General features: G+C 43.1%; 1 pseudogene; it reads right to left on the reverse strand.

Moving 5' to 3' along the window:
- Positions 1-38,747: 38,747 nt before the first annotated feature.
- Positions 38,748-59,342, reverse strand: LOC146821805 (proton-coupled zinc antiporter SLC30A1 pseudogene; annotated as a pseudogene).
- Positions 59,343-72,089: the final 12,747 nt, after the last annotated feature.

The following is a 72,089-nucleotide window of genomic DNA, read 5'->3' on the forward strand; positions in this document are numbered from 1 at the left end:
TCCCTTACCTCTTCCACTGTAGTGAATGAGTTTTGGTAAACTCCTTGGGATAGTGGTGCTTGTCTAGAATCACACTGTGAGTCTTTGTGCATTTGGGAACCACTGTGAAAGAAGCGTTTGATAACATCGTGTATTTGCTGACAGAAAACTGTTTTAAAACTTGTCATGTTGTCAAGTTTTAGTAGCACTAGAAGCCAGTCTTTGCTTATGTGTTGATTAAATGAGTCAGGCATTGACACTAAAGTGCAGTCGTGAAATATGTAGATTGTGTGCAGTTCCCTTACCTCTTCCACTGTAGTGAATGAGTTTTGGTAAACTCCTAGGGATAGTGGTGCTTGTCTAGAATCACACTGTGAGTATGTGTGCATTTGGGAACCACTGTCAGAGAAGCGTTTAGTAACATCGTGCATTTGCTGACAGAAAACCGTTTTGAAACCTGTCATGTTGTCAAGTTTTAGTAGCATTAGAAGCCAGTCTTTGCTTATGTGTTGATTAAATGAGTCAGGCATTGACACTAAAGAGCAGTCGTGAAATATGTAGATTGTGTGCAGTTCCCTTATCACTTCCAGTGTAGTGAATGAGTTTTGGTAAACTCCTAGGGATAGTGTTGCTTGTCTATAATCACACTGTGAGTCTGTGTGCATTTGGGAACCACTGTGAGAGAAGCGTTTGTTAACATCTTGTATTTGCTGACAGATAACTGTTTTAAAACCTGTCATGTTGTCAGGTTTTAGTAGCATTAGAAGGCAGTCTTTGCTTATGTGTTGATTAAATTAGTCAGGCGTTGACATTAAAGTGCAGTCGTGAAATATGTAGATTGTGTGCAGTTCCCTTACCTCTTCCACTGTAGTGAATGAGTTTTGGTAAACTCCTTGGGATAGTGGTGCTTGTCTAGAATCACACTGTGAGTCTGTGTGCATTTGGGAACCACTGTGAAAGAAGCGTTTGGTATCATTGTGTATTTGCTGACAGAAAACTGTTTTAAAACTTGTCATGTTGTCAAGTTTTAGTAGCATTAGAAGCCAGTCTTTGCTTATGTGTTGATTAAATGAGTCAGGCATTCACACTAAAGTGCAGTCGTGAAATATGTAGATTGTGTGCAGTTCCCTTACCTCTTCCACTGTAGTGAATGAGTTTTGGTAAACTCCTTGGGATAGTGGTGCTTGTCTAGAATCACACTGTGAGTCTGTGTGCATTTGGGAACCACTGTCAGAGAAGCGTTTGGTAACATAGTGCATTTGCTGACAGAAAACTGTTTTGAAACCTGTCATGTTGTCAAGTTTTAGTAGCATTAGAAGCCAGTCTTTGCTTATGTGTTGATTAAATGAGTCAGGCATTGACATTAAAGTGTAGTCGTGAAATATGTAGATTGTGTGCAGTTCCTTTACCAGTTCCAGTGTAGTGAATAAGTTTTGGTAAACTCCTAGGGATAGTGTTGCTTGTCTAGAATCACACTGTGAGTCTGTGTGCATTTGGGAACCACTGTGAGAGAAGCGTTTGGTAACATCTTGTATTTGCTGACAGATAACTGTTTTAAAACCTGTCATGTTGTCAAGTTTTAGTAGCATTAGAAGGCAGTCTTTGCTTATGTGTTGATTAAATGAGTCAGGCATTGACACTAAAGTGCAGTCGTGAAATATGTAGATTGTGTGCAGTTCCCTTATCACTTCCAGTGTAGTGAATGAGTTTTGGTAAACTCCTAGGAATACCGGTGCTTGTCTAGAATCACACTGTGAGTCTGTGTGCATTTGGGAACCACTGTGAGAGAAGCGTTTGGTAACATCGTGTATTTGCCGAGAGAAAACTGTTTTGAAACCTGTCATGTTGTCAAGTTTTAGTAGCATTAGAAGCCAGTCTTTGCTTATGTGTTGATTAAATGAGTCAGGCATTCACACTAAAGTGCAGTCGTGAAATATGTAGATTGTGTGCAGTTCCCTTACCTCTTCCACTGTAGTGAATGAGTTTTGGTAAACTCCTTGGGATAGTGGTGCTTGTCTAGAATCACACTGTGAGTCTGTGTGCATTTGGGAACCACTGTCAGAGAAGCGTTTGGTAACATAGTGCATTTGCTGACAGAAAACTGTTTTGAAACCTGTCATGTTGTCAAGTTTTAGTACCATTAGAATCCAGTGTTTGCTTATGTGTTGATTAAATTAGTCAGGCATTGACATTAAAGTGCAGTCGTGAAATATGTAGATTGTGTGCAGTTCCCTTACCTCTTCCACTGTAGTGAATGAGTTTTTGGTAAACTCCTAGGGATAGTGGTGCTTGTCTAGAATCACACTGTGAGTCTTTGTGCATTTGGGAACCACTGTGAAAGAAGCGTTTGGTAACATTGTGTATTTGCTGACAGAAAACTGTTTTGAAACCTGTCATGTTGTCAAGTTTTAGTAGCATTAGAAGCCAGTCTTTGCTTATGTGTTGATTAAATGAGTCAGGCATTGACACTAAAGAGCAGTCGTGAAATATGTAGATTGTGTGCAGTTCCCTTATCGCTTCCACTGTAGTGAATGAGTTTTGGTAAACTCCTTGGGATAGTGGTGCTTGCCTAGAATCACACTGTAAGTCTGTGTGCATTTGGGAACCACTGTCAGAGAAGCGTTTGGTAACATTGTGCATTTGCTGACAGAAAACTGTTTTGAAACCTGTCATGTTGTCAAGTTTTAGTAGCATTAGAAGCCAGTCTTTGCTTATGTGTTGATTAAATGAGTCATGCATTGACATTAAAGTGTAGTCATGAAATATGTAGATTGTGTGCAGTTCCCTTATCACTTCCAGTGTAGTGAATGAGTTTTGGTAAACTCCTAGGAATACTGGTGCTTGTCTAGAATCACACTGTGAGTCTGTGTGCATTTGCGAACCACTGTGAGAGAAGTGTTTGGTAACATCGTGCATTTGCTGGCAGATAACTGTTTTAAAACATGTCATGTTGTCAAGCTTTAGTAGCATAAAAAGCCAGTCTTTGCTTATGTGTTGATTAAATGAGTCAGGCATTGACACTAAAGTGCAGTCATGAAATATGTAGATTGTGTGCAGTTCCCTTATCACTTCCAGTGTAATGAATGAGTTTTGGTAAACTCCTAGGAATACTGGTGCTTGTCTAGAATCACACTGTGAGTCTGTGTGCATTTGGGAACCACTGTGAGAGAAGCGTTTGCTAACATCGTGTATTTGCTGAGAGAAAACTGTTTTGAAACCTGTCATGTTGTGAAGTTTTAGTACCATTAGAATCCAGTGTTTGCTTATGTGTTGATTAAATTAGTCAGGCGTTGACATTAAAGTGCAGTCGTGAAATATGTAGATTGTGTGCAGTTCCCTTACCTCTTCCACTGTAGTGAATGAGTTTTGGTAAACTCCTTGGGATAGTGGTGCTTGTCTAGAATCACACTGTGAGTCTTTGTGCATTTGGGAAACACTGTGAAAGAAGCGTTTGGTAACATCGTGTATTTGCTGACAGAAAACTGTTTTAAAACTTGTCATGTTGTCAAGTTTTAGTAGCACTAGAAGCCAGTCTTTGCTTATGTGTTGATTAAATGAGTCAGGCATTGACACTAAAGTGCAGTCGTGAAATATGTAGATTGTGTGCAGTTCCCTTACCTCTTCCACTGTAGTGAATGAGTTTTGGTAAACTCCTAGGGATAGTGGTGCTTGTCTAGAATCACACTGTGAGTATGTGTGCATTTGGGAACCACTGTCAGAGAAGCGTTTAGTAACATCGTGCATTTGCTGACAGAAAACTGTTTTGAAACCTGTCATGTTGTCAAGTTTTAGTAGCATTAGAAGCCAGTCTTTGCTTATGTGTTGATTAAATGAGTCAGGCATTGACACTAAAGAGCAGTCGTGAAATATGTAGATTGTGTGCAGTTCCCTTATCACTTCCAGTGTAGTGAATGAGTTTTGGTAAACTCCTAGGGATAGTGTTGCTTGTCTAGAATCACACTGTGAGTCTGTGTGCATTTGGGAACCACTGTGAGAGAAGCGTTTGTTAACATCTTGTATTTGCTGACAGATAACTGTTTTAAAACCTGTCACGTTGTCAGGTTTTAGTAGCATTAGAAGGCAGTCTTTGCTTATGTGTTGATTAAATTAGTCAGGCGTTGACATTAAAGTGCAGTCGTGAAATATGTAGATTGTGTGCAGTTCCCTTACCTCTTCCACTGTAGTGAATGAGTTTTGGTAAACTCCTAGGGATAGTGGTGCTTGTCTAGAATCACACTGTGAGTCTTTGTGCATTTGGGAACCACTGTGAAAGAAGCATTTGGTAACATTGTGTATTTGTTGACAGAAAACTGTTTTAAACCTTGTCATGTTGTCAAGTTTTAGTAGCATTAGAAGCCAGTCTTTGCTTATGTGTTGATTAAATGAGTCAGGCATTCACACTAAAGTGCAGTCGTGAAATATGTAGATTGTGTGCAGTTCCCTTCCCTCTTCCACTGTAGTGAATGAGTTTTGGTAAACTCCTTGGGATAGTGGTGCTTGTCTAGAATCACACTGTGAGTCTGTGTGCATTTGGGAACCACTGTCAGAGAAGCGTTTGGTAACATAGTGCATTTGCTGACAGAAAACTGTTTTGAAACCTGTCATGTTGTCAAGTTTTAGTACCATTAGAATCCAGTGTTTGCTTATGTGTTGATTAAATTAGTCAGGGATTGACATTAAAGTGCAGTCGTGAAATATGTAGATTGTGTGCAGTTCCCTTACCTCTTCCACTGTAGTGAATGAGTTTTTGGTAAACTCCTAGGGATAGTGGTGCTTGTCTAGAATCACACTGTGAGTCTTTGTGCATTTGGGAACCACTGTGAAAGAAGCGTTTGGTAACATTGTGTATTTGCTGACAGGAAACTGTTTTGAAACCTGTCATGTTGTCAAGTTTTAGTAGCATTAGAAGCCAGTCTTTGCTTATGTGTTGATTAAATGAGTCAGGCATTGACACTAAAGTACAGTACCATGTAGTATTGTCTTTACTGCCCCAGAACTGAAAAATTAAATTTTTTACCCAGGCACTGTCCTAGAATTTAGTCAGTTTCTAAGTACTTTTGTTGTGAACCATTCATTACCAAATAGACTGCTTGAAATGTCTATGCAGTATGCATGTAGTTCTCTAACCACCTACACAGTTGTTTTTCACACCTTTAATTCTCTAGACAGTATCCATACACTTCCAGGAAACACCCTGTCACTCTCTTTCTAGTCTTCTAGTGACCTATTCAGCACCATGTAGTAATTCATTCACTGTGCCAAAACCCAAACATTTATAAATTCACCAAGACACTCTCTTTCCAGTACTCTAATGATTCAGTTACTAAGTATTCATGCACTGAGCCAGGACTTAGCACATGGACTGCTTCAAACCCCTATGCACTATGCATGCAGTCTTTTAACCACCTAGAGATTTGTCTTTTATACTTTCAATTCCCTAGTCAATATCCATATAGTCCAGCAAACATCTTGTCACTCCCTTTGCAGTCTTTTAGTGACCTTTTTAGTACCAAGTACTAATTCATTCCCTCTGCGAAAAGTCTACCAGTTATAAATTCATCCAGGCAGTCTCCTTGCTGTAGTCTAATCATTCAGTCTGTAACCAAGTACACATGCAGTGAGCCGGGCCTTAGCACATGGACTGCTTTAAATGCCTATCCACTATGCATTCAATTCTCTAATCAGCTACACAGTTGTCTTTTGCAGCTTCAATTCCCCAGTTAGTATTCATACACTTCTAGCAAACACCCTGTTACTCACCCAGTGTGTCTCTTTTTAGTACCGTAATCATTCAGTTAGTTAGCATGTAGTCTTTTAGTGAGGTAGGCTTTAGGGCATGAACTGCTTCAAAGTAGTATGCATTATGTATGTAGTGTTTTAATCATCGTCACACCTGTGGTTCAGGGCTATAGTTTTTTAGTCTGTTTTTATATAAAATATGTTTGAACAGTAATGGAATATTGTAAATTTGAAAGTTATTAATATACATTTATTTGTGACTCTTTTTTGCAGATACTGTTTTTCAAAGTTAAAATCGAGAAAGTATGACAGAAAAAAAAAGAAAAAGAAAAGAACAGAGACAGGAGGATTATTTGAAGAAACATGAACCACAAGTATTGAATGAAAAAGAAAATGTGGCTCAAAGGAAAACATCTTCTGGTAAGATCACGAAGCAATTTATTAAAAATGTTTGTAGGAGCAAACAGAATGTAGAGAGTGCTGCAACTTCAAATAATTTTTTAAGTAAGGAAAAAAATCAAAATAAGAGGAAAAGTAAAAAAGCAAATGTTCAGTCAAAGGAGATAAAGTATGGTAAAAGAAGTCAAAATCAGTATTAGGAATTATGCAAAAAAATATTACAAGATAGTAGTGCATAATTTGCTGAAAGATGTGAAGAAATATAAAAAGAGAGCTTTATTTTATAAAAAGAAGAAGCATATTGAAAGCATTGTGGAAAAGGCTTTTGAAGTAAAAAGGAAACTGTTCATTTTAGTGTTAAACAGAATTCGATCACTAGATAAACCAATCCATGTAATGAAGGCCAAAAGTAGGAGGAAAAGAGTTATTAATAAAAAAAAATGTTGATGTTTTTTTGGGAGAATGGAAACACAGTTCTAGTTCAGAGCCTTTTTTTAATGAAGAGAGTTATTCACTAAGTGAAAAATTATTGTATGCAGTTGACACCAGTGGTAGAGGTTATGAGGTTAGTGATGGTTGTCCAATGGAGAAAGAGAAAACGGTTGAAAGAAATGCAGAAGAAGTGATAGCTGATGAAGTTTTAGGGAGACGTGCTAAAAACCCTGTGTACACTTGGGACTGCAGTAGTGTTTGTAGTGTACGACAGGAATCTATTGAAAAATGATGTAGTTTTTCATGAGTCTATACTAAAGAAAGTGTAAAACAAAAGATTAAGCTGTTGCAAGGACTAGACCCTTGCAGAGTGAGAAAACATACTGGTTTGCAAGGTCATTCTCTGGCTTGTCTTTCTAGGAAAGTTTGTGAAAGTGTTTTTCACCATTTCAGAATGCTGGCAGTACATCATACTCAAATGCGGAAGTTAGTGAGAAGGTTATACTATGCAAAAAGTCCAGCACTAAAGTTAAGTGAGTTGAACAGTGCTCTTTTGCGTGGGTCAGTTTCAGATGTGAAGCAGGTCTGTGAGGATATTGAGTTGTGTTACTTTGGGCCTCAGCAAGAGAGTGAAGAAACTGACACATTAGTAGAACAAAATGTTGAAGAGAATGTAGAACCTGTAATTACAGAAAAATTTGAGGATGAAGTCACAAAGTTTAAGGTAATTTCAGGTGAAAGACCAAATGTTTCTTGTATTTGTTGTCGGCGAAGTCACTATAAAAATCAGACTAGGGGTGTCAATCTATATTTAAAAAGTGAAATAGAAGATAATGATAAGTGGATGGAATTTGCAACTTATTTGTTGGTAGAGGATTGTTTTGATTTGGGATGTGAGAAGCGTATTTGCAAATATTGTTATAATAAATTAGATGAGAATAAAATGCCTGCTAGAGCTGTTCATAATAATCTAGATTTGGTTGCTATTCCTCCAGAGCTGATAGATTTAAATACGTATGAGTCTATTCAGATACAATGTGTTCACCCATTTCAGGCTATTGTTCGTATGGAGCCCAAAACAAGTAAATTACCTCCATCAGAGTTGCAAAGAGGATTGAAAGGAAGAGTTGTGTATTTACCATTAGATTTAAGGAAACATGTTGAAACTATTGGTGTAGATCATGCAGAAAATGAGCCACTAGTTAATGGTGTTCCTACTAAGAATAAGAAAATCTGGCAAGAGTTAGTGGATGTTAGAAAAGTGCAAAAGGCATCATTGTATTTGATAAAAAATAATGAGTACTATAGAAATGTGTTTGTTGGAGAAGAAGAAATAGATTTAGCAGAAGATAGTGAAACATTATGTGGACAAATTGAAAAAGTGGACATGTCCAGATGTGAAGAGATCTATGAACATTACAGTGTACCTCCACTTCATTCCAAAGAGGTGATGGGGAATACAATTGAGTTGTTTCAAATGAAAAAAGCAACAGGAAGGCCCATGAGTGTATGAGAAGAGAGCTTGGAAGCTCCTTGTTTCCCGCAGTTGTTTTCAACAGGAAAAGGTGGACGATATGATGAACGTCCTGTGTAGATTCCTGCATCTGAATATCGGACAACAAGATTATATGCAGAAGATCCAAGATTTCAACAATGTACCCTTATATGTTTCATCTTCTGTTTGAAAGTGACTTGTCTGGACTTTCATATGCAGTAAATCACATTTTAAAAACTGGAATGCATCTTCAAAATGTAACTGCAAATGATTTTATGGATAAAGTGCATCAGAGAGATGATCATTTAGAATCTCAGTTGATTAATCTGATGGCATGTCAGCGTGGGACTAATGAATATTGGTACCATCGACATGGAGAACTGAAATGCATGCTACGGAACTTGGGAACTCCTACGTGGTTTGTTACACTAAGCTGTGCAAATTCCAATATAAAAGATATTGAATACAAGACACCTGGAGAATTGTGCTCTTTGGATCCTGTCAATGTATGCAGATATTTCAATCATAGATTTGAAGCTATGATGTCTTTCATCTGCAATAAAAAGAATCCTCCTCTTGGAGAAGTTGTGGATTTCTTTTGGAGAAAGGAGTATCAAGCAAGAGGTGCTCCTCACATACATATGTTGTTATGGGTCAAGGATGCCCCCAAATTTGGAACAGATTCAGATGAAAGTGTTTTGTCTTTCATTGAAGATTATGCTACATGTGCTGTACCAAATAGCAGAGAAGACAAAAACTTAAAAGAACAAGTCTTACGATTTCAAAGCCATAGGTGTGGAAAATACTGTCGACGAAAGTACAAGTCAAAGGATAAGTTCTATACCAAATGCCGTTTTGGATTACCACGTCCTGTATTAGCGAAAGGAAGAGTGAACAGTTTCATGTCAGCTGTACGACATACCATCACAAGAAAGTCTCCAAAAAACAAAACACATACAACTTAAGAAGAAGCGAAGAATCAAAATACATAAATGACTACAACCCAGTTATTTTATCTATGTGGAATGCTAACATGGATATTCAGTATGTTGCAGACAATTCTATTGCTGGTGCTCGATATGTAACGTCTCACATTACTAAATCAGAAAAGACTGAATTGAAAGAAATGTGGGAAGAGATTTCTCACGAGAAGACTCTAAGTAAGAAATTATACAGTTTCAGTTTGAAAATTTTATCGCATCGTGAAATTGGAGCATATGAATGTTCAGATCGGTTATCATCTGCAAGTCTATATTCCAAAAGTAGAAGAATCATTTGGGTCAGTCTAGGTCTTGCAGGAATGCGACATCGGGTACTGAAATCTGTTCAAGAAATTGAATATTTAGCAAAAAATGACCCTGAAAGTACAGATATTTTGAAAACCAATATGTTGGACACATACTATCCAAAGAGAAGTCATCATCTTGAGAACATGTGTCTCTATGAAGTGTTGCAAAACTACACTTTTAAACGGAATATTACAGAGAACATCAACGATGGAAAATATGGAGTGATTGGTTCTGAAGGATGTCTGGTGAAACAAAGGAAAGGAAATTTAATTAATCAAAGAAAACTGAGTTGCGACACTGCAGTCAAAAGGGAATTTTACTATTTAGCCCTTTTGCAAATGTTCAAACCATGGCGTTCTGAACTGGAATTACTTGGAGATTTTCCCAGCTATGAAGATTCATTTAATGCTTGTAAAGATAGCATACAATGCAGTGCTTTTACAAATTATGTGAAAATGTTGAATAACGAAATTGATCAAGAAGCTACAATTGCAGCTGAGATTGTTAGAGACAGTTCTCAAGACAGTCAAAGTTCTGCTGCACTGAGTCAAGATCCACTAGGACAACCAATTGTTGAAAATGAAGCACCTGTTGGAATGAGAAATAGAATTTCGGAGAGCATTAAAGACCTGGCTCTTCTGGCAGTTACTGCGGGCCCACCCATCCCTCTCTCGTGAGGTTTACGCTAGCGCCGGGACACATCCGCTGAGGTAGCTGTGCGCTTTAGAAAATCTTCATTCATTCATTCATCTCTCATGGCATGTTCTATGGCATCATTTATGATATCACTGATGAAATCTCTAATGACATCATTGATGACATCACTATGGCTGTGCACCAGATAGGGTTGGACGGGTGTGAATGGCTGACTGCACGACGCAACAATATAAAGGGCTTAATTTTAAGTAAGGCAGAAGAGCTGCCTTTGTAAAACTGAACATCAAAATATCTTTGAGACTTTTGTATACCATTTTTCATGCCACAAAGTGCAGCCATACAACTCATCACAAGGGGTCCCTGTACTCCAGCTGAAGAGCATAGAACTCCAGCCAAGAATGCTTTAAAAAAACATGGTAAGCTCTCCTAGGGTAATGGATTCAATTACCCAGAAGACATAGTTTTTTTTAATGGTGCTGGGGAGGGGCTGCTGCACTCCCTGCAGTCCCCCACAACATTAAACAAATTGTTGGTGGTGCTCCTCCCGCTTCTAGGGCCACCATTTATTTTAGAAGCCCCTGGGGGTGGGGGGCTGTGAACCCCCTCCGCACATATTTTTGAAAAGCCCCAGGGGTGGCGGTCCCCGGGGCTAGGGGGGCCCCTTTGGGCCCCCCATTACAATATAAAGATTGCCCCTGGGACTTGGCCCACCCAAGGGCTAAATATTAACGAAGCACAGGACCCCGCACTTCATTTTTTTAAAAATTTCGGCCGAAATACGCGCTGGGTGCGCGAATCTCGTTGATTTGTTTTTAAAAAAAATGCTTTGTTTGGCCAGAGCAGGCCTAGGGGGTCAGGGTGTTTCTACCCTGCCCCCTTTTCTTGTTTTTTGCGATTCTTTTTCTGTTTTCTTGTGCCTCGGTTCTACCGAGGCACAAGATGGCTGTCAACACTTCCTGGTTTGGAGTGTTGACAGCCAATTAGCATGAAGCTCGTGAACGGGAGGGTGCGCGGATCCTCCGCGGCCATAGATATCACTATCTTTATTTCTTAATTTCCCAAAAACTACTGAACGGATTTACACCATTTTTTAAAAGGTCACTTTCTGAGCCAAGCAGTACCTTTCTGCCAAATTTGGTGTAATTCCGTTCAGCAGTTCTTGCTATACCCGTGTCTAAGTTTCCCTATGGGAAAATGATTTTTTGACCACTATTTTTTTGAATTTCACAGGAACTACTGAACGGATTTACACCATTTTTAAAAAAGGGCGCTTTCTGACCCAAGGGCTACCTTTTTGCAAAATTTGGTGTAATTCCGTTCAGCAGTTCGGGCTGTAGCCGTGTCTAAAATTTCCTGTGTGAAATAAAATGGGGAAAATGCGTTTTGGGACCCCCCTTTTTTCTCAGCCCCCGCTTGACGAATCACCCCCAAACTTTCAGGATAGGAGCTGACCAGAACGAGCCATTAGTTTTGAAAATTTTACAAAGATTCATCAACCGGCGTCAAAGTTATTGGGAATAGAATGTTACGATTTTCCTATGGATAATAGGTCCTAACTATAACTACCTACTGGTGACCGCCAGTAGGTAATAGATATATATAAATATATATATATGTTCCATCAAATGCCACTGTAAAATTGCCGAACACCATTAAACGGATGCCTCCATATCGTGTGAGTAGCTTCAGGTCGATTAATTTACCATCAACATTCCACAAAGAACACAGAGCACTCTGTGGGTTGCTAAAAGTTGCAAAAAGTGCATTTTAATTGCCAAAGTCACCAGTAGAAGCGTTACGGCGAACGGCCTTTCGCAATACTGGCTTTACGTATGGAGTCACATGATTGTTATTTAAATACACTTGCTTTCGCTCCCATTGGATCACATATCAGTTACCAAGGAGATGCATTGTCCTGTTTCCATTTGCCTTACCCAGCCAGTGTGTAGCCATCTTAAAGTATGTTAAAAATCAATATCAGTGGCAGAGTAATTTGGCGTAAAATAGAGTAAGTAGCTTTTACTTCCATCATGGAACTTAGCTGCACAGCTCAGTTTTACATCACACGCTGGCTGTTGGTTTTCCTTTGCTTCGCCCTGAGAGCGAGCATACCTCTGTGGCTGCAGCGGTTCTGGTAATTTTCACTTCAAATGTTCCATCAAAAGCCACTCTAAAATTGCTGAACACCATTGAACTGGTGCCTCCGTCTCGTGGGAGTAGCTTCATGTCGACTGAATTACCATCAACATTTTGAATGCTTGTCGCAAAGGGACATTGCAAAATGGCTACCAAGACCGGCGAGTTCGGACACACTTCTTGGAATTGGTATTTGCTGCAACAAGAGACTATGGAAACAGCCTATATCAGGGGTTACCTGCATATTTATTGTGCAGGCTCCAAGTTATACAAAACTCAGCAGCAAGACTAATTAGGAGGGTACCCAAACGCCACCACATCTCTCCACATTTGAAGTAACTTCATTGGCTTCCTATAATCAGGAGGACTAAATTCAAATCATTGATCCTTAAATTTAGGGCCAACAGAAGCTTGGGACCCAGATACCTCCCAAAAAGGTTGCAGCTATACCAGCCAACTCAAGTTTTGAGATCCAACAATTTGCGACTCTTGAAAGTCCCTCGATAGCGCAAAGCGCGACTGGGTGGCAGATCCTTTGTGGTGCAGTCTTCTAAACTATGGAACTCCCTTTACATCTGCACCTGTTGGAATAAGAAACAGAATTCCGGAGAGCATTAAAGACCTGGCTCTTCTGGCAGTTACTGCTGGCCCACCCATCCCTCTCTCGTGAGGTTTACGCTAGCGCCGGGACACATCCGCTGAGGTAGCTGTGCACTTTAGAAAATCTTCATTCATTCATTCATCTCTCATGGCATGTTCTATGGCATCATTTATGATATCACTGATGAAATCTCTAATGACATCATAGATGACATCACTATGGCTGTGCACCAGATAGGGTTGGACGGTGTGAATGGCTGACTGTACGACGCAACAATATAAAGGGCTTAATTTTAAGTAAGGCAGAAGTGCTGCCTTTGTAAAACTGAACATCAAAATATCTTTGAGACTTTTGTATACCATTTTTCATGCCACTAAGTGCAGCCATACAACTCATCACAAGGGGTCCCTGTACTCCAGCTGAAGAGCATAGAACTCCAGCCAAGAATGCTTTAAAAAAACATGGTAAGCTCTCCTAGGGTAATGGATTCAATTACCCAGAAGACATAGTTTTTTTTAATGGTGCTGGGGAGGGGCTGCTGCACTCCCTGCAGTCCCCCACAACATTAAACAAATTGTTGGTGGTGCTCCTCCCGCTACTAGGGCCACCACCAGGCTCCACAAATATAAGCTAAAAGCCCATGCATAGCATTATGGGTGCTCCTTCTCTGGAGAAGTGAATAATAAATGAGTGGCTCCTGACACTTGTTTATTATTAATGTTATTCATTTTTAGATTTAGATATATTTTTGGGTGCCCAGTGCTCACCCGGGAGAGTACCTTGAGGTACACCTTGTGGTACTGGTGCAGGATTTGAAAGACCACTGTTGATTTTTATTAGTTTTGAGCGGTGTTGCAGATAGGACATGCACCCTCTAAGGACTGTGCCATTGATACCAGTGAGGTTTTTGAGAGTCTCAAGTAAAGCTGGGTGATGTACTGTATCAAATGCCGCAGTTAGGTCGAGTAGGATTAGAAGGCAGGAGTCGCCTTCATCCAAGGATCTGTGAATGTCATTTTTTATATTGAGTATAGCAGTTTGAGTGCTACAGCCTTTCCTGAATCCTGATTAGAAAGTGTTGTGGAGGTTGAATCCCTCTATGTGTTGGTTGAGTTGTAGTAGGACACAGTTCTCCAATGTTTTGGTTAGGAAAGGAAGGTTGGTGATGGGCCTGAAGTTATTGAGGTCATTGGGGTATGCCTCAGATTTTTTTAGAATTTTATGAATTGGCCAAGCTGGAGGTAATCAGGTACATGTCCTGATGTTAGTGAGGCTTTGATGATGTTGGTCCACAACAGGGAGATGTTATGGTTGACGTTCAGTACTATTGTGGAAGGGAGGAGGTCAGTAAAGTGGGATGTGGGCTTCAAGTTTGCAATTATTTTGAAGATTTCTCCTTCTGTCATAGTTTAGAAGTCTGTCCACTTAGCATTGTTTTCAGTGGTAGATCGTTTTTGTCTTTATTTTTTCCTGGGTAAATATGGTATTTAGTAACGTTTTGAGGGGGAGTTTCCGTGGTGACCTGTGTGTCAGTGGAGCAGGCGGGCTGGGATGTCATATTAGTGTCAAGGATCAGAGATCGTTCAATTTTTCTAAACTTTGTCAGTGAGGAAGTTGGCTAGTTCTTTGCAGCGTTTGTTGGTGGCTATCGTTTCATGTTGGGAGGTAAGAGTAGTTTGCTGTTTTATTATGCTCAAGAGCTCCCTTGGTCTGTTCTTTGCATGGTCAAGTTAGCTGCAAAAGAAAGTGGCTTCATCCCTGAAGATGTGTTTCTTGCAGGAGAACCGCTCATATTTTAGGAGTGGGAGGTGTGCGAGTGAGGGGTTCTGTCTTCATTACCCTTCGGTCTGTCTTAGTTGTCTCATCTCGTTGTTAAACTCTAAGTAGAACCAGGGTCGATATTGGGTTTTTCTAGATTTAGACTTTATTTTGAGCGGTGCCACTTAGTCAAGTATATCTGTCATCACAGAGCTATAACGGGTAGTGAGGTCATCCACGGTGAGAAGGAGAGGTTGCAAATGTAGTTGGGCACTGATCCTGGATTCCAGTTCCGCTATTGGCATTTGCTTGATGTTCCTTTCCAAGTGCATGGGTTTGTTGGATGGGGCTGGGTAGGATATGGGGTGAGTCTTTAGACTGAACAATATTAGATGGTGATTCGATGAGTCAATGGGCATGATAGAACAAAGGTAGACAAGTTCACTCTTGGAAATTATTGTGTCTGGATTCAAGACTTTATTGTGGGTCTGTTTGTTACAGAGTTGATTCAGGTCATTGATTTCAAGAAGGTTTATTAGATTACGGACTGTAGCACCTACGGTGTCTTCCAGTTCAGGTTGAAGTCGCCTAGGAACCCATCATTGTTGTTAATTAGGGAGAACTGTGTTATTAGGTTGGTTGGTTCTTCGGTGAAGAGTGTGCCATCACCAGGTGGATCGTCGACGGTGTGGAGTTTGGTGGAAGTGGATCCTTTAGCTTTGATTTCTACCCCAAAATATTTGAAGATCAGGTAGTCAGTGGACCCTAGGGGGTTAAGCTGGATTTCTTCTTTGTGGATGATTGAAAGCCTGCCCCTATTCATTATGGTCTTTCCTGTCTAATGATGGAATAGCAAGGTAAAATGAGCAAATCTAGTATAGGGGTTGAGTGTTTGTTAAGCCAGGTTTCCATTACGAATGCAATGTCGATTCCTTTAGCAAGTATAGTTTCAGCTATTTCTGTGGCATGTTTCACTGCTGATTTGCTGTTAAGGAGCATGCAGATTATGGAGCAAGGACTATTTTTAGTAGAGTGTAGTGTCAGGATGGTGGTGAATTGAGCGATAGATCTGGCATATATATTAGGTCGTGGGATTCTATTTATGTCAATGATTAATGGGATGGTGGATGGAGGCTTGGGGTATAACTGTGGGGTTTTAGTGTTGTATGATTCGCTGAGTGATTGCACATCCATAGAGGATAGGGGGTTGAGAGCTCAGTATGGTCTGTGGAACAGGCGGCTCAAGGGAATGGTGGTCTGGTCGGTTTGTTGGCTCTGTCTTTGAGATCATATTTGTGGAGTCAACTTCTCTATTCTTGGGGTGTAACTGAGTGTTAACTTGGCCTGGATTGCCAGGTCCTTTTTTACATGGGACAGGTATTTGGCTAGAGAATCAAGTCTTTGTTCTATTCGGTCCAAGAACAGGATAGGAATGCCGGGGAGGTTACCTGACAGGTGGTGGGTTGTGAGGCTAAAGAAGGCAAGTGCTCTTGAACGGTGTGGTGGGCGGAGTCATCGAGGTATGAAATGTGTAGGGGTTAGTGATCTTGAATTGGAACTAGCACTATAATGCCCAGTGTGTGCGCAAAGTGATTGTGTTTTGGTGTAGCCGTTAGCTGGGGTGGGTGCAGTGGAATAGGCTTCCTGGTGCCTCATGGAGGCTGGGGGCAGGAGAGACCACATGCCCTCCCTCCTACAAATACAGTATGGCTCAAGGGGAAGGGTTCCTCTGGACTTTTAAAAGGCTTGGAAGGGCCTGCATGCCCCCTCCCCTTAATTTTAAATACAGCCCTGGGAAATGAGGTCCACCAAGTATCTTGAAGGCTCAGGGAGGGGGTGCGCATGTCTCCCACCATAAAAATACAGCACCTGGGGATAGGGTCCCAGGGGCCTCTAAAAGGCTCAGGGACGGGCCTGTGTGCTAGCGTCCCCCAAAAATATGAAGCCCCCCCCCCCCCCGGACCCTCGCCCAACCTAGGCTTTTTTTATATAAAAGGCAGGAGACTGTAATTCTTTTCATTGGGTCCCTGGTGCAGATAACAAATAAATTGCTTTTTTTGGCACCAGAGGAGGGATGCTTCTGAAACCCCCTCACCAGGTCTAGGGGGGCAGAATATCTCTACCCTTCCCCTCTATGTTTTTTAACAGGGAACTGAGTTCCTGAGTACTAAAATGGCTGTCACCACATCTTTGTTCATGTGGTGACAGACAATCATATCTCATTTCCAGATCTGTTGGCTCTGGGGATCCGATGCCGGACGAAATATCTCAATTTTGCTAACCTTAATTTCTCAAAAACTACTGAACGGAATTACACCAAATCACAAAACTCTGATTCCTGGATCTTGCTTTCTCCCAAATTTGGAGTAAATCAATTCCTCTGTTTTAGCTGTAGCTGTGTCTAACTTTCCCATTGAATGGGGAAAAAAAAAGTTATAGCACCCACCCCTTTTTCTATGACCCGCTTGACAGATTGTCCCGAAACGTTGCAGGACGGAGCTGAGGTGGATGAAATTTTTGGGGGATATTTTTGTCAGGGGCGTAGCTTCAGGGGAGGGGGGTGTTTGGAGTGTTACACACACCTGAAAATGTGTTCTGTAGTATATAGTTGGGTATAAGTGCTTTCAGTAGAGTATAGTGAAGCATCTGTCTGATTTCACCCTGGATATTTACATGCCGTCACTGACAAACACACACACACACTTTCTCTAGCTCTAATCTCTGCCTTAAAAACTATTGGGTTTTAAGTACCCCTAACACTCCTCTCTTTCCAGTGCTTCTTAAGCCCCCCTTCGTGTCCCGTTTCTCATAATATATTTTAACAAGATATGCCAGCGTAACTGTTGGGAAATCTGAAGCTTACACCCACCCAATTTTACTGACCATGCTACACCCTGATTATTTGTCTCACAACGCCAACGTTATTAGCAAACCAAAAATTAAATTTTCTACGTAAATATGTTTTTTATTACTATGCAAATCTTGTAATGGGATGGTTTGAACAAAATATGCTTGGACACCTGAAAACGATAGAGTTGTTGATAAGACAATAATGTGGTCACGCTTCATTGATGATCTTTTTCGCATTTGGAACAGTACAAATGAAGAGTTTGCTGAGTATTTTCAAATAATAAATAACAACACTTCCAATTTGAAGTTTACATTTGAAATCAGTTATAAGAGAGTGACATTTTTGGATACAGAAATCTATGTGAGCAACAACACATAACAAACAACTTTGCATCGAAAACAGACAGATATGTAAATGTGTTTGTACTTGTATAGCGCACTGCCACCCCCGATGGCGGCATCCTGGCGCTTTTACTCATACCGCTGTGGAACCCTTCCTGGCTTTCCATGTGAGGTGTCCACTCCTGGGCACCCCCATGGTGAGGCCAGGCATCCCAGCGCTGTTGGGGCCGTTGTGGAGATTAAGCAAGCTATTGCCCAGAGTTGCAGCGTGGGACCCATGATTAGAATAGGCACTGAGGCGAGAATATCCGGTCTGCGGAATTTATAGCCTGAGACCTTGCCGCGACGGGAATCGAACCCTGGTCCCGGACCAGTGCTCTGCATCGAGGTCTGCCACTCTAACCATTGAGCCACACTTCTCCATGCGGAAGGTTTCCACCAGAAGAATTTAAAGTGAAGTATTCCCTATGGAGAAAGTTTAAGAATAAAAAGAAATTGCTTCTCAGATACAGAATTTGATAAACATAGTCAAGAGGCAGAAATACGCTTCAGAAACAGAAAATATCCAAAGAAAATCGTTGAAAGAGGTCTTCAAAAAGTCAACAAAAAAAACTAGCAGACATTTTGAAAGGTCCTCAAAAGATGTTGCCAGAAGTTCAAAATCAACAACAACAAAAAATAAGATTAATAACAACATACTCTGTGGAAACTAACAAGTTAACAAGGAAATTAAAGAAACATTGGGGAATACTGAAATTAGAGCCCACCATGGCAACAATAATGGGAGATCACCCCAATATAACATACAGAAGATCACGAAACCTAGGGGACAGATTAATTCATAGCCACTTCAGAGAAAAACAAATGAATATGTGGACAAAATCTGAAGGCTTTTGGCCATGTAAAAAGTGTAAAGCCTGTAAAAATTGCCATACACAAAAAAGAGGTGGAACTGGAGAATGGGACAAAATGGGCAATAAGACAACATATAACATGTAAGAGTAAATTTGTTGTTTATGTGGTAGAATGTCCATGCAAAATGAAATATATTGGAAGTACAACATGTGAAATCAAAAAGAGGATACTGGAACATATAAGAGCAACAAACTGTCACGTGGTTTTAGGCCACTCCCTATTTACAGTGCTAAGTTAGCTTAATCACGTTAGATGTTGGAGGACCATCTTGTTGCTTTCACTGCCTTTGCACGCGACACTGTTGTTACATGTTATTACTTTGAGAAATGCAGACTCGCTCTTGTCTCAAGTGAATGTTATTTATACATCCTTAACAGTTGCTAGTGCCCTTGGTCTGTACATCGAGTAAAGAACTGTTCTAGGACACTAGACGGTGCCGGCTGATTATGTTCAGGGTGATCGTACCACTGTTTAGTCACAAATTGCACGCAGCTGCAAATACCAGAAAGTCGAGGGCTTTAATAACACAGCGCAGCATATTGTTAGAGCATTCGATAGAAGAGCTGTTGCAGAGAACACTGAGCTGATCCTGTGATGTGATACACCTGAGCTGATCTATACGGTATGGGGTCCCCTATGCAAGCCTATGAGACCTTCTAATAATAATAATATTTTATTAGTAACTAGAGAAAGGAGGGTGGTTATTTTCCACTGTCATTATAATATGATCGCTCCTTTTATATTCTATGGTATTGTAACAATGTTAATGGTAATGATCTTAACCATTTGTCTACTTATGTTAGCCAAAGTATTGTATAACAGGACTCGAGGTTTATGAATAAATTCTTTAAACTTTACTGTGTCTTAGTTATTCTGTTGTGGACTAATATATATGTGCAAACGGGTATTTCGGGTTCCCACCATTCCTGAGAATAACTAAGTCGCTTGTTCTGGGTTGTCTATACATTGGGACCGCCGAGCTAAATCTCGGATAACGAATGTGACACTAAGCTAGTCGGATAAGGGGTTCTTAGTTCTGAGGGGAGTTTCTGGTACACCACAATTCTCTAAGGTTCTGGTTTCCTGCGCATAGTTCTGTGCATACGCAGAATCCCTACAACATGGCGCACCTAACGTTTGGTCTTAATATCTGAGATGCCTTAGTAGTGCTTTTTATTAGTCCACAATGCCCTCACTCTGGTTTCCGGATAACGGGAGTGACGGCTTAACCTACCTAGGTTTTAGGCTATAGGTTCTTTCAAGCTTGATAATAATAAAGGTTAAACTAATATAAGCCCAAGTGCTACTAAAGATCTCGTTGTATCTTTTATTTTAAGTCCTTATGGCGGTAGAAATTCCCGCTCATAGTAGGGTGTCTCTACGTGCTCATTTGAGGACATACGGGGTGCCCGATGACGGGATGGCAGTGGTATTTGTCGTGAGTGCAAGTGCTACTTACCCTTATGAGTTGTTTTACTCTTGGGTTACCTTTGAGGCTGTGGAAGACGTTGATAAAACGTTCCACAAATACACTGCTACTCAGGTGCCTCTACATTATACCCCATATATGGCATTAGAAATTCCTATTTCTACCTGGCAACACACTATTTGGTTTAATGGCGCCCTCCCCCACACGGTCACCCCGGCGAGACTGGGTCCTTTGTCTATTGAAGGAGCTACTTGGCCGGTGCTGGCCGGACATACACCTCATCCACGCTACCTGACGGTAGGAGTGGATAGCTTACGTGTACTGCACACGACCCTGATTACGGTCCATAGGGCGTTAGTGCAGTATGTGTCGCGCACTGTACAGGTGGGGGCACCTACAGTTGCGGGACACGGGGCTGATCACCATCATGCGGTTGTGATCAGTCCTGTAATGGTAAACGCAGTTGTTGGCAAGCGCCCCCAGAATAAGGATGAGTATCCTTATTGGCTTGCAGAGAAATTCGATCAACTAGAAGCCGTGTTTCCTAACACTAGTCCTGTGGATAAACACAGGATCCTCACTATTACTTTGCCAAAAGAACTAGTCCCAGACATTGTCGATTGTGACAATTGGGGCAAGGTCTTTGCAGCGACCTATTCGAAGTGCTTCGGCACTACGTCTATGTCGGTACTACCTTCCGTTATCAAAAAAGTCCAGGAGGACCATGGGGCGGAAGCAGCTATTGAGTTGGGAATGCGGCTTATCGACAGCTTCGATGTAGTATGTTCCATGATCATTGGAAATCTCAAAGGAGATGCCATGCAGTTTCAAGTGGGAAACATGATGGCGCTTATTGCGGATGAAGATAAGCCGAGGGAGTTTGCAAAAGTTATTGCAAAGGCCTATAGGATGGTTGGACGTAGTGCCCTAGGCGTGAAACCCGTCATCAAGATTCCTGATGTAGTACAGCATACTAAAGTGAGTTCGTCTACAAAAGATGATAAACCCAACTTTCCAAAACAAAATTGGAGAAATAAAAAACAAGATAAACAGCAACAGGAGACTCGTCCCGCGTCCCCAGTTCAGGCGTATGTTGAACGCACTTATGATTTGCGTGATCGTTCTCGTATTAAGTCACCTGATAGGTTTCAGGTTCCTGACCAGCGCTCTCCTCGTTCTTCACAGGAATCGGCGGCTTCACACTTTGTTGGAGGAGACCGTGGGAGAGGCAGGAGTGCTCAAGGACGTGACCAACCTCGACAAGCGGACGTAAAAAGCAAGCAGGAGGATTCTGCATGTCCGCGTCCTCCGTTTCAGAAAAAGAAAGTTGCTGCTATCTCAGCGAAGGATGCCTCAGATGGTGCGGACGCAACTTCTGAACATGAAATGGGCTTTGACGCTGCTAGACAGCGCGGTGGAAGTTACAGTAGTGCGGGGAGCACTGCGTCCATTTCTGGAGGCGACAGCAACTAAAATCTATGTAACAGTAGAAACTGCTGATACTCGCGTAGCCCCCCCTGAGAGATTATTTGACATAGTCCTCAATATTGAGGGTGACATACAATGAAAAATTAACGCGGTATTTTGGGATAATCTAACGACCACCTATGATATACTATTGGCGGAGAAAGATTGGCCCCCGGCTTTCGTTCTAAACGCTCCAAGGGGGGAAGAAGTCATTCTTCCTTCTTTTGGACACGTAATGCCCAAGGAGGAGTCTGAGAAGTTAGCCGAGGAATGGGCGCGGGTGCTTGCACCTGCGTTGTATCGTAATCAGGTGGGGTGGGATAAAAGTTCTACCCTCCGCGAATTTCCATTGCGGTCCGACCCCCAGCCTCAGCCCCAATACCCTATGCGTCGTGAGGCTAGGTCTCACGTCGCGGCTATCCTTGAACAATTGGAATATCAGGGAGTAATTGAAACGTGTGTGTCATCCATGAATAATCCTTTATTCACTGTAACGAAGCCTGACGGATCGTACCGCTTAGTTTTGGATTACCGGCACTTAAACTCACACTGCCGGAATTGTGCGGTGCAAAATACCCATAGTTCGGCTCTCGTTGATAGTCTTGTGAGAAAAAGGTTCAAAACCACACTCGACTTGTCCAATGGTTTTTATTGCCATAACATATCCCCTCATAGTTATGAGTGGACCGCTTTTACTTCGGGTGGTAAACAAAAAGTGTTCAAAAGGCTCCCAATGGGCTATAAAAATAGTCCTGGGGTATTTGCTGCCCGTGTGGTCTCTCTCTTAGAGATGGTAGACCCGGAGGCGTACTCGTACGTTGATGACATCTACTTGACAGACGACGAGTTGCTTCCACACCTTGCTCGCGTGGACAACATAATTTGTATGTTTGCGGACTTTGGTTACAAGTTTAACTTTAAGAAGTCCCACATTGCCGAGTACACAGTTTTATTCTTGGGGTACGAACTCAACAATGAGGGCCGAGGCTTGGCTCCGCAGTTCCTTGAGAAATGCGCACGCCTTCGTATCCCTACGACACTGAAACAACTTCAATCGTTGCTGGGCTTTCTGAATTTCGGTCGTACCTACATTCCTGAATATGCCCAGCGTATCAAGACATTATATGCCTTGGTACAACCTACTTTTACCAAATCTTGCTGGCTGCCAGAGCATTCGGCTGCATTGCACTCTTTGCAGTCTAACCTTCTTACTGCGATATATTTACAAACTCGTGATAACCACAAAAACCTGGTCATTAGAATTGTGCCGGGTGCTGAGGGGTTCACGTACTTAACATACAATGAAGGCGACACTGTCCCCATTGCTTACAAATCTCATTTATATACTTCGGCTGAAATGCGTTTCTCCACTGTCGAAAAAGTTTTGACAGCAGTTCAGATGGCAATCCTGAAAGAACGAGCGCTATCACAGGGGAAACGCATGATGGTGGTGACACCATTTCCTGCCCTAGAGGCAGTCACTAAAGCAAGTGTGCCGAATTCTAAAGCTTTGCATCCACGGTGGATACAATGGGCAACCTCCTTAGCCTCACCTGATGTCGAATACATTTTTGACGCAGGACTTCAGACTCAGGAGTTTGGAGTATGAATTAGTTCATCCGGCTCCACTTACATTGCGCCCGTTGGAGGAGTTCCATTGTGTCATATACACTGACGGGTCCGCGCAACCCGCAACTGGATCAAGGCACGCTTATTCAGCGGCTTGCGCAATTGTTGTTGGTACTTTCGTGAATGGTGAATTCGTTCAGAATGCGGTGCATACGCAGACTTTGGGTGATTGTACCGCACAATTGGCGGAGCTTAGAGCTCTGGTGCTTGCACTGGAGTTTGCTGATTATAAAGTCACAACTCTTATAGTGAGTGATTCTTACTATTGTGTACAATCTTACAACGACAATCTGATGTTTTGGATTGCGAATGGATTTCGTGATTCGAAAGGTGGCACAATAAAGCATAAAACGCTTTGGGCTAGGGTGTCTGAACTGAAATGCAGTCTACCCCTTGTGAGTGTTATTCACACTCTTGGTCACCAACGAGTTGGTGTCCATGCTGTCGGTAACAGTTTGGCTGACGAGGCAGCTAAAACAGCAGTGGCAACATACTTAGTAGCAGCAGTTACAAGATCCAAAAGTAAGATCGATGATGACATCTTGGCAGCTATTGCTGCTTCAGAGACTGGGGAAAACTTCCCTAGAGGTTTCCCTTCTCGATACCATTATCACTTAAGTCCTGATAACGTCCCGTTAGTGAGGATTAATGATGTTGGGGATAGGGTTATTCCCAATTCGGACTGCAGACCTGCATTGGTACAAGCTGCGCACGAGGGTGTTGCGTCAGCGCACGCCGGAGTGTCCGCAACTGTGTCACTGTTGCAACAGCGTTATTGGTGGTACGGTTTGTACAAACATACACGGACTTATGTCCTCAATTGTGGAATTTGCCAACAAATAAAGCCGTCTACGGTGGCACGTCCACCACAAACGCAGCTGCACATTTCTAATCAACCACTAGCGTGTGTTTATTTAGATCACTGCGGTCCTTTTTCCTCGGACACTGCGTACAAGTATATCTTGGTTGCAGTAGATTCGTGCACACGTTTTCTTTGGGTGTGGCCACACAGGAGTGCTGACGCCAGGACTGTCATCAAAGCATTGCGTGTCTTTATAGGGAGTTTTGCATGTGGCACCCTTCACTCTGATCAGGGCCCTGCGTTCGCCTCTAAGGCTTACAAAGAAGCTATGAGAAGTTTGGGGGTCCAAGTCAAATTTTCGTCTCCATATCGGCCTGAGGGCAATAGTGTTGTGGAACGAATGAACCGTGACCTAAAGCAATCATTGACGGCCCGGGTGTTAGGTACTGGCAAAAACTGGCTATCCCATTTGTATGACGTCCAGCGTGCACTTAATAATCTCCCTAGAAGGTCTCTGGGTGGGAGGACCCCGTACATGATGCTTTTCGGAGTTCGAATGTTTGTCCCTGACCTTGAGGGTCTCGACATGGCGGCGGCAGCCGCGCCTTTTGACTTAGATGACCACTGTACTGTCTTACAGAATCTTCAAGAAACAAGAGACACTCTAGCAAAAGAGCACGTATCTTCTGCGACCGAGGCTGGACTTCAGATTCCGGTAGTCGGCTGGCTACCCCGAGTTGGTGATCTGGTCCGTGAAAAGGTGGAGAAGAAGAAGGAGTTTGGACCCTCTTATCGTGCACCAGTGCCGGTGCTTGGAGTTGAGGGTACCCGCACAATTGTTTTGCCTCCACTTCCTGGTCACAGAGACAACAGGTACATTTCGGTTGACAATGTCAAGCTACACAGGGTGGCCGATACTCCATAGTCTGACACCTTCAGTTTCTTGCCCTTCAATGATGCGCAGTGCTGTTGTGGTGCGACCATCTGACGTAGCACCTGAGGTTGCCATTGAGATGCAAGTACTTTCTGATTCTGCTGTTTCACCTGCGGATGGTGCTTTACCTGATGATGCTGAATATTCATATCCTACTGATGTCCCATTGCCCCTTTTGCATTCAACTGACATTGTCCAGTCTAATTCTTCCTTTGGAACTGAATCATTGACTTCCACTGCCCCTTCCAAATTTTCAAAATGTTTTGCCTGGTTCAAGAGACAATTTTTGGTTCCCCCCTGGATTTACATCTGGCTGGTGCTCATTTGCATTTTTTTATTCATGTCCATTGGTTTTGTGGTAGTGTTTTTTAGGTTGATAAATGGACACTACCTGAATGAACGTTCTACAATTAGATTAATTAATGGAACTTTGGCCCCACATTCATCGTCGCTCATCATGAAGAGGGACCAGACCTTTGTGAACATCACCGCCTGGCCTGTTCATGATGGAATAGCATGGGATACAGTTAAATTTCAAATTCATGGGCCCACGGAAGTGATAAATGTGCCATCTGTATATCGTGTTTCTATGGGTGATGTGGTTAACCCCGCGAGTGCATTTTCGTTTATATATATGTAATAAAATGGACAAAATTAAAGCAATCCATTTGAAAAATAAAGAAATAAATATATAATAAAAGTAAACAAAATAAAATTCGTTTTACAAAAATTAAAGCAATTACTGCTAATACTGAAACAATTGAAAAACACAATATATATAATATGCATTACAAATAAAAAATATTAAAAAATTAAAATTAAACAATATAATAGCTAAATAATTAAATTTACATTTACAAACAACATTTTATAAAATCACTTTAAACATTAATGTAAAAATGATAAACAATTAATTCAAAAGTAACATTTTTGTGCATGAAATTCTAAAAAACAACCAAAAATTCGACTAAAGTACTTTAAAAATTGACTTATAATTTTTTTTACCAATTTAAATAAAATGTCCAAATCCAAAAACACTATAAAAACTTACAATAAAAACAATAAAAAATACATGGTTCCTACTCCCTTATAATTCCAATAACCCTGAAAAAATTAAATTATACTACAATAATTACAGAAATCACATGAAAATAAAAAAATATAGCAAATGTTTACAAAACAAAAACATAGGATACTAAAAATTATTAAATTAAATTAATTAATTAAATGATTAATAACATAATTATACAAGTCACTTTTATTAATTAATAATGATTTGAAAAACAAATGAGTGAAAACCTTTATATAACTGCCAATTAAATAACAACTTTTATTAATATAAATTGAATAAGGTAATAAGTACATAATTCACATAATTGTTAGTATAATTAACCAATTGCATTTTACGAAGTGGAATTTAAAAACTATATCTACATATCATTAAATATCTTCTCACCATATTCTCCTAGAACCCCAACAACTCACCAATAATGTATCAAACATAAACTTAAAATCACTTCAAAAATATTTCCAAAGCAATAAAATTACAAAACAAATTACAAAAAAGGAACTAAAATAAACATCATAACTTCAAATACAAAAAATCATGAAACAGAAAGTAATTTAAAATCAATAACATATACAACTATATTTAAAAAGTCAATAGCAAACATTTACAAAAAAAACATTCTTCTCTGTACCACAATATTAACTTTGTGCCCTTGATTTCTGTGGAATTCACACTGCTCAGCAAGTGAAGTTAAGTTTGCTTTTTGTAGCTCTTGAAAGACATTGTGTTATGACTCTGTTATGTTCTTCTCTTGATACTCTGAATACAGGAATGTTGTTGCTATGGTGCAGTGCATTTATGATGCGTCTGATTAGTCTTCAGATAGCTTCCTGGAATATCTCGGCCAAGGGTACTTCAAAGTTTAGTCTTTTCTATCTCAATGATATGGGGAGGGCAGTAAACTGTGATAGGCCTTGTGTCTTTGTGCATTTCTAGCTGGTGGTATCCGTGGTTTGTCAATTTAGAAAATAATCTGTCGGGGCGTGGCTAGATGCCTAAGATGACGGACACATTTTGAGTCCGCTCCGTGCCCTATCCCCTAATTATCCTTAAACATTGATCGTTATTTCTACCTGCTGCTCCCGATGGCAGGTTCCCGGTGGCTCCAGGCTCGATGATATCCACAAGACCTGGGTAGCGGCCTTCTTCATACTGGGGCTCACTGCCTGGCTCATGCAGCTTTCCCCATGCTGCAAATTATAGACTGACCTCCCCACGCCTGCCTATCAGTACATCAGGCACTACACCCGCTGCGGCTGGCAGTGCGCACTGTATGACTACGGGGCTGGGACCCGGTGGGGGGGCAGCGCGGGCAGAACCTGTCGCCTATCCTGCTGAACGAAGGGTCCTGTTGGAACAAGACCACCAGAGGCCACCAACCTAGCCTTGCCAGCGCCCCGCTGTGTGGGAGCCCAAGAGGGGGGCTCCGCAGCGCCTTGAGGGTCCTGCATCGGAGTGGTGCTGAGCGCTCTACCGACTGGCGGCTGGCCCTGGATCTGCTGGCTGCTCCAAGAAGTCCTCGCAGCCAGGAGGTAAAGTCTGCTCCTGTCAACCTGCTGAGCCAGAACCCTGTTGCATCCACGGAGCTGAGTCCAGCGTAGTGCCTTCGCAGCTGGGTGCCTGAGGAGCTGGAGAGGGAGCTCCGGGGTCGATTGGGTCTAGGCCCCCCTCTCGAGTAGCAATAGTGGAAACCTGTGGAAACCCCACCAGGCTCGGGACAGGACCGGGTCCAGGCCTCTCCCTTCTACCCTCCATATTGGGTCCCACTGGGACACGTGGACCAACCGGGCCTGGGTCACTAATGCTCGGCCTGTAACATCTGCAGATGGGATGGCCCGACTCCCTGCTGCAACCCCTTGCTGCCGCGCCAGGTGGGCGCCCGACAGGTGCCGGAAGTCTGTGACATCGACTGTGGGGCTGATCACCTTAAATCAATCAATCAATCAATCAGGGAATCGTAAGCGCTCTACTCACCCGTGAGGGTCTCAAGGCGCTGAGGGGGGACCTGCAGATCTGTTTAGCCAAAGAGCCAGGTCTTGAGGGTCTTCCTGAAGGTGTTCAGGGAGGGGGCGTGTCTGATGTCTGCCGGTAGCTCGTTCCAGGTCTTGGCTGCAATGTGAGAGAAGGATCTTCCGCCTGCTCTGGCTCTGTGGATGCGCGGGGTTTCAGCAAGTGCGAGGTTGGAAGATTGGAGGTTTCTTTTGGGTACGTGGAAGTTGAATCTGTTGTTGAGGTATTTGGGTCCGTTGTTGTGTAGGCATTTGTAGGCGTGAGTGAGGATTTTGAAAGTGACTCTTTTCTCCACGGGGAGCCAGTGGAGACTTCGCAGGTGTTGGCTGATGTGTTTGTGTCAGGGGATGCCGAGGACGAGTCTGGCGGCGGTGTTCTGTATTGTCTGGAGTTTGCGGCGTAGAGTGCGTTTCCATAGTCCAGTCTGCTGGTGATTAAGTGCGTGGGTGACTGTCTTCCTTGACTCAGGGGGGATTAACTTGAAGGATCCCCACACCTTCACCTGAGGTGTGGGATCTTCTCTCACTGCCGGTGGTCACCTGTGAGTTATTCCTCGTCCTTGCCTGGGCATTGGACCGGGCGCCCATCAAGATGCTCATGGGGTCTCTCCACCATAGCATGGCACAGCCTGGCTTTGGAGCCCGAAAGTATCACCCGTTCCACACCCTATACCCATTGCTCAACAACTAGCCATGGGTCGCATTCGCTCTGCCACCCCCAGGTGGCGCCTCACGACACTGGGGAGTGGTCGTCCTCCAGGGCAGAGAGGCTACATGAACCTCAACACTCCGATCTCTAAGCTAAGCTTGTCTTTATCTTAGCAGCCATGGAGAGGATTGGCACATGACTGGACCAGACGCACACATCCCTCGAGACTATGAAATACAAAGTAGTATCAGACTTTACACTTCTGAGGGCTGATCATCAGAAACGAACGGATCGAGTACACAAAACTGAACTCACGCTTTCAGACCTAAATCCCAAATCTCGCAATCACACCATCCCCCTGCAGGATTGGCTGGACCGGGTGTGTACCCTCGAAGATAAACTGGACGACACAGAGGGCAGCTCGCACCATAACAATATGCAAGTGATTGGACTCTCCGAAGGGGCAGAGGAACAGGACTCGGTCGGTGAAGTAGAGAACTGGCTGAGAGAGCTGCTGTCACCGGATGTTCTTTCCCCCCTAATTTGTGGTGGAACGTGCACACAGAATTCCTACTCGCGGACCTCCTCCTGGAGCTAACCCATGACCATTTCTATTCAGGTTATTGAACCTCAGGGACAGAGAATACTGAGGGAAATCAAGAAACATCTGGGGCCAACTGTTCAGGACACTGCAGTCCTGTTCGTCCCGGATTACATTGCCCAGGTACAGAAACAGCGGGCCTCCTTTGGGCTGTGAAGCGCCAGTTGCGAGAACTTAATTTGCGCTATTCCTTGTTGTTCCCAGCTCAGCTGTGGGTTGTTAGGAATTGATCCCCCTGCTTTTTTGACTCGACATCCAATGCTTGGGACTGGCTGGAGGAGACGGGTCTGGCCACTTCATATAGACCACCTGATGATTCCTCAGTTTCCAGACGTGGCAGGCGTGGTCATCGTAGGGGGAGAGGAGGAGGAGCACGCCGTTGTACTTCACCAATTAGTGCCCCCGACCCAGAACAGATTTTGACAACATGTCAGGAGGCGCTGCATGTGGCGCCAGCTCCTCATAATGTGAGGTCGCCATCAGCTTCCACAGCATCCCCCTCCAGGTAGATTGGTGACGTTGACTCCTTACCGGCATGGTCTGCAGAATCAGACTCGCCTCACCTCCCTGTTGTCATTCCCCAGACCTCGGATGCTATCATCTAACTGCCCTGAATAAGAACTGTATCCCTAACTTAACCGGCATATGCCTCATTGGGTAATTAGCCAGTCGATTACCTACTCGTGATCTGATGGCATGATATGTGGCCACACCACAGCATCTACGCACGATATTACTCTCTCCTTCCATTCTCTCATTGTCATTTACCCGGGAGATAGGCTGCACGACTTAGCTTCAGACTCACCCATAAACCTCCAGATTCAAAGTCTGATTGAGTGTTAGTTGCCATGGTTCGGCACATCTGTTTGGATCAACTCCTGTTAGGAGTTCGCTCTCATCAAGTTCCACAACTTAGACGTAGAAATTTTGGTTTTTCCCGAATAGTTTCTGTTATTCCTAGTGGCGTGCTGCCCAACTATACACTCTTCTGTTACATGAATGCTCTGCTGACTGAGTCCCAACACTACAACCCTTCCTCATGGCAGACATTAACGTTATCACCTGGAACATAAGAGGGATTCATACCGCCTCACATAGATATTCCATATACGCTTATCTGCAGCGTAGATCCACTGGCATTGCCTTATTGCAGGAAACACATTTGACAAGCCTTGAAGCTGCTTGGTTGCGGCACCGCTGGTGTGGACAGGTGTACAGTACTAACTTCTCCCTGGCAAGGGGCACATTGATATGGGTGAAGGCGGGGTCGCTTGGGAGGAGGAGGTGGAGAGCGACACTGAGGGTCGTTTTGTGTTCCTAAGGGGTAAACCTAATGAGCAGCCCTCTTACTTGGTTCAATCTACGCACCCAATGTTGAGCAGAGCACATTCCTTTGCGGCACTGCTAGACTATTTGGATCACAACATCGGCTCCACAGGTTCTCGGTCACTAGAGTTGGAGGCTTTTAAGCTCACGACTAGGGGACATTGCTTAGGCCTAACATGGAAAATTCGCAAACAGCTAGACACTTCCCTGGGTGATCTCGAACGAAAACTCCTTTGTTACGAATTCATTTCGGTCACACACCCTGAGACTAAAGCACACTTAGAAGCATTGCAGGCTGACCAGGTTGAACTCTTGGACAGATTGCGCTGTCACAATTTCTTAGCTCAATCGGCATGCACGCATGCCACGTCTGACAGGGCAGGTAAACTACTTGCTTATCTAATATGACAGGAGCATCCTCAACGTCCAATTCACACCATACGGTATGATTCAGGACATAAGCGATACACGCAACTTGACATCCATGCAGCCATGACTTGTCACTATTCTACTCTCTAAACATCCAGTACACATGGGAACTCCCAGGAGATATGCGCCTTTTTGGACACAGTAGAATTACCCACGTTATCACTAGACCAGCACCTGGCGTTGGACTCTCCTATACCAGTTGACGAGGTGCGGGAGGCACTATCATCATTAGCGTGTGGGAAGGCGCCTGGTCTGGACAGGCTCCCCGCAGAGTTTTTTTAGACATATGCTGATATACTTATCCTGCATCTGCACGCCCTTTATAGCTCTGCGAAAGACAATTCCCTACTGCCGCCTTCCTTATGTACGGCCAATGTAGTATCCTTATTGAAACCGGGCAAGAATCCCAGGGCCCTGGGTTCCTATAGGCCCTTAGCGATTTTAATCACAGATTATAAAATGCTGGCAAATATTCTAGCTAACTGGCTCACGCCCTGCATCCCCACCCTGGTACATCCAGACCAGAATGAATTTGTCCCTGCCCGCAACACCTCCCTCAATCTTCGGCGCTATTTCAGAGTGGCGGAGTATGCCCCGCTGCAATGGCCTCGCTCGGGTTGCTTGGTTTTAGACCTTGAGAGAGCCTTTGACTCTTTTCAGTGGGATTATATTTTTACAGCTTTACCCAGATTTGGCATTGGGCCTTCTTTATGGGTATGGTGAGACTACTTTACAAGTACCCAACTCTTTGTGTAAAAACGGGTCCTTACATGTCTGAACCCATAGCGGTGAGTCATGGGATGCGACAGGACAGCCCCTTATCCCCCCTCCTTTTCTCCTTAGCAGTGGAACCACTAGCTGAATATGTCCGTACCAGAGTTGATGTGGGAATTTCCCTGGGGGATGACACGCACACAATATCTGTATATGCAGATGACATTCTGCTGTATGTGAGAGATCTCCACTCCATCCCCCCTTGCTGGCTCTGGTGCTGTCATCGTTTGCCAATGTATCTGGACTGCATGTCAACACATTGAATTCCTCCCTTCTCCGTGACCACCCCAGACTCTCTGAGTGGGGTCCCGGTGCCATGGTGTGCCGACACCTTCCACAATTTAGCATCCTGTCATCTCTCGGACACGGCCACTCTAAGCCCACCCAGGTCACACCTCACCCTCTTACATCTGTTCCATCCTTGTGTGAAGCCCATAGGCTCCCTTTTACTCTTGGTGGCATATAAATGCTATCGTAGAAGCCTATTTATCACCCGCTCCAGAAAACCGTACACCCCCTCTATTCCTCTCTTGGGGACACCCAGGGGCCAAAAGATTACCACCGCGGCGGAGCTACATAATTGGGACACAGCCGGCATTCATGACACCGGGGATCTCTCCCAGGACGGTACCCTCATTCCATACACCGAGCTTGTCTTGGAAGAGAGCCTCCATCTGGGTTATATTTTACTGCACTGATCTCTCATTGCAACTCTGTCAACCCGATGGGGTAATCTCTTCACAGAGTCTCCCGTGCATCACACGATTCAATACAGACACATAATGGGTGAAGGGGGTCACCTGACTCGGTGGTTCTCAGCCTCTCTCCGTCAGCATGCTACAGTCTCGCTAGACTCCTTAAGACTCCAATGGGAGGGGGACTTGGGGCATCCCTTCTCTGATCCAGAATGGACAGCTGCCCTGGAGAGCCCCACTCGAATACCTCACAACCAGCGCTTCCGCCAAATTCAATTCTTTATTTTGCACCATACCTTACCCCAGCCAAAATTAACAAGTACTTTCACCGCACGGACTCTACTTGTCCCAGATATCACTTGGCTGAGACTGACGTCCTACACATGTTGTGGCACTGTCCTGCTCTCAATGGGTACTGGATTGAGGTGGCTGCCACCCTTGCTCGCTGCACTGACCGCGACATCCCTTTCCAGTGGGAGGTCTATTTCCTGCATCTATTCAGTAGGGCCAGGAAATATAGGGTCACTTTCTGCTTCTTGGACTTGGGCATGGCAACCGCTAAACATCGAATTACTAAAAGGTGGAGGTCACCGGTATCTCCCCACCCAGTAGCGTGGCGTCGCTCTTTGTTGAACTGGGCGAAAGCGGAGAGCATCGCATTACGCAGGGAAGTCTTGCTGGGCCTTCGCAATTCCCCCTGGCCAACAGCTAGGAGGCTATTCTAGCTGATCTGCAGAAGGTAGACACAGTCCCTGTAGATTCTTCCATGGGAGAAGGGGATCAGACTGTTGTAGTGTCATAATTGGGAATATTCCTCCTTCCCACATAAACTGCGGTATATCTAGAGTAGATCTCTCTCTTAGCCAGTCAGCGAGCTAGCTTATATACACAGGGCATTTCATGCGCACACCACACACATGCGGAGGGGTATTAGACGGGGTGGGACACAGCAACACTAACAGTTACTTCTCCCCCTTCTTTAACTTACTTTGTCCTCATTTTGTTGAGCCCTACTCCCCCTGTTCAAATCTTTTTGATCTTCTTGTATTATATGCATTTTCACGGACCTCATGGTGGCATTAAAGACACAACTGATATCAGCATGTGGCCCTCCAGTGTATGTGTACTGTGTTTCTCCTTTCATAGCACATTGTATGCCCAAACGAACTCAAGCCGCCCCACTATTCTGGGGTCGCTCGTGTGGTTATATCAAGCATGCAAATGTGGTTTTGCTTCTGTTGTCTATTATGGAAAACCAATAAACAGATTTACGAGAAAAAAAAAGTTTAGAAAGTATTCTGGCACTTTTTAGGAGCATAATTATGGTGCCTACGGGTCGTCGTCCATTTTATACAAGATGGCAGTTCATTTTAGATGTGTTGCCGGAAGGCTCGGGGGGCGATCCGCAGGTGCTGCATTGTCCATGGCGTTAAATATGTCTTCAACTGAGTGGTCTTTTTGTGTCAGTGGTTTTGAATGTCCACATATAATTTACAGATTTCCTTGTCATCCAAGTTCAGATTCTTACATCTGCCTTCTTTTGTTTGGGTCTGGGTGTCATGCCCCAGAGTGCTGCTGTGCATATTTACTCTGTCAGTCACTGGTCAGCACAAACTGTGTTAAGTGATTTCCCATGAAAAGGTCCAGTCATCGGTTTCTTGTTGCTGGGGTGCCGTTCGTCTGGCACCGTGAACAGGTACTCCTCGCTGTCACCTGACTATGCGGATGATGAGCTGATGTAAGGTTCTTTTGGTGGGCAACGTCATGATGTTCCTCTGGATCTCATTGAACTACTGCTCTTTCCTTTTACTGTGCACACATGAAGTTCAGGTTGGTCATCTCTTGATTTCCGAATTTCGAGTTGTTTCGCTCCTTTGCTCATTTTCTCATATTAATTTTCTCTGTGGCGTTTCCAGCACACCTGTCCAGTGGGTTGGCGCTTGTCTAAATGAGGATAATCTTGCCCACATCTGTAGCATACCCTTTTTTGTCCTCGTGTATTTCTCGTTTTTTACCACTGTTTCTGTTGTGATTGTTTCACCATGAGCTCATTCAGTCGCATGAGTGTTGTTTCCTTGTTATGTGGTTTTAGAGCCAGAATGCTTCTTCTCGCTTCTTCATCTTTCTCAACTCAACCTTTTTTTAGGCATCTGCCTCGTCATGGACCTGTGTCACGTGTTTAATTATTTTTCTAAAATGGATCTCTTCCCTTGTAGACGATGCAAAGAGACTGAAACTGATATCCCTCTATGATGTTCAGCCCTGTATGATCTTCAGGCAGATGGGTGCTTCATTAGTAAATATGTTGAATTCGGTGTTAGACCAAGCAGGAAAGGCGTGTGATGAAGTTGTCGATTGTTGCGTCCTTCTATGCCATACCAGGTGGATGGTTTATTGCTCATAGTCAATATTTCTTTTTGGTAGAATTTTCACACTCAGTGCATCTTGGGCGCCTTGCTATAGGCATCTTGAGGTGCAGGCAGTCACTTGATTACCCTGTGAATGTCTCTGCATGCTATTTTCTTTAGTTTTGATAGCATTGGTCTTCCTCATCTGAGGCTTCAATGAAATCTTGAAAGGAGTCCAGTCATTCGACTCAATTGGGGCCCATGGCGTTGCCGTGAGTTCTTCTGAGTTAATATGGGGATCATAAGTAAGATATCAAGCCTTTAGTTAGTGTTGTTTTGGTGGACATTTTTAGTTGTGTCGTCTGGTTTGTGTGTATTTGAGTATGCGTTATAGGTTCTTCAAATGTGCGTATGTGGGTGTGTGTTTTGACATCTGTTTGCTCTCTTGCAGTGGCATTTGTTCACACTCACACTTTTGGTGTTTATTTGTCCACTCATTTTGACAAATGTTTGCACATGCTCTGCTATTCAGTCTTATTTGTATACACCTATTGAGGGTCAGTTGTAGTTTTGTTATTTTCCTTTTCATTTATTTAGTAACTAATTTGTTTATTCATTTTGCTTGTTTGGTTTCTTCTATAAAATTGCCCTGTTTGCCTCTCTCTGCTGCCACACATTCTCTTTTGACCTGACTTTAAGATTGTGGCTCTATATCCTTTACACTGAAGGTGCCTGATTTCAAGATGGCCGCCTCGCTCGCTTGACATTTTGTGCTGTAAAAACTCAAGTGCTGGCCGTCTCTCTGTTATGTAGCCTTCCAAAATTACCACATTGTTTTTGTGCCTAAAGATAGAGCAGTCTCTTTTATTTTGTTTCGCTAAGTGCTTTCCAGGGCCTTGTTTCTGTAGTATCGGTGAGTGGCAGGAGACTGGAGAGACTCACTGTGGCTGCACTTTTGTGCTTCTATGAGGGCCTGCTGCTTGGCAACCACTGGGCTTTTTTTCATGTGCAGATTCTTGTGTGCTTTGATTTGCCAAGTTAGCAAGTCTGTTGCTCAGGTTTATGGGGCGCTTAGATTATTTCTGAGCGGCCTGCCAATAGCTGAGCTGCGCTGTTCATAGCTTACCTTTTGCAGCTGTTGCCTATTGGTCATTTCAATCTTTCGCTAGCTGCTTTCACGCAAATGGTTCGTGGTCTTTGTTGCCAGTTGTCATGTCTGGCAATGACACTCCAAGGAAGACTCATCCACGTCAGCAGGTATTGTTAGAGTCTTTCTTCTTTCTTTTGCTGCACAGAGTAGATATATACACGATCCTAAGCCGCAGCTTTAAAAAAGAGATTCCACTTCCCACACCCACCAGACGTAGACTCTAGTAATGGCCCTTCTTCATTTCCACACCTGGGCGTTTTCTGCCCCCAGTTGTGGTGTCCTATTGCAGGCTAACCTGCTAACTTGTTCGGTGGTCAGCCTCTGGTCCGTAAGAGGAAAAAACATGAAAAAGGGGGTGTTCCCTTAAATGACAAGGAAAAAAGTTTAACTATCAAAAACAGTATACCCACACACCACAACAAGAATAAATTTATTCAAAACAGTTTTTAATTTTCATTTTTATATGTATATATATATAGATATCAACATGATTTTTTATAATAAATAGAGTAATTCCATTTGAACAATACAAAACATTTAGGAAGAATATACATAATCAAAAACATGCAAAAACAGTCTGAAACCTAGGACACGCAGTGACACTTCCAAAAAAGACACCAATTAGATCCACTCATACATCCAAACATCCCTTTTATACAGTCAAATTCATACACAAACATTCACGTCCATATCACTATACATAAGGACAAGAAAAGCGCCGACGCGCGTTTCGGACATGTGCCAAATAGAGGCTTCCTTCATCAGGGCGCACTTGAGATATTACACAGGCAGACAAAATAATGTCTGTGACACGGTCCTGAGAAGCGGTCCTAGTAGCAGCAAGGCTGTGGGTGGGTATTCTGTGCGCAAAAAGGACAAATTAGGGACAGCTCAGGATAAAATTTCATAAACAAGAGCAAGGCGGCCTATAATTAGAGTCAGCGAGACGGAGGGGTTCCAATCAGCCAGGCCCATACATGTCAATAGAGATAAGCTCTCCTTATATCCCCAAAATTTACAAGCACCGAAAAAGGTGTGTAAAGAATATCAGAAAATACATAAATCGGTCGCCCCATAGATGGTGCACCTGTAACCAAAAACCAGGTTTCAAGAAATAGCAGCCTACCTAGATACCCTACAATCACGGGGCCCCTTTAAGTATGTAAAAGGTCAGCAGATTGTAAAAACATGAATACGTGGATAGAAATCCCAGGATTCCACCGGTCAAGATTTCGCACTTTTAGATAGGCCCACAGGGGATCCAAGCGTAAGAGGGAACCAGGTTTAAAAGCTAATCAACGAAAACATTCCAGGTATCTAATAGGAGCATAAAAATAAAGACAGGGGTAACACATCTATACAAATAACAATAGGGCAAAGCAGAGTGAAATAAGTGTAATCTAAAGAAGGGAGAGATACCTCAAAAGGAAAGATAAACGCTGATAAAATACAGGAGGTAGTACCGAAGCCAACAATGAAAAACGACCTGAAAAGCAATAAAGCAGCAATAAGCTTCACAGATCATAGAGAGGTCGTGCTTCTAACACGGTACAGAGTTAACACACAACGAACTGAAACATACCTCAATGCAAAAGAAATGAGCAATCCTTTAATTGCGGTGAGACGAAGACGGGAGACATCATGATATTAAGAAACTTCAGACCCGGGGAATAGGGGGCCTAAAGGAACAATAAAAGCAACGGGATTTTCAGCAGGGTTAAAGTAAGATAAGTGAAAGAAAGGTTGCGAGAAAAAAGGGGTCTCGGGAGGATGGAAAACACGATGCCCGCAAAAGGTACACACAAGATCCGACTACACTGACCTGAAGCGGTCCGGCGGTCCAAGTAAAACTGGTGTCCTAGATAGAGGAGAACGCGGGACTCCTTCAACCTCCAGCAAAAGGGTTTGTCGATAAGGGAAAGCGGGAGGGACAGTGGGATTATATACAGGTGCTGGAAAGGGAAATACAGCGCACCTGAACGCAATAGAAATTAAGAAAGGACAACGACGTAAGTGTTGGGAGATAAAAATAGACAAAGGACAAAGAATAAACAACTGCACAGTAGGTAACAATGAAGACAGACTATCAGAACCAACTAATACAAAAAAAAAAAAAAAAACTAGAGAAAAGATATACATATCAATAAACAAAAAACACGGTCCAAAACATAAAAAACCGAAAATGGGGCGGACAGAAAAACCGCGGATTGCGAAGAATGAAAAAAATAAAAAAAAATAAAATATAAAAGAACCAGGAATCAGGGCATAACCAAAAAAGAGAATATAAACACTATAAAGAAAAATAAATTTGAAGCAAAAATCGACTAAAATAAAACAGGAAGGAAATATGCAGAACAAAGCAAACTAGTGAGTTTAAAAAATAAACACTCTAACCTAAACAGAAAATCTCTCATAAATAAGTCTCGAACAGAAAAACTTAACGAATGTGAAAAAACAGGACAATCCGTGCAGAAGTGTAACGTCTCCAGGCCCTTCACTGAATGGCATTCTCCCAGGGGATAGATTCGTTCAATCCTGAGACAGCCGTCTCAAGATAGAAAATCCAGAAGACTTCTCTTTTGGCTCTGATAGCATCAATGTTGCCATCCTCTGGTCCGTCCCTCTTGTATCGTCATCACAGGGTTCTTTGTGTAGCCTGGGCTGCAGCCCTGCACCTGTAGTGGCAACCACATATACATGAAATGAAAAAGTCATAAAGCTCCGAAGAGCATTGTACCTGTATTTAAAATTGCAAGTAAAGCATAAAAAGTCACCTTAAATTCCATGGAAAGAATGGACTTAATTAAGCATGAACTTCACAGATGTTTCATTTATTACCCCAGCTCAATTTTTTTTATCTTCGTTGTTGATTATGACTGTTGTGGTTCCAGGTCCTCCATTACTCTTCCTTCCTCAGAACTTTTGGAAGGTTCACCATTGCTTTCTGAGTCAGAAAGAGCAGCTGGGTCGGTGGTCCTCTCCTTCGTTCCTGCGCAGCACAGCTTTAGCAAACACTGAGGGCTACAAGGAAGTTCACATGAAGAAATCTCCAAGTCCGAACCCAGGGTTGGAAATTCTGGCTGAACGGTAGTAGCATGGATTCCTTCATTGTGAAATAAGACTTTTATGCGCTTTGCAACATCCATGTACATACAAGGGTCAATGCATTTAATATGAGCTGTTGCAATGATCCTGCTACCAGCAAGTTGCCAAACATGCAGCTCGTGAACGGCTTCAACTCCTTCAATGCCTGCTAGTTTTTGGCTTAAAGAGTGAATGTCAATATGATTTGGAACAGTTTGTAGAAGGATGAGGGCAGACTCCTTGAGTATTGGAAATGATGTGAACAGGAGTATAAAAACTCTCATCAAGGACAGGGATGGGTCCACATAAATCAACCAACAGGGGCCGGTTTCATGGCAAGCTGTCCCATTCAATCCACTTCCTGCCAGGGATGTGAGAGTATGGTTTACGCATGAATGCCCTTGATCTTCGAAGGGGCTACTCACACAGGGGTTGATGCACAGCACATCACCAGGACACTGTTTCCAAAGAAAGTAAAAAACTGTGGCATTGACGATCAGAATCACCGAGCCCAAAGTATCACCCAAGACATGTAGGAAAAGTCCACGAATGTTAAGTTGAGTGCCGGCATCATCCAGCTCTTCTGAGCTACCCTCGTAAACAATGCTTCCGCTTAGCTTAAGGTCAGGACAGTTCTTTGGGTCATCTGTAAAAAAAAAATGCACAAAATTGTAACATATATGTTTATCTTTTAATAAATAGAATGAAGTACAATTTCTTCATAGAAATTAAACTTAGGTACTCAACTCATAACTTAACACAGTTTTCTTGACCTAGTCAAACAAGGGAGGATTTTGCAATTTACTTTTATCAGTCTTTGTTAAAACGTTATTGTGATAGCACCTCACGAATACCCTGGTCCAGCTAAACGATGTATTGAGGTTCTTTCAAATTATCTGCTTAGATGCTTGGTACTTCCAAACTCCCTATCAATGGAGACTCCCAACAAGAAGGATGCTGTCATTTCAGAATTTGATGTCAGTCCATAATCAATCTGTTAGATCTGGTATCCTTGGTGTGGTTCCCCCTGTCTTTTGCGTCTGCCTCCTATATTTTTGATTGTATACTGGACTTAGGTTCTGATGGCTTTTTAACTCTGGGCACTTTACCACTGCTGTTCAGTGCTATAGTGCAAGTGTTCTCTGTGTAAGTTGTGACTATACTTGATTATTCATGATTGGCACATTTGATTTACTGGTAAGTCCCTAGTAAAGTGCACTCCGTGTGCCCCGGGCCTGGAAATCAAATGCTACTAGTGGGCCTGAAGCACTGATTGTGCCACCCATATAAGTAGTCCTGCAACCGTGTCTCAGACTTGTCACTGCAGTGTCTGTGTGGGTAGTTTTAAACTGCCATGTCGACTTGGCAAGGGCACCAAAGATAAAAATGAGGGTGTGCATTCTCTCACTGAGTGAATGTTATTAGTGTTTCTGTCCAATTCGAGTTTGCACCCCATTAAACAATTGCTTAAATTAAATGGTTAAAAGAAATGATAAAATATTCTTACAAGCTAGACATAGATATTCATGTCAAGGACATTTTTTTTTTTAAAAGGACATTTTTTGATCACATGACTAACTGAAAACGCTTCGTAATTACACTGTATTCTGTTTAACCTTTATTTTTATTTTTTTGAATTTGTTTTTATTAGAAACCGTTAGCACACAATAAAAGACATACAAGGGCCTACAACCACCAGGGCCGGCCGCTTTAGAGCCCGTGGGCCCGCAGTGTAACGCCATACATTCAAATGAACCAGCGGCAAAGCATCCGGCAGTCCGTAAGCACCTATAACAGACCATGGCCATTAGGCCAGGAGCGGTTTAAGACAACGGTTTCATTTTTTATTAAACATAAAAAACAACAACCATCCCCAACAACCCCCCTCCCCCACAAACCCAAAACCACAACTCCCCCCTCCCTGCACCCCTGCTTGAGCCCGAACAGCCCCCCCAACTTGCAGTGTGCCTGTCGCCCTAACATATACCACACAAGAACCCCAGAAGGAGGAAAGGACCCCAAAAAGCTCCCCACAACCCCCAGACATTTGAGGGGCATGATGTGCCGGATTAGAGTGTAATTGAGCCAAGGTGCAATAAATAGTCAATCTAGTCCATCGCCAGGAACCAAGTTCTAGTCCTGCACCACCACATCCCGTCCGCTCTCCTCCGCCCGATCGTCTCGATCCTGTCCCCGCGGTAGGGCATCCAACCAGTCACCAACCGCCTCCGGTCGGTCAAAAAAATGGGAACGACCCTGGAACTCAACCCGCAACCTCGCCGGGAATAACATCGCGTATTTCAGCTCCATGTCCCTCAGGCGCCGCTTGACACCCAAAAATCCCAGCCGCTGTTTCTGGACCGCTTGTGTGAAGTCCGGATAAAAGCTAACATTGGAGTTCTCAAACTTCAGCGGCCCAGCCACCCGCGACGCCTGAAGGATAGCATCTCTATCCCGAAAGTTAAAAAGTCGGGCGATTATAGGCCGCGGGGGAGCACCCACCTTGGGCGCACCACCCGGAATCCTGTGGGCCCGCTCCACCGCAAAGAACTTGCTCAATCCCTTGGGCGCGAGACGGGTGATCACCAGATCCTCCACAAAAAAATCAGCAGCAGATTCCTCCGATCTTTCCGGCACTCCGATGATACGGACATTGTTCCGTCTAGCCCTGCTTTCCGAATCCTCAAGTCGACGATCAGTCTGGTCACTGGCAAGCCGCAACCTACGGACCTCCGTCTGCAGGGCGGCCACGTCCACAGTTAGGCTCGACGCCGCTTGTGACAAGGAGTCGACCCGCTCGTTGGTTCTGGACAGGTCTGCCCTGACCAAATTCACATCGATCATTACCGCGTCCAACTTATGTGCCAGGGTATCAAATCGCTGACCCACAGCAGCCTTCATCTCCTCAATGGCGCCCATAACGTCCTGCAGGGTAAATTCCGACGCTGGGCCCGCTGGCTCCCTAGACCGCTCAGGCGATTTATGCAGGCCAGCGGGGGATCCCTTTAGCTGCGCGTAGCGGTCCATGTTGTTGGCCTGAGCATAGGATCCCCTCCGGGTTGACTTAGATTTCGACTTGTCCCCTTCGAGTCTCGCCGCCATCGTCCGGAGGCCACCAAGGTTGGCACCCGCCAACGCCAGGGACAGAGACCCTTTGGCTGATTTAAGCAGACACTGCGATCGCAGACAGGACGTTCGTGGATAGTCCAAAAATCGGGCCAGACACTCCGTTGTCCGCGCTCCTCTGAAACACCAAGGTTCCTCGGCCGATCTCAAACAGCAGACTTGAAAACGAAAGTGAAAGTGCGGGGCACGGGGCAGGTCAAGCCCTGCATGCCGCTGTTGTTCACTTCGTACCCGGGCACCTCACCAACTCGAGACCGGGACCTAGGCACCAGCAGGCCGCAAACTTCGGAGGGCAACCATTCGGGTTCCCGGCGTCCGATCAGAATTCGGAAAACGGGTGGCACCTCAGCGTGAATGCATCAGCAAAAGCCCGTCAAATTTAGCAGGATTTAGTCAGGATAGACGTGGAAGGTTGCGGAGGCCCTCGAGAGCCTTAAGCCTATGCGGCCATCTTGGTTGCGCGCTAGGCTCCTCCCCTCTGTTTAACCTTTATTAATGTATGCATTTTATGTTACTGCTTTTAATGGTTCGTTTTTCAACAACACTAGCACATTGATAATGTTTTTGGAATTCATGTGAGGTTACATTAAAAGTATTTCTTTTGTTTCGGTTATGGGAAGTGGGATGATTTATAGGTCACAATTTATAAATTAGTTTTAGGTGCAATAATTTGGGGAAAGGGGGATCTTGCACACAAATGATGGCGGCAGAGTAATGTGTTCGGTTTAGTTGGTTGTCGGGAGAATTTGTTTGTTTATATGTGCAAAGTAAGTTGTTTTTATTTGTCGGTGTAAGATGGTAACCCCTTCAGCGCGGCGCGGATTACCGCGCTGTGCTGAAGGTTCCGTGCGCGGGCAGGGACGTGACGGAGCAGTTCCATCATGCGCACAGCGCAACCGACGCGCATGACGGAACCACTCCGTCACTCTCATCGAAGGGGTTAATTTAATTGCAGGTGAATAATGGATAGCATAATTTTGAAATGTTTTTTAGCAGCAACACATTATAATTTTTACTGTGTTTTACAATGTGGGGTAAACATGATTTCAGAACGCTGATCGTAATGGAATCTTTTCCTTGAATGTTTCACAGTTACCCCTGAAGAAGAGATCATTCTCGAAATGCCTTGGGTCAAGTCGTTAACATCAAGACATATTCTGTCACATATTAGGAATATACCATAGTGGATTGTAATATTGTGGAAACATTCAAACGTGAATAAAACATGGATGATGTGAATATTTACGTCTCAACTAGTCTAAATCAAAAAAATTGATTAAAATAAGTGAATTACAAATGGACAAGATTGGTTACAAATATGAGGACTGTGTTTAAACTTAAATATGGACTCACAAGGGCCGATGGGCCCGACCGTTAGGCTGTGCACCCTGTATCTGTTATACTACCAGGTTTACCAGTATTTTATGAAGTGCACCCACTTGCCAGGCACAAGCTACATGTAAGGCACCCCTAAGGTAGGCCCAAAGTAGCCCCACAGGCAGGGTGCAGTGTGTGTGAAAGGTAGGGCATGTACTGATGTGTTTTACATGTCCTGATAGTGAAATACTGCCAATTCGGGTTTTTTTCACTATTGCAAGGACTATCTCTCCCATAGGGTATCATTGGAGCTGCCTCATAGCACCTTACAAGTGTAACTTTCAATTGGGAAGAGATGGCGATTTGGAGTTTGGGCTACCTGAACTCAAAAATTAAAAATATATATTTCTGTGAAGCTGGTTTTTAAATTGTGTGTTTGAAAATGTCACTTTTAGAAAGTGGGCATTTTCTTGCGTTACCATTCTGTGCCTCTGTCTTCCTGTGGAATCCCCATCTGGTTTAGACTGACAGTTGGGCTATTTATGCATTCACCCTAGAAAGTCACACAGTCTGAGGTGTAACCTGCATATCCTGATGGCCCGTCACCAGGCTGATAAGTCTTCCTGAGCTAGAGTGGTGGGAGGAGTTGTCCCTCACACCTGAATAGGGCTGTGCCTGTTCTCCCACAATGCTGTCTCCACCCCTGTGTAGTGTGTGTGGAGTCAGGACAGGGCAAGGCAGGATATGTGCACTACAAAGAATATCCTTTGAATATGCCTACTTCAAATGCAGAAACGTATAAGTACTGGGGCTGTGACCCTCCTGCCCCATTTTTAGAATACTTCTGGACTGATGACTCTGCCAGGAAAAAGAGCTGAAGAGCTGTTAGGAGGGGCTGTTAGGTTGCTGTGGTGGCCTGCAGTTGCTGCTTCTGTCTTGGGCAGTGAAAGGACTGGACTTTGCTGTTTTGAGCTTGCTTTCCAAGTTTCTCCAAAGAGGGCTTGCCTCCTGTTGGAAGTCTCAGGGTCATCAAAGTCTTCATCTACAATACCTGGACTCCATTGCTGGGAGTCCTGAACCTGCCAAGGGGTGCCAATTCCAGTTCTGAGCCATTGGAGGTTTTTACTGTGCTGTAACTTAAATAAAAGCATTCCCGATGCGGTCACTGACGACGTAGTCACTGCACCATTACCTACTCCACTGCCTGCACCATAGCCGTGGTCATTGTCCTCGACGACACCTGAGCCCTGGGTTTACTGATGACAATGCCATCGACTCCGCCATCGTCAACCGACACTGCTGCCTGCACCGAAGCCACAGACACTGCATCGTGACGAGCAAGAAACACCGCCTGCAATGACATTGCAGTCCTGGGTCTACCGACGACAGCGCTTCCACCGATGCAACATTGCTGCCTTCACCATGGCTGTAGACACCGACTTTGACTACACTGCAGCCTTGGTCTCACAAATGGCGACGCCTTGCACCGTCACTGACTCCACTGCCTGAAACCACCGCTCTTGATGACAGCGCAACCACTGCCAAAGTTAGCACTCCTGACTTCAATCACACAGAGTTCGACCTGCAACGCGTGTGTCTCACCGACTCCTGCACCGACTTGCGGCACCCACACAATTGACGCATCAGCGCCGCACTTCACCTCAAGGTCTTCGAGGCCTCTTCAGTTTCCAAGGTATTGTTTGCGGGTCCTTCCCGGTGCCGTAGCCGGCCCTCGACTCCATCAAATTTAGACTGAACTGTATTTTTGCTTTACTCTTAAGAAATTCATATCTTCAGTTGATTATTTTGTTTTTTATCGTTTTGGTCTTGTTTAAATTAGATACATTTTGGCTATTTATCTAAACTGGGGTGAAGTCCTTTTGTGGTGTTTTCAATGTGTTACAGGACGTTTGCACAAATGCCTTACACATTGCCTCTGTAGTTTAGCCTGACTGCTCTGTGCTTAGCTACTAAAGGGTGAGCACAGGTAAACTTAGGTGTGAACTCATTCTGCTTAGAGGGATGGTTCCTGCTTGAGCAGGTTGCATACCGACTGACAACCAGAAACCCCATTTCTAACACAATCAATCAATCAGGATTTATAAAGCGCAGCTAATTACCCGATAGGGTATCCAGGTGCTTGCAGGTCCCGTAGGCTTATTCGAACAGCCAGGTCTCGGGGGTCATTTGGAATTCTGGAAGTGAGGTGATGGTCCCGAGGTGTGAGGGGAGGGTGTTCCAGGGCTTTGCTGTGATGTCAGAGAAGGAGTGTACTCCACTTCTGCTTCAGTAGATGCGGAGAGTATGGGCAAGTGGAAGGGAGGCAGAGCGTGGTCTTCTCGATGGTTGGTGGAAGTTCAGGCGGTGGTTAATGTATGCGGGTCCTTGGGTGTGTAGAGCCTTGTGTGCGTAGGTCAGCAGCGTCAATTGGAATCTCTTCTGTACAGGGAGCTTGCCTGAGGTGAGGTGTGATGTGGGTTAGTTGGGAAAGGCTGTGGTGAGTCTGACTGCGGCGTTCTGTATGGTCTGAAGTCTGTGTAAGAGGTGTGCAGCGATTCCTACATCGAGGGTATTGCCGTATTCCAGTCAGCTGGGGATGAGGGCCTGTGTCACGGTGCATTTCTTATGTAGGGGGTAACGACTTGAAGATCTTACGTAGCATGCACAGAGTGAGAAAGCAGGCAGAGGAGATGGTGTTGATGTGTGATTTCATGGTGAATTTCTTGTCAATTCTGAAGTTTCTGGCGTGGTCAGAAGGAGTGAATGAGGGTCCTAGGTCTGATCGCCACCAGAAGTTGTTCCATGTATTGCTGCTTTTGCCAAAAATCAGTACTTGTGTCTTGCCTCTGTTCAGCTGCAGGCAGTTGCAGCCGCGGTCGGTAGTAGGAGTTCCTGCAGGGCGGTGACGTGGGGAGGGGGAGGGGCAGGGTGGGGGGTAGTAAACTATGAATTACGGAGGTTTACAGGTAAGTAAACATATATATTAATAAAACGAATTTCGTTGCGTGCACTGCATCACATTTGGGGATGTAGTGCACGCAACGAAATTCGTTTTATTAATTTATATGTTTACTTACCATTAAACCTCCGTAATCCATAGTTTACTACCCCCACCCTGCCCCTCCCCCTCCCCACGTCACCGCCCTGCAGGAACTCCTACTACCGACCGCGGCTGGGAAGTTGTACTTCATCCAGTTGGTGACTTTTGTCATGCATCTGTGGAAGCTGGTTCTGGTGGTGGTGGGGTCGTCGGTGAGTGAGAGGATGAGTTGGGTGTCGTCTGTGTAGGAAATTATGTTGAGACCGTGGGATCTGACCATGTCGGCCAGCAGGGTCATGCATGCATTGAAGGGCGTGGGGCTGAGGGATAAGCTCTGAGGAACACTGCAGGTGATCTCCTTGGGTTCAGAGGTGAAAGGTAGATCCTCTGGATTATTCCAGTGAGGAAGGAGGTGATCCATCTGAGCACATCCCTTTCGATACCGATGTGATGGAGTATTTTGATCAGTGTGTGGTGGGATACAGTGTCGAAAGCTGCAGAGAGCTTGACCTCTTGGCAGCTTTCGACACTCAAAGCTGCTGTTTCTCCTCAGTCAAGGAGGGTGTAGATGTCGTCGGTGGCTGTGATCAAGGCGGTTTTGGTGCTAAGACTGCTGCAGAAGCCAGATTGGAAGGCGTTGAGTAGCTGATCTGCTCCAAGTGTGTCATGAGTTGATTGTTAATGATCTTTTCCACTACCTTCACTGGGAATAGGAGCAAGTAGATTGGCCAGTAGTTTTTTAAACTCCATTCAGGGTGTTGTGATGGCCGAAGTGTTAAACGCAGCAATACAGGATGTGAGAGGTGGTGAGGCTGGCCCAGCTAACATAGACAAGATTAGGGATATATTTCCTGCACACCCTGTCGTTAATTTACAAGAAGCCGGTAAGACATTGAACTAGCAGTGATTAGTTTGGCGATATAGTATCAGAAAATGAAGAGAAAGATGGTCCTGTGGGTACAAGAGACTGCCAAATAGACAATTTGACTGCTAGTTCTACAGTAATAGCTACGACTGCTGTTCTTACTGGATCAATCTCACAGGAACGCATCGATTCCATCAAGACTGTTGTTCAGCTAATAGACGAGAGCCTTGGGGAAGGGAGTGGTGATACTTGTAATGTAGCTACTAGTAACAGAGGCGATCCTGTAGAGCAACAAGTTTATAATCTTGTTGATATCGCGGCTGATACTGTGGCTAATGCTGGGGCGGCTGTGCCAATCCGAACTCCAACTGCTTCTGACACGCAGTGGCTCAATCTGGCACAAGGCTTGGAGAACAATCAATGCAATACCCTTAGCGGGGGAAGGGTGTAAGAATTAAATGCTCTAAAGTTGTTAGGCCATGCAAAGGCGGTAAAGGCAGCGGCGGGGGAGTAAAGCAACAAGTGATCGATGCAATGAGGCGATTAAAGGAGGCTTCAACCACCACTGCAAAAGCTGGTTCAGCAGTCAGTCTATTGCGTAAATGGGTCTCTTCAAAAGGTGAAGTGAAAAACATTATATCTAGGTTATCAAACGCTAGTAGCACGGCAACCACCCCTACAGAACTACCAGAGGGAGAGGGAGTTAGAGTTGACGTTGGTCAGTCAGCATTAGCAGACGCTCCAGAGAAGTCTGTATCCACCACTATTAGTGAATCTCCAACATCTTTAGTCTTTTCCCCAGCTTCAAGCCCCGCAGTGCCACCATCAACTATGTCGGAGCTAGGTGCTTCTGCCACCAATCCGAATGGATAGGAGAGGAGCATTCACTGTCTAGTATTATGCAAGCATTGTACACTCAGAGAGCAGAAGTCCAGGAGTATTACAAACAAGCTAGGGAGGGGGGATGTAAAAAGCCACAATTTAGTTAATTTCACACGGGCAGAGCACTGGGGAGAGGAGCACGTAATTTGGGTACTGAAGACTGGACAGGGTTTACAAATATTATTTAATGTCGGAATTTAAATGTATTTTGGAATGTAGCGGGACTCAATCAAGCTGGAAAGCAACGGCTAGTAAGGGAAGAGCTGCATGTATTTAAGCCACATATATTTAGGTTGGCGGAAACGCATATGTCATATAAGGATAGAGCTCTGTTAAAACAATTGGGATATGATATTATTGTTTGCATGTCGCAAACAATTTCTATTCGCGGGGTTGCTTTATTAAAGTCTAGGAGATATAGGGCTGTTGTTCTTCGATAACTTGCTGACTCCAAAGGGAGATGGGCTATTTCTCAAATGATGATCTATGGGCGTAAGATTACAATATGTACGGTATATGGCCCTAATCTGGACTGCCTGGATGTTATATTTCATTTGAGTTCTGAGCTGCTGGAGTGGTCTGGTGAAATGATTGTGATGGGAGATTTTAACTGTATTCTTGATAGAACGATTGATACTACTAATACTACTGCCTGTGTTAGAATGTGTAAGATCAGGGTTGCTATCTTAGAACTTCTCCACTTACATCAGTTGGAGGATTCTTGACGGAGTTTATGTCCAAATATACAAGGATATACTTTTTATTCTTCACCACATAAACATTATTCGAGGATTGATATGATATTTGCTAATAATACTATTCTGGAAAATGCATTTGTAGCAGTATGCCCTAAAATTACATCTGACCACAACCCGGTTATATTAACAGTGCAGTTGCAGTTAAGCACTCGGGAACCAATTAGGGAATTTACTTTTCCTAGACACCTCCTCAGTAATTCAGAATATGTGGATTTTATGAGAACTATACTTGAGGAGTATATAGATAACAACTGGGGCACGGCTCCTATCCCAATAGTATGAGGTTGTCTGAAAACTTGTGTTAGAGGCGCTACGTTGCAATATACTATTAAACAAAATCGGCAGGGCTTCTGTCAGCTGGAGTCGGAACAAAAACGTTGTCTAGACTTGGAGCGTCAGCACGCTACATCGATTTCCTTAAAGGACGCGTGTGAACAACTGATTTATCAGCAGATCGTCGAGGCTAGAGCTAAGCTAAAGAGAAGGTTGAGGGATAAATTTGCAAATAATTACCCTAAATACAGAGCTAAACAATATGAATACGGCGAAAGGGTAGGCCGATTGTTGGCTAACCAAATTGCAGATCAAAGGGCTAAATCATATGTAAAATCAATTAAAGGAGTGGATGGTTTGGTATATACTAGGTCTACGGGTATAGTAGAACAATTTAGGTTATTCTATGCCGACTTATACGGCGATTCACTCTGCTTTAATCAACAAATTGCCCTAGACTATATACAGGAGTGCACAATGCCAGTTCTGGACTCTTGGCTCCCAGAGCCTCTGCAAAAAGATGTAGGTGTGAGGGAAGTTGAGGAAGCAATTAACGCTTTGCCTGCTGGCAAGGCAGTTGGCGAGGATAAGATCCCGCTCAAATTTTTTAAAACTTTCAAAACTACATTGATCCCCATCTTCCTTGCGTTATGGAATATAATTATGCAAGGAGAAGAAGTTCCCTCTTCTTGGAACGCTACGAATATCGTTGTTTTTCCTAAAAAGGGGAAACCTATAGATGACATGAGCTCTTACCGGCCTATAGCATTGATTAATGTTGATGCTACACTTTTTTCTAAAATTCTTGCTACACGATTGGCCCCTGTCATTCATTTTATTAGTTTCTGGGCAGCAACACGGTTTTGTTCCCAGAAGAGACACGGCAGCACATATTAATACTGCGATTGCTGCATTTGATGTCTCGGGACAACTGGGTCAGCAGTTGAGGATGTTAATGTTGGATGCCGAGAAGGCCTTTGACCGAGTAATTTGGGGAGCTCTACGGGCAACAATGTCTTCAATAGGTCTCGGTCAAAGGTTCATCTCGGCAGTGCAAAAGTTGTATAGGAGAACAACAGCTGCAATTAAACTCAATGGTCAATCCTCATCCTTATTTGTAGTCCAAACGGGTACGTGGCTGGGCTGTCCGCTATCCCCTTTATTGTTTGCTATTTATATTGAGCCTTTTATCAAGCATTTATTGTCTAATGCGGATATTATTCCGGTTACTTCAAATGGGATGGATTTAAAACTAACCGCATACGCGGATGATATTGCTGTTTTCTCGACTAAGCCAGTGAATGTTTTGGCTGCGATAACCCATGAAGCACAGCGATTCGGCTCTTTTTCCAGCTGTAAATTAAATTTGACAAAACACAGACGATATTGAACTTTCAACTTGAAAACTCCCCAGCGGCCCCAGGGGTCACAAGGACGGCAATTTATTTGGGAGTGTGTCTCAGTAGCCAAGTCAACGATATCATTCCATTAAATTACAAATCATTGTTGAATAAAGTAGCTGCAAAATTGCGATGTTGGCACCGGCTACCCCTTAGTATATATGGGAGATGTAACCTTGTTAAAATGAACGTCCTTCCGAAGTTTTTGTATTTCCTTCGCACAATCCCATTAAGGGTACCACCGACCTTTTTCAAACGTCTTGATAGTGCCATCGGTAGCTTTATCTGGGGATACCGGCATGCCAGGAGAGCTATCCGATATATAAAATTATCGTATAAGCAAGGTGGTTTCAAACTTCCAGATTTTAAATTATATTTTTGGGCCGCATTCACTGGGCGAACACAGAGCTTACTTAAAGGACCCGAAATCAGTGCTAGCTGGCTCTTATACCAGTTGACTTGTGGACTCGGTACTGGGTTTCTATTGTACAAAACATCTGGCCCAAATTACTACAAGCGGGTGCGATTCAAGGTAGTTAGGGACAATACTAATATTGGCTTGAAATTTGTAAGGTATATGCAGTATCCCGACCTGCACGTATATACTGCATTATGGGGGAACCCTTTGCTGCCTAATATATTCCATGATCATTCCGGGAAAGAATGGCAACGTAAGGGTGTGACACGGTTGGGTCATTTATATGACGGACATGGATTACGATCTTTTTTATCTTTGAAAGCAGAATTTGGTTTGCTACAAACTCATTTTTATAATTTTCTGCAAGTAAGGGATTATTTCATTCGTGGTCGGGGTCTGTTAGAGTTAATTAGTCCCTCTGAGGGGTTGTCTGTATTTTTGTGGCACTACTGGACGAAGAATTATTGGCAGAAACTTATAGCAGTGGTTAGTGACAATGGCAGATGGCATACAGATAGCGGCTTAATTAAGCCGGATTTTCAACTGTAATCTAACTAAAGAGGAGATACATGAATCTCTAGAAACTATAGACTCAGCAGTAACATCAGTCAATCTGAAACCTCAGCAATATAGAACTATATTTATGCTTTACTACACTCCAGAGCGAATTTCTAAATGGGCTAATAATTTAAATACTACTAAATCATACTGCCCGAAATGTCAAGAATTTGCTGCAGATTTAAGCCATATGTTTATTACATGTCCAATGCTGAAGGAATTTTGGTCTAGCATAACTCTTTTTCTTGCAACCTTGGCTGGCTACGACAATCTGGTTTCTGAGAAAGAGTTGGTATTGGGAATATTTTCAGAGCTGGGTTGTCTTACGAAACCCTTTGCTTCCATTATCTCGGCTGGTGCTTGTTTATGTATCGCCCGATCTTGGATTCAAAGTACGAGTCCAAGTATTAACGAATTCTGGGTCTTACTTAGGGAAATTTATGAAATGGAGATGGCGTTAGCTAAAGTTAGAGGCCCTCGGTCTTGGCTAAAATTCAAAAGGATATGGTCTAGTCTCCAATGGGATTAAGAATTCAAAGTATTTTTCTTATTTTTCTCCCTGTATAATTGCTTTTTATTATCATGGTGGTGCTTGTAATTGGATACATGCATAATGTTGCTTTGTTTGTCTTTGTGCTCCTATGTGCTCTACAAACGATTATCGGTATTTTGTCTCGGAATCTTTTTCTTACCAATGTGATGTATATATGTTTGTGGCTATAAAATAAAAATAATAACATTAAAAAAAAGATACTAACAATAATTTTAATTAGAGAAAAGTGTGGAATATATACAACCTAATCAATATAATAAAAAAGTACCTCATCACTGAATGCTTAATAACTTTCATTCATATCTACATTTCAATATGGATAAATTTGAAAATGATTACACAATGCCTCATATGATTAATGCGCTCTTAAATTGCAAACTATTGAAACTTTCAATTACCAATAGAAAGAGAAAAGGAAAGAGAAAAGCAACCAAAAGAAGGTTACGCCTCAATTGCTTTAGCACTTCAGTCTAAAGTAAAAGCCAGGTAGTCACACAATTCACTTGGATTAATGCCACCTTAAAAGTGACATTTATAATAAATTACATTATTTACAGATAACCGTTTGTACAAGGTACGTTAAGGGGAAAAGGAGTCATACATAAGGATTACAAATTCCTATTTTGCACCTTTACAGGAGTCATCCATTAAGATTCAATCAAAATGTACTTGCATTGTTTCTACAAGAAGAGCCAGAGGAATCTCGCCTCGCACACACTGTAATATTGTTCTTAGAAGAAGTATGGCAGTACGTTATGAACCAGCCACATTGAAAGTAATCAGAACGACATATTTCTGAAATATTACCAAATAATGTTGAATCTCAGAAAGAATAGCAAGTTTCATTCCAGAATAGAGAGTTAGGAATTCAGAGACTGACAGCAGATATTAACAAATCACGTCCAGCTGTGTGAACAGGCGGTGTGACTTTGTTTTTCTCTTTGGTCCTATTCCCCTTTTCCTAGGTATATGTCTTACAAGGTTAGTGCATCTTGACAAGGTAGCCTGCAGTTAGTGTAATGGGCAGAATAAAGGCAATGTGAATGGATGGGCTTTACCACCTAAGCATAACTACCACTCTCCGGCACTGGCAATCGCAACATTGGGATCACTTTTTTTCACTTAGAGTACCTCTCGGGGTCGTCTTGAGCATCAACAATATGATTTGATGAAATGATAAAACAAAGTGTATGACATTTTTGCTTAGCCACAATGTGTGTGAACCGTATTATGGAAACAATGTTACCAAACACAATTCTAATTGAAATCAATCAATCATCTAGGTTTATTTCAGATAAAATCCACAAAACACGGCAAAAATGAATAATATAAATACACAAAGATACTTTTAATTTAAAATATATACTTATAACATTCAAATTAATCAAAACACATTGTAGCCCAAAATAAAACAATGCTTAATCATGAGGCAATTTAAAAACAATTGAACAGCATGGTAGATTACAATACATTAAAAATTTCCGTATTCCATATTAGCCACATGGAGGTCGAAAACGTAGCCACATTATATACTATCAGATTGGCTGTGCTTGTTCTGAGGATTCTCAGGGATTCTAGATGTTGTCCGAACCCCAGCGGGTGGATGAGCCAGTAAGATCCATTTCTTCATGGAAAGCTGTAGGGGTTGCAGAAGAACAACACTTGGGGCATCGTTTCAGAAGCTTTCCTCCATGCCCGCCAGCCATCACTCCTGTTACTACCCCTTTCCCAAGACATACAAAATGCCTTTGTCCAGCAGCGGCCCGTGCAGGTAAGAGCAGTGGGGTGGTAGGGCCGGGGGCAGGGAAGGGGGAGGGAGTTCGACAGACAATGACGAGGAAACATCATTTATTTATTTAATTCCCCTCATGGTCGTCTGTCGAATCCCCCTCCCCCCAACCCACCCACACCACCCCATCGCTCTTACCTGCACGGGCCACTGCTGCCTTTGTAGGCAAGTTTGTTTCGAGCCTAAATTTCACAAACAGCTGCCTAGACACAAATGGAATTAAGTTGTCTAGAAAAGGCTCAAAAGAGCACTTGAGGTCCAAAAATGTAACTGCTACGGAGCCATGTTTACAATTGTGCAAATACTTCTCCCATAAAAAGTGATAGAATCTTTCTTTATAAAACTGGCCCTGTTACCCTAGTTGCCTCTGTCAGGGTTTCCCAGAGCTCTCCCAGCCCTAATTTGGTACAGTGAATGTTTTATGTGTACAAGCCAAGATATAGCCTGGTAGTTGTTAAAATATCAAAGGTCTTCTAGAGCTGATCTATAAGGGGCTAGTTCGGCTGTGTGATGTAATTTTTGCCAGTATAACAATGGCCTCAGTTTTAAAATGTGGTCAAGAGGACAATGACCCAGATCAATAACCAAGAGAGGAGTACTCTGAAGGAGGCTCACTAAAGGCTTTAGAAATTTATTTTCTATTACAGACAGCTTGATGGCTTTTTCCTTTCCCCGCAGCTTCATCTAATAAAGTCCAGACCTCAGGGTTTTTGACATATATTTCTAAGGCCGGGCCTACAGTTCAATTCTTTGCCCTCTTGAACAATTTCTTGTCCTCTTGAATGTTTTCAAAATGGCTGCCGATTCCCGTTGTAACTTTAGGGCACTCTTAGTAATCTAAGGGGACCAAAACATGCTACTCATCAGCCATACACCTAGGTAATCAAAGTTAGAGACTCGCATCAGAACCTGCCCTCTACCAGCTGAAGCAGCTGCGAAAAACAGTATGGCCCCATATGAAGCACTGGTATAATTATCTAAAGATGCCAAACCCCTCCCCGAAAATGGTAAATATTAAAGGACATTTACAAATGCTATATCAGCTTGAAACATTTACATTCATTATAATCTATGAGTGTTAAACGCACCACGCGAGGTGCCGGTTTTTCCTCTGCCCTTTAATCCAAGAATATTTGTCTTGGGACTGGAAACATATGATCACATCACCAAGACAGATCGATATTTGACTTCACAGTGTTTGGGAGCAACGAAGCTCGCCATTGTCTTTTAACGGAAAAAGACAGACCCACCATCAACCTATAATAATTTCACAGACTTAGGTAGATGTTGGCCATTGGAGGTACTGCACATTTCTTTAGAAGGGCTATGGAAGTCATTATTGGAACATCTTTCCAAGGGCATTCCAGCGTTCACACTGCACACCTTGACGGAGAGCTCTGGACCTTTTTACTCCTGGAATAGTGCTATAACCATTGTTGAAGGTGGCGTTGACGGAGGTCAGCTGGAGATGAGACTTGATACACCTGAAGGGACTAATTTGTCAATAAGACATGAAAACAACAATGAGGGGCAGGGGGAATTGGGCAGAGGCTTATTCTTTAAGGGGGGTAACCTTTCAGATTTCTGTGACTAAGACTGGACCTGGTGTATGCTGAAGTACCAGTTCCTCACTTTTGTTAAAACTCAATAGAAACTTTGAAAAATAGCAATTCTCAATTTAAAGAAATGTTTTCAGTAAGTAACAAATATGTTACAGTCAGCAGTCTCTCTAATTTCAACCAGCCTGCCTCTACTACACAGCAGTGTTCTCAGCATTATGCAAAAAGCAAATAAAACCTCATGCAAACTTTGAAAATGTTTATCTATTTGAATCTATTGCAATGCTGACAGTTATGATGAAAGTAGTCTCCCAGTTCACAGAGGTAAGAAAATTACACATGTATAGTAGTACATTAATCATGGAGCGTAAATTTCCAAATTCAAGAAACTTTTTACAAAAATGTTTGGATTTTTGCAGACAGTAGCAGGTGTACATCTCCACTCCCATTGCAACCATGAAAATGAGGTGGGGAGTTAGACTTAGGAGTAGAAGTAACATTACAGTTATCATTTTGGGGTACTATCACTAGTCATGCGTAGGAGTACCAATATGCCATTGCCAAATTTGAATTAGAATCGAAGGAAATAGGGAACATATCACACATGACCATGATGACTCACACCAGGCACCAATCACCATTTGAAGTACTTACGAATGTCTCACAATCAGGGTTCTGGCTGCTCCCTCTTGTGCTGTGTTTCTTTTCGATATAGAGCCCTGCTAGATTCATAAATATGCAGACCATCCCTCTCAAGAGGAAGAACATTTCAAAGAAGAGGAGACATTTTGTAATTGACCATTATGATGAATTGCTGAGTCTCCCTCACACTCCTTCAGTGCAGAGGAGAAGGGGGTTCTGAGGCAGGATGTCAGCCACATAATGAAAAATTTGGAGGTGGAGGAACACACTTAGAAGGGCATCAAGAAAACAATAGCAGGATGAGAAGAGGTGGGTGAAGGATTTCCAAAGCTACAGGTGGCAGCGGTATGCTCCGTCTGTGGAGCCGGATCACGTCTCATTTTCACCCCCATGCACAGCGTATCCTTTCCACCAAGTACCTCGTCCATTGCACAGCTAGCCTACCTGATCCAGAAAGAACCACTGTCTAGCCAGGTATGATGCAGACAGCTCCACACGTATCAATACATCAGACTCACTGTTAATGTCACCATGTCCACGCACAGCACACATGGGAAACATGAGATAAAAGCCTTATTCATGCACATGCAAAAATACCCCTCTGAACTTTTACACATGTAACCACACAGACACAAAGTACACGTATTGACCTTCATCACTTTTCATCCACCTACCCCTTGTGCATACACCATTAGAAGAACCAGCACCAGCAATCAATGCATGTGTGGCAGGGTCACACCCAGTACTGGCACAACAGCCCATCACAACCAACCAGTCGGGTGTGTGACAAAACAATAGCTCTCAACAGCACTCTAAAAACATATGCCACATATTTAGTCCAAAGTCACAACAATACCAGCCTAACCTAGCCGTGCACATACTTTGTAGTGCCACCAGAGGTGGACTGACTATAAAAAAGGTCCACCATATTCATATTAATTAGGTGACTGCCACCATTGCAAGACCCGTGTTGGCCCCTCTTCAGCCTCAAGCTAGAGTTGCCAAAGCTGTTGCCCTGCCTGGAGAGCCATGTGGACCGACTGCTTACACAGATAAATAATTAAACTGAGTAAGTCTACCTACACATACCCAGGAAAATGTTACTATATGTCTAGATTAGCACATGTATGTTGTAGATATGTGAATATGTCTCATTCCTACATCATACAAAAACACATACACTTGCTACTATCACCATAGGTGTCAACAATCCCTTAGATCTGCAATCAACAAATGTGTGATTTACATATTCTATTCAATTTCTATGTTGTCCAATGTAACTGTACTATGAGACTATATGTATGCTAAAATACCAAAGCATCACATTTCCCCCGTATAGGTCACATATATCTAGTGAGTAATAACTGGCAACCTATCATTGCCTATGTTCCATGTCAACTAAGTTGTTAATATGCTAAGGCTTTTCGTGCAACTTTCTATTGGCCCCATTGTGGCAGTATCAGTCAGCCAGGACACAAAATTGGGGAGGCAGGCATGAGTATTAGGGTGTGGGGAGAGACTGGCCTCTCTGCTGAGACCTCTCCCCAGGATGACCAGTGTGTGTAGTAGGATGTGGAGAGGGGCTGGCCTCCCCGCTGACACCTCGATCTTGGATGATGAGTGTGCATAGTAGGGTATGGGGAAGAACTGTCCTCTCCACTGACAGCTATCCCCAGGGCATCACCTATGTATAGCAGAGTATGGGAAGGGAGTGGCCTCTCCGCTGACAACTTTCCCCAGGGCAACAGGCATGCATAGTGGCCTGTATGGAGAGACTGCCCTCTCCAATATGACCTATTCCAAAGGTGGTAGCCACGTGAAGTAAGCTGTGATAAAGGACTAGCCTCTCCACTGACACTGCTCTCTACAGTGACATATGTGCATAGTATAGTATTTATATAGATCGCCTACGCCTTTCTAATTTTCATGATCCAGCAAAAGTTCCGTGGAATCGAGGAAAAAGAAAATTACACTTTTTTTCATCACAGTACTTATCTCTTACAGACCTCCTCTCAAATTCTAGGGGGACAGGATGCCTTTAACCTGCCCCTTATAGTGCTCTTTACTTCATTTTCACAACACCAGCAATTATTCACAATAAACAGTAATGGTGGCCATTTCATTTCTAAATCTCCGAAAGCCAGCCAATCACAGTGCTTGCTCCCACGGAACTCATGGGAGTCTCTAGCTCCCAAGGGAGCGAGACTCCTGAAGGGAAAAAGGGGCCTCTCCATCAGATCATGGGCGTCCGCAGAAATTTTTCCAGGGTGGGATAACCTGGCAAATGAAGGGGCGTGGCTAATGTTAATCTATAGGGGCGGGGCTCAAATGGCAGACAATCAGGATTGGGTAATGCTCAGGCCAAGCTGAGAAAAAAAGTGGTGAACTCTGCATTTGAAACTGGACAACAATTAGAGCACACATGAACCCTAAAATTACCCCCTGGCCCATTACAACTCATACATTCCCTGATCCCTAAAATTAGTCCCCTGGCAATCCAAAACCTATAACCCATACCCACCCTGACTCCTAAAATTATCCCCCTGGCCCCTTAAAACCCATACCCGCCCTGAACCCTAAAATTACCCCCCTGGTACCCCAAAATCCATACCCACCCTGAACCCTAATATTATCCCCTTGGCACCCCAAAACCCATACCCACCCGGAACCCTAAAATTACCCCCTGGCACACCAATCACTAACCCACCATGAACCCTAAATTTACTCCCTGGCACCCTAAAACCCACACCCAACCTGAACCCTAAAGTTACCCCCTGGCACCCCAAACGCTGAACACTACAAGCTTACACTACATTTGCATATTCGGAGGGGACTGTCCTCCTTGAAATTTCCATGCATGTAAGTCTAGAACACCATTCACTTAGAGTAACCTAGATATGCAGCCAGTAGGTAATGCTGATGCTGTAGAATGCATTAAAGTTACTGGAACTTACTTAGAAACTGCTGCCTGGTCTTCTGATACTATTCAGTGGAGTTGGGCTGATCAGCAGCACTGTCGTCCTGAGATCCAGCCCCTCCCGAAGAACTCACTGTGTAGATCAGAGGTCTTCAAACTTTTTTAGGCGAAGTCCCCCCAGACAATATTTTTTAGGAGTGGAGGCCCCCCAATCACTTACATTTCTGGAAGTTGGGATTTAGCATCTTTGTCAACCATTTTTACCCCGAAGTGTTATCTGACAACTAATTTTCACAATTTCGAAACAACATTATCAGTGTTTTGTAAATTTAAGAGTGGTAAATCTGGCCAAAAATCATAGAACTCATGCAACACCATTTGACGGAAAACCTTCTTTTGAGTGAAACTGCCACAAGGTCAGTGCATGCAACCCCAACTTTCAGGACCCCATCTAGTATTGTGCAGCCCGATCCAGCAAATAATCAGAATGTTGGCAGACTTGGCAACCACATCATTCTCTGGGCAAGGTCTTTGCTCTGAAGATACAACTCAATCTATGGAAATTCCCACTACCATATATGTTTATTTTGTATTATCCCACTAAAGCAGTATTGATGCCTTGGGACCTGGTGCAAGAAATGAAAATGGCCTTCTGGACTAAAGCTGGGATTATCAGGGTATAATGGGCTGGATGTAGCCGCGGTCCGTGCAGGTAAAAGCGGTGGGGCCTGGTGGGGGAGGGGTGTATTTCGACGGACGATGATGAGAGAAAATTAAATAAATAATTAATTTTCACTCTGCATTGTCCATCGAAATCCCCCACCGCTCTTACCTGCACAGGCTGCGGCTGTCGGATATAAATTAAGGCTGTTGCAGGCAGTTACTTGACAGCACTATCACAAATGCACAGGAGGAAGTGAAAAACTGCAACAAATGGCCTACATTTGCCTTGTTATTATGGGAAATACCTTGACAAAAGATAAAATGTAATGTTGCCTAAGACTCTGAAATTGCCTGCATCACAGCAGATTTGCAGAATCCAAACTGAGGTTGACTAAAACGCCAGCACTCCCAGAGATGAGACTCTCAACTGGGGCCTCTTGATAGCAAAGTGCAAGGACTCAAGGTCATCAACATTTGCACAGCGCAATTATGCTGTATGTAAGACCCCGAGTGACCTATTTTTTTCAGCTTGTTTTCAGTTAATGGTTCCTTTTTGTCTGATCATCAGGGTGTTGCTCTGCCTTTTAAAAACATTCTCAGGAAAGACAGCATCACCTGGACCATGAGCGACAGAGGTGACTCAGAAGCACCTGTTTGTAATTTAATAAATTGTCCTTGAGGAAAGAGAATGCAGGCACCTCCAGTATCTGCCACCATATAGTGGTTGTTTGCGTGATTTAACATCTATATATAGATTTTGACTGGCTGATGCTACAAAAATCTGTTTAGCAAGCCCATCTACTGCTGCCTCTGCGACTAGCGTGACTAGTGCCATACAGCCTGTAGTTCTACAGTGGACTTTGTGGCACATGGCCCAAGTGAGTGTCAACTTACCATAACTGCAGGACTCGAATCATCTGTAGTAACAGAGAACAGATCTCATTTTTCACCTGACAAGGGAGAGACAAAATCCAAAACTTATTGGAGGTTTAAGAGTTGAGGGGAGATCCCCCTCTGAGTTCTAAGGAGGGGGGAGAAGTGTTGGGAGACTCAGTCAGTGTCAGACTGGAGTAGAAAAGGCCCGGATACCAAAATAAGAGGCCCCACTTATGAACTGGGTTCATGAAGCAGGGATGAAAAAGAATGGGCAAGACTCGGAGAAAGAGAGAGAAGTGTAAGGTGGTGAACAGTAGAGGCGTGAGCTGGAATCAAGAGTAAGCAGCCTTGGTATTTGGCACCCTGGTGTTCAGCAGTGCTGCTGGCAGCTTCTAAGAAAAAAACATTGGGTCCCTAGACCTATTTATTTACTTTTTTACAAATTAAGTACTGGAAATAGTACTGGAAACAGTACTGAGACCAACAGAGAAATGAAGAGTGGGAGGGTCGAATAGAAACATTCTTCCTGGTTTTATGTAGTTTGTGCATATTGTACAGTAATTAAGCCAGATCCAGTGCAAGGACTGAGAAAAGTACCCCCGAATGATCTGGAAAGTAGACACCCCTTCCTCACAATCAGACAGCAGCTGTAGTTTTTTGGCCCTTATGTCAGCACTCAGAGCAGTGGATTCAACAAAAAGAGAACACCCACTCCATCAGAAAGCTTCGGTACGAAATCATTGGCGATAGTAAGCAGTACACAAGATAGTTAGTTAGTCTCAGATCATCGTGAAATGTGTGAGTACATCCACTCGGCCTCTCAAGTAATGTTACTTGCACTTGTAATCACAGTCATACTCATAGCCGGTTAGCCTCACATAAAAATTCCAGTGATCCGTGGTGTACAACGCACGCCACTCTCTGGCCTGGTAGAAGCATCGAAATTAGCGTCAGTTTCGGAGTGGATTCGGAGCACAGCAGAAGGGGGGGTGAAAATATATTTAGTCCCAGACCAGAGGCGCAACTAGAGCCCAAATTTCGGGGGGGGGGGGTGGGAATTCGACAAATTTCGGGGGGGGGGGGGAGGGGGCTAATTCTTCCAGCAGTAGGCAGAGTGGAGATGAAGGGGTGAAAAAACAACAAAGCCTAAAAAAAAAGTCTTGTTGACACGTAAATGGTCTGTTAAAGACTTGTGAAGTACTCGGGTGCGGCTGCAAACAAGACGGTCGCCAGCCCGGAAAGCTGTCTCAGCCCGGGCTGACACACGAGGGGGGACAAGGAGGGGCGCGCGCTCCAGGGGGGGGGGCAAGCGCCCCTCCTTGCCCCTCCCTGCGGACACCCACGAATCAGATGGCACCATTTTTTATGTTTACCCTCTCGTGGGACACTCGCAAGACTCTCGCAAACCAAATATACAAATATTTTTTAACTTTCATTTCTCAAAAACCACTTAACAGATTTACACTAAATCATAAAAAGCACAATCTGCGGACCAAAATCTAGCTTCCTGACAAATTGGGTGTTGTTCCGTTTTTGCGGTAGCGCTGCCTAAAGAAGTCTATGGAAAATGCATGGGGATTTTGCGTTTTAGGAACGTCTTTTTTTCTCAGCCCCCACTTGATGGATCACCCTAAAATTAGGCAAAAAAAGATCACTGCTTTGGGAAATTTTGTGAAGAATTGTCAAACAGTGCCAAAGTTATTAGCAAATCAAAAAAGGCATTTCCTATGGGAATGCTAACCTAACTATAACTACCCAGTGGCAACTGTCACAAGGTGATTGATAGATAGATAGATAGATAGATAGATAGATAGATAGATAGATAGATAGATAGATAGATAGATAGATAGATAGATAGATAGATAGATAGATAGATAGATAGATAGATGTCATAGAACATGCCGTGAATGATATCATGTCATGAGTGATGTAATATGTAGGATAACTAGCTGTGCATGGCATGGGTGCAGGTTATAGTTACATTAAGGCACGAGTTATAGCTATATGAGATAACTATAACTGGTGAATGTCAGTGTTTTTTCTTATCTTAAAATATTACGCTGTCACTGAAATTTTCACCTAACTATAACGTCACTTTAGCCTTTGGTTTTTCCGAAGAATTGTTTTTTGTTTTTTTAATGTAAAGTAATATTTTATCACCATACATTAAGGCAAACTACCCCGCCTTCAGCCATGGCTGGGGTGTTGGCCAAGGGGCCTGGCCTGCACGCAGGCAATGCGGCCAAACTCTTGCAGTAGGCAACCCTACACCACACACGTCCACCCTGCAGCATGAGGTGGGTCTCGAATGGTCCTGGCCACACTTTGGTAGACTTACTGACTCTGCCAAAGAGTCCCAACACTAAAATATAAAAAGTGAGCCGCTTCTAGGGGCACCACAAGTATAACAATATTGTTTATTATAATGCCCTAAGGCATTATGGGGAGCTTCTTCAAAGGAGCAGTGAACAATAAATGAGCAGCTTTTAAAAAATGTATATTGGGTGCCCCGCTGCTCATCCATATCTTTGTTTTTTAGAAGGGAAGGGAGGTGCGTGCCTACCTTCCCAAGCCTAGAAGGCTGGAGGCATTTGCCCACCTTCCCAAGGACCCCATCCCCATGGGCTGTATTTTTTTTTTATGAGGGGAAGAGGGCGCTTGGCCCCTTCTACCTGAGGCCCCAAGTGTCCCCATCTCCTGGGGCCTTTTTCTATTTTAAGGTGAGGTAGCGCACTCCCCCCTCTGAGCTTTCACAGCACCGAGGACCCCATCCCCCAGGGTGCCTTGGTGATGTTATCAGTGTTGTTATCAATGACATCATTTGAGATGTCATCTTTGATGTCATAAATGATGTCATAGAACATATTATGAGTGATGTAATTTGTGAGGTCATAAGCAGTGCTTGACGAGGGCACAAGTTATAGTTAGCTCTACTAACTATAACAGGTGACTTTTTTTGTGTTTTTAGTTCAAAACGTCCATGTTGTCACCAACATATTCACCTAACTGTAATGTTACTTTGACATTTGTTTTTTTCAATGAGATTCTACGGTGCTTTTTGGAAGGAAAAAAATTATCTTTTTTATCCCACCTACCTATGTTACTTTAACCTTTGTTTTTTCCAGAAGAATTTCTAAGTATTTTTAACGTAAAGTAATATTTAATGACCATACATAGATGCAACCTTGGCCGCTCATGGCCAGGCACTGCAGCCAACCCCACACTACTCACAGGTTGGTCATAAGGCCTGGCCTGTGGCTAGAGGCACAACTAGAGCCAAATTTCGGGGGGCGGGCTGATAAAAATTTTGGGCGGGGGGGGCTAATTGTTCCAGTCATAGGCAGAGTAGAGACGCAGGGGCTCTAAGAAGGGGTGAAAAAACAACAAAGCCTCGTTAACAAGTGTTTTTTAAAGACCTGTGAAGTACGCAGGTGTGGCTGGCAGCTCAAATACTGTCTCTGTGTGTGCCCGGAAAGCTGTCTCAGCCCAGGCTGACACACACAACGGGGAGGGGCTGAAACCCGTTAAGCCCAATGGGCGTTATCGCCTGCCTGTGGCTATGCTCTGTGGCTAACTCCAGAAAAGGCAGCCAACTCCACACTGTGCAGGGCTTTCAGTCAAGCACAGCGGGGGTTGGCCACAGGGCCTAACCTGGGGCCAGGCCCTACAGCAAACCCCTTGCATGAACCCAACACCATGCTGTGCATGACCATTGGCTGTGTGCTGTGAGGGGTTGGCCACAAGGCTTGGCCAACCCCACACTGCACACAGCCTTCAGCTGTGTGCAGTGCAGGGTTGGCCATAGGGCCGGGAGACCCCCAGGGCCCTTTTTTAGTAGTGCACCTAGCAAGTTGACAACACTCTGTACGGAGGTGCGAGAGTTATACTAAGTATTAGGGAGGCGCAAATAATAACTAATTATAACTTTAAGTTATAACTATAAAGGTATAACTATAACTTTAGAATGTCTATGGTTTGGGTAGCTTAAATTCGTTTTGTATACAAATAATTAAGTCTTCCTAAATTTAACTTATACTCAACCTTTGATTTTTTTCAATTAATTTAATTTTTAATGTCTTTAAATAAAAATGTGTCTGAAAGCATAATGTTGTTTATTATGATATTAATTGTTTAAAATAATTTTTGGTACTGCAGTACTTCTGCAAAAGTTCAAAGTTTATTATGATCGTCAGAATCATCAGTGGCAGCATTTTAAATGCATTAGCATTTCCTTGAATTACTGCAGTAACCCCTTAAAATTTGTAAATCCTATTTAATTTATTTCAAATATGGATTCAGGGTTTCATGGTTAGTTATATTTTTAATGCTATTTGTGTTAATATTGTAACTGTAGGTTGTGTTTGTGAACTAAGTGGGTACCACAATAGTATTGAGATACTACTGCAGTACTTTCGCTTTTGTTAAACATTTAATTGGCTTAGAACTCTGTCAGTCGTAGGAAACAGGACGTGTATATCACTTTTCCCCATTTATTTTGATTTCTTCCAAGGAGAAAGTTGTGCTGTTTAGAAGAATGAATATCATTTCTTCAAAAGCTACCTTAGAAACTTATGAGCACCTGCAATGACTGAGGAAGATGATCCAGTGATGCTGGAACAAAAGAAAGAAGAGTTGGAGCGGATGGAGAAACTTAAGGAATCAACTGTATGGGGTTTACTCATTGTCACCTGAAGGGAAAAAGGTGAATGCAAAACTGATAACCTGCAACCTATGCAACAAAGTAATTTCCTGTGGGAATGTGAAACAGTACACATTCAGGACCATGGTAATGAGAAAACAACTGCAGGCAATTCATTCATCCAGGTTCGCTCTTGCATAAAGAAGGCATCAGCAAGAGACAGAAGAGGCCGAAGCAGCAATATTGTCAGTGGCCTCTTCTTCGGCTACTGCAATATCTTCAACTACTTCAGCGTCATCAGCAGCTTCACCACCACCTGCTGCATCAGTCCTTCCAGTAGCACCTTCTACTTCTTCTGTTCCACTAGCACCTCCATCATTACCGGGTGCATCTGTCCCTGCATCAGTACCTGCTCCTGGTACTGCAGTTCCAGTACATCTGTTGAGGCAGAACATAAAATTATAGAGCAGTATAGGAGTAGTGCAATATATTGTCTCCTCTGTCATACTGTCATTGTTGCAGGAGAGTGAGATATGACCATACATCGTGAGCTTGTCATGGCTCGCATTGTACTCTCCAACACCCTAACTTTTTCCTTGGTTGTACTCCTGTTTCCTGTGAAGACCTTTTTTTTTGTTCTTCGATCATGATGATCTTTGAAAAAAAGATAAACTTCCAGAAAAAAATCTTGAAAAAAAAGTTCTTTTCAGAACTAACCAAATATCTCAAAAGAAAAAGAGCTTGTACCAATATTTACCATATTTTTCAAGTATTAGAAATAATGCATTGTAATTAATATAAAGATAAATAGAAAGTGTAAGGTAATTTTAACATCTGTCTTATGGGTACTTTATAGTAGATGGTAAGTTAATAATACTCTTTTACAGTGATATTTGATAGTATTTCATAAATATAACACAAAGTCAATCCATAAATGTTTTCCTTTTTATGTGTTTTCAGACAAAACTACCATTTCTCTTACACTACTATGTTAGCAATTATAACATTTACAGTTCAAGATGATCATATGGATCATATGAAAATAAGGTAACTGCCTTGTAAATGTTTAGGCAGTCTGTGCTTAAACATAAGAGTAGTATCATTATATTCTGTCCAACCTGTGTTATTCTTTAAGTAGATTGTGTAGTGTCCCGATGATGCAGTCTCCCCATGATGGAAAATTAGGGCCCTAGTAGTGTAAGTGCATCCTGAAATAGAAGTTTGAGAAGCAGTAAAGTTAGAAATAGAAGTATTTATTTTTCTGCTTTTGACAGTACATCTTTGAATCATAGAAATTACATATTTGGTTGCCATTATCAAATTAAGTGTGGAGCCAAGTTCTGAGTTACAGTTTAGACATAAGTTGTTTTGCAGAGCTTTATATATTAAACTGTTAGATGGAATACATTTGCAATCAGGTATTGTTGGATTTACAAATCTTTCAAAGTTTGTAACAGTGATGTTTGAATGTAGACAATTTAAGCATTCATGTTCCGAAGAGTAGCTTATACCGGACTGGTCACAACTCGGGTGAGTTTCAGTAGCTATTATTCCAAGAACAACCATACAGAAGTTGTTGGCATCTTGTTGTTCATTATTAAAAAGAAAATACATTTCTACACATATCTACCATATCTGTTATGGCACTTGTAGAGTGGCATATGTGGTTGTCTGAGAGAATCTGTTCATAAAGATATATAATTGTTTTACAGAAAATTTGATCTAAATGCTGGTTGGTCATTTCTTCGACAAATGGTAGGTAAAAAGATTAACAATTATATTGCTGTAGCAATTTAAGCCATTCTGATTTGGAAAATTACATCTTGTCATTGACATGTGTTTGGTTTTCTTGGTCTTTTTTTAGGTACTTTCAATTCTTTGTCATTGTAGTTTGTTTACATTTTTATTTTAAAAAACATTTTAATTTTTAACAAAATGGGACATTGACCGAGATAAATAATATATCTGTTTTGATAACGATTATATTCAGTTACACAGCTACTGTTGCCATTGTGGGCTCATCAGAATCAGTAATATACAGTCCTGTAAGTTTTTGTAACTTAAGATGGAGCAACATATGCCATACTCTCTTTGAATACTGTTGAACCAATGTTAATGAGTGCATAATCTAAGCTTAGTCCTTGCAATTTGTGTATCCGCATAAGCCAAATAAAGACAAAACTGCTCTCTTTTATAACTTTTTCAGAAGAATCATGCCGCACATTGGGAGATATGTTTTGCTATTTAATATGGTCAAATTTGACCACAATTAATTCAATGTCTTCTGTTTTTTCCAGATGTAACAAAGTCCACTACAAATCCACTGGCACCATTTATTAGTCCTTCTTCTACATTTAAATTTTGATGTAGAATTACACAACAGTTTTTACATAGCTGTAAATCTTCCTCTGATCCCGCTGTACATGGAACAGATTGTTCTATCTTTTGTAATTTATTAGCGAAAGTTTTGCTTATTATTATGTTTAGTGTGTGATTCTCCACTTTATCTTTAGAAGGAAAGTGTACAATTCTTTCTTCTTCCAGATATAGCATTTTATAGTTTAGTTGTACACATTCTTCTACAGTTGGCATTAAACAAGGCACGGGTTGTGATTTTGAAAGAAGGGAATGCATAACTTCAGCAGCTAAATGAAGGCTAGGAAATACATTTCCTGCATTCCGTGTCCTTTGCATATCCTTTGCTTCATTTGTTACAATACCATGGCAAATGTCTTTCAATATACTGGCATATCCGTGCATAAGTTGCCTCCTCCATAGCGAGAGTTTCTTCGTTGCTTTCGGACCCCACGGAAGCGGGTCCCGTCAAATTTTTTCTCTCCAAATCCTCCCAATCACTTAAAGGAAAACGAAGCCATGTGTGGTTTTAAAAGTATTTATTCCCAATCAGCCACTTGTCAAACGCGTTTCGAGTGCACTGCACCCTTGTTCACTGACAAGGAGATTTGATTTCCGTGGCCATTTTACTGTGTTACACACGTCATTTTCTTAAACTACAATTTCAGTGTATGTGAAGAGAGACTCGTAGTTTTTCATATATTCAATATAGTATACCATTGACAATATGTTTTAAAACGCTTATGACAATTATATATCGATAGTATGCATGTCGTTTAATTGTAAACTGTATAAAATATATACACTTATAATTTGGGCGTTAATGGTTAATTATTTGCACATTGCACTTTACGTCTTTTTTAGAATCAAATTATGCCCCAGTGGGCTATCACTCATAATTTGCTTCAAGTGATTGGAAGGATTTGGAGAGAAAAAAATAAATATATATACACATACATATATATCTATATATGTAAACTTGAAGCATTCATAGACATCCAGCGTGTAGCACGTAGCTGAAATGAACGCACAAACTCCTCTTCGTCGGTGAATAAAATGATTATTTATTTACTCCCTTCTGTCTACCATGACACGTTTCGGCCGGTATATATATATATATGTCACCAGTATGTAGTTATAGGATTATGTTTCCATATATAAATCGTTACTTGACTTGCCTATATCTTTGGTGCTGTTTGACGAATCTTCACAAAACTTTCCCCAAAAAGTGCCATGGTGAGTCTTGTGTATGGAAAGTTTCAGAGTGATCCGTCAAGCGGGGGCTGAGGAAAAGGAAAGTAACAAAAGTGTGTTTTCCTATGTTAATTCCTAAAGAACCATTAGACACGCCTACAGCCCGAACCGCTAGATGGAATTACACCAAATTAGGCAGAAAGTTAGCTTTTAGTCCGCAGACTTTGCTTTTTGCTGTTTGGTGTAAATCCGTTCAGTAATTGTTGGGAAATTTAAGAAAATATAGAAATACAGTTAGTGATATATAGGGCCACGATGACTTCGTGAAAAATAACCAGCTCATGCAGGGAAATGTAGAGCTTTGATTAGCTGTCAACACTTCAAACATGAAGTGTTGGCAGCCATCTTGGGACTTGGCTTCAGTCAAGTCACACAAAATTGTTTTTTTTAAAAAGACAAGTAGGCAGAGCAGGATTACCCTGACCCCAAGCCTTGGTCTTGGGGTCCCCATGGGGCCCTGCCAGGCCAAAAAAGTGTTTTTTTTAAAAACAATTGTGGTAAAAAAGCAAAAAGCAAACGCACGCTCCCATGTTTGCTTTAAAAAAAATCCTGGATGCGCCAGGTCTCCTGGGCATATTATAAAAATAGGAAGGGGCGCATGGGGCCCACCTCCTAGGGCTTATGAAAGCCCTGGGGACCACCAGCTCCCCGGGGCATTGGTTTTTATGCATGCAGGCGTGCCCATGCAGCACCCCCGTGCCCTTGCCCTGGGGACCGCCACCTTCCCGGGGCAAATGTTTAGAAAAGAATGCTGGGGGCCTGTGCGGCCCTCCGCCACAGCCCTGGGAACTGCCACCTCCCTTGAACACTTATAAAATATGTATGCATGTGGGCCCCAGTACTGTCACCTCCCTGGCGGTAAACATGAAATTAATACGGGGGACTCACGGGGCACCTTTGCAACCTCGGGGACCACCAACTGCCCTGAGCAACTCATTCAAATTAAGGGGGGGCGCGCGACCCTCCCCCCCGCAGCCACGAGTGCCACCCTCATGGAGCCATGGATTTCCTCCGGAGACAGCCACCACCCAGGGCTGGCTCCTGCTATGTCTCGGGGTGACCACCCCCAGGACATAGCTGTTTGCTGTGGCTTGGTGGGAGCTTTAACGGCTCCCACCAAGTCACAGCATACACTCTGCTTTCAGCAAGCGTGTGGGGAACTGCTCTTGCTTGCTGGAAGCTGAGCTTTTGTCTGTTTCCCTGCCCTCTTTCAAGCAATCAGAGAAACAGACAAATTGCTTTCATACACAGGGGTCTGCATGTTTAACAGCTCCCTGTGTGTGGAAGCACTGCCAGCTCCCATAGGAGGGGGGGAGCCGGCAGGGACTGCGGGGGCATTCAGGCTCCCTGCGATCCCAGTGCAGACTGGGTGGTCTGGGGGTACCCAGGAAACCATGACCGGGCCCCAGGGGATGGAATCCCCTGAGCCGAAATCAGCCCGGGGAGGGGGGTCGCGTGCCTCCTCCATAGTATACTGGCCAGGCCCCGGGGACAAAAATGCAGCCCACCTCCCCTATTAAAAATAAATTAATTAAAAGGCCAGGCCCAGGGGGATGGGGTCCTCAGGGATGAAATTGGCCCGGGGAGGGTTCTGCGCAGTCCCCCTGCCCCACTATATTGTGGCTGGTCATGATGGAGATGTTTGAATCCTTGCTTTTCTTGAGCACAATATTTTAAATAGTGTCAGTGATGGGGGGGTTCTTTCTTGTCATGTGCTGCTGAGACCAGAGATGTGTTCTAAACTTTTAAAACTAGAAGTATGTAAACTTGCCTTGAAACCCCACCCTTTTGGCCCTGCCCTATATACATTAGTGGTATGCAACATCTTCTGGCCCTTTTCCCAGTATGATGGACAGCTTACTAAAAGGCCCCCGGAACGCGTTTCCCGCCGATTTCGGAGAAGGGGTCTTGATGCCTAAGAATAAGATCGCATCTCTACCAAAGAATCACATACTTCTGTAAAGTACAAATCATCCAAGTGTGCTTTCTCTTCAGGTCCACTTTATAAAGTTATCTGGTCAAGACGCCCGAAAAACAATCACATTTACAAAGTTACAGAGGGAGACATTTCCTCGACGTCCTTTACACAATTGTAGTGTAGGAGATGCACTACACATTTACCCAACGAGGTAGCACTTACTAATTAGCCAGTAGAAAGTACTCCAGTTGGTAAAAAGTGTTGCACAAAACGGTTAAATACACAGGGCAGGATTCAGTCTGGCACGATGCTCATTTCACAGAAATGAAACCTCAATGGGTAGCACTAACAGATATAAACAAACCAGGTCCCCACGTTGAAGCTGTACTTTTGTAAAGTACTAATCATTCTAACTTTGTACACATGGCCAAGGCAAAGCAAGTATGTTCTTTCTGTATTTATACCGAAACGTATTTGCATCCTTGTTTTTCTTGTGCGCAGTATCTCACGTAGTGTCTGTGACAAGCGGGTTATTTCTTTTAGAGATCGAATTCTAAACTAAAGTATGTAAACTTGCCTAGAAGCCCCGTTCCTTTGATCGCAACCCATATACATTAGCGGTATGCAACGTCTTTCCGCCCTTTTCCCGGGATGATGGACAGCTTACTAAAAGCCCCCCCCCCCCCCAAGAGCTACGATCTCATCTCCAACAAACAAACAAAGAAGTGTTTAAATCTGTAAAGTACAAATTATTCAAGTATGTTTTCCCTGCAGTTCCACCTTGTAGTTATTTGTTGAAGACGCTTGAGGAACAATCATACTGGCAAAGTTACAGACACACAAGGTTACTGGAGACATTTCCTCTGCATTCTATACACAGCTGTAGTGAAGGAGATGCACTATACATTTACCCAACCGGTTAGCACTTACTAATTAGCCAGTAGAAAGTACTCCAGTTGGGTAGAGGTGTTGCACAAACCGGTGGCCTCTTCTTGGATAAATACGCAGGGCAGGATTCATTCTGGCATGATGCTCATTTCACAGAAATTAAACCTCAACAGGTTTCACTAAGGAAATAAAATGTAAACATCTGTTGAAATTCACTGAAAAAACCAAAGGTTACAGGGATGTTATAATTAGGAAATATAATTTTTTTTAAACTATAAAATTCACTGAAAAAACCAAACGTTACAGAGACGTTATAGTTAGGCTTACATTTCACTCGTACAAAACCAGTGAAATTCAGCAGGTATAGTAATGAGCTAACTATAAGTTACAGCCCCGCAATGCACTGCTTATA

Source organism: Triturus cristatus, chromosome 6, assembly GCF_964204655.1.
Source record: "Triturus cristatus chromosome 6, aTriCri1.1, whole genome shotgun sequence".
Lineage (NCBI taxonomy): Eukaryota > Metazoa > Chordata > Amphibia > Caudata > Salamandridae > Triturus > Triturus cristatus.